This window comes from Solanum verrucosum, unplaced genomic scaffold (assembly GCF_900185275.1).
Source record: "Solanum verrucosum unplaced genomic scaffold, falcon-dt-bn FXZP01000147.1, whole genome shotgun sequence".
Taxonomy (NCBI): domain Eukaryota; kingdom Viridiplantae; phylum Streptophyta; class Magnoliopsida; order Solanales; family Solanaceae; genus Solanum; species Solanum verrucosum.
The window spans coordinates 1266595-1338683 of record NW_026020343.1 but is presented as its reverse complement, the minus strand read 5'-3'; the positions used below and the strand labels follow the sequence as shown (position 1 = coordinate 1338683).

General features: G+C 37.6%; 1 protein-coding gene, 1 non-coding gene and 1 pseudogene across 2 annotated transcripts; 1 reads left to right on the top strand and 2 right to left on the bottom strand.

The window, feature by feature from the left end:
* Positions 1 to 18280: 18280 nt before the first annotated feature.
* Positions 18281 to 25933, bottom strand: LOC125837443 (gibberellin 20 oxidase 1-D-like; annotated as a pseudogene).
* A 17657-nt stretch (positions 25934 to 43590) lies between these two features.
* On the bottom strand, positions 43591 to 43697 carry LOC125837459 (small nucleolar RNA R71). The gene has a single exon (XR_007443525.1). It is a non-coding gene; the product is annotated as a small nucleolar RNA R71 (small nucleolar RNA).
* A 1948-nt stretch (positions 43698 to 45645) lies between these two features.
* On the top strand, positions 45646 to 47920 carry LOC125837442 (uncharacterized). The gene is made up of 4 exons (XM_049516561.1): positions 45646 to 45846; positions 46443 to 46673; positions 47154 to 47516; positions 47672 to 47920. Exons 1-4 carry the CDS (start codon positions 45646 to 45648, stop codon positions 47918 to 47920), a joined length of 1044 nt encoding a protein of 347 aa, XP_049372518.1.
* Positions 47921 to 72089: the final 24169 nt, after the last annotated feature.

Here is a 72089-nt window from a genome sequence, read left to right as displayed (position 1 = left end):
TGGGGGGTGTATTCGAACTGAAGAGTTTTTATTAAAATGGGGGTCCGGGTCGGGTCGACAGAACCCTAACTTTGAACCCACAAAACCCTGTTTACGGACACCATTCACAGTCCATGGATGGAACCACGTACCGTCGATGGGGTCCGTAGAACCTTGCACTGCCCTTTTTTCTGGAGATTTTCCATTTCATCCGTGCATATGTAGCGACCGTTAGGCCTTTATTTTTACATTTTCTTGACACTTTTTAGACAGGGACCCTATGCTATATTTAGCCAACGCAAACACAAAAATAAAGCAGCTACCATAAGAATTACAGAAATTCAAATAAACAAAGAAAATTCCTAAATCGAAAAGAAAAACCTATAATTGGCTAGATTGTACATCTTGGGTTGCCTCCTAAGCAGTGCTTCATTTAACGTTGCAGCAGGATGTAGGCCCCTTGATTACTCAGACTTCATCAATATAGTAGGCCTCAACCACTTCTTTCACATTCTCTTTTTTTCCCAAGTAGACCTTGATCCTTTACCCATTCACCTTGAACCTTTTTCCCTCATTGTTCTTGACCTCGACCACCCTATATAGGAAACCTTGAGTGACTATGAATGGCCCGGTGCACTTGGAATTGAGCTTGCCAGGAAGTAAGCGCAACTTTGAGTTGAATAGAAGCACTAGTTCACCCATATCAAATTCACGCTTTTCAATCCTTTGATGATGATACTTCTTCATCATTTCCATGAACAAGGCTGAACTTTCATAATCTCTTAGGCAAAACTCATCAAGCTCATTCATGTCATTTACTCTTTGACTCGATGTTGTGCCCCAATCCAAATTCAACTTCTTTAGGGCTCACATAGCCTTATGCTCTAGCTCTACTGGTGAATGGAAAGACTTCCCATATACAAGTTTTTAGGGAGACATAACTATGGGAGCCTTGAATGCGGTGCGATTGGCCCATAGAACATCATCAAGTCTCCTTGACCAATCGGTTCTGTTTGCCTTCACAGTCTTAGCAAGGATTTGCTTTATTTCACTATTGGACAGTTCAACTTGTCCACTAGACTGCGGATGGTAAGGAGTGGATACATTATGGCAGACTCTATATTTCTGTAGCAATGCCTTGAACAACTTATTAGAGATGTGAGAACCTCCATCGCTGATAATAACCCTAGGTGTACCAAATCTGGAGAAAGATATTCTTTTTCAGGAATGCGGTGACACTTTTACCTTCGTTGTTTGAAAGTGCAATTGGTCCACCCATTTCGACACATAATCAACCGCAACAAGAATATACTTCATCCCATGTGAACTCACAAATGGACCCATAAAATCAATGCCCCATACATCAAACAACTCAATCACCAAAATCGAATTAATAGGTAGCTCTTGCCTCTGTGAAATTCCTCATTCTCTTTGGCAACGATCACAAGACTTGGCGAAATCATAAGCATCTTGGTGGATGGTAGGCCAGTAATACCCATATTGCAAAATTTTATGTGTAGTCCGAATACTACTATGATGCCCCCCAACAGGCGAAAAAAGACATGCCTCTAGTATACTCATCATCTCAACCTTGGGCACACATCAACGAATAATCCCATCAGCATAAATACGAAACAAATAAGGCTTATCCCAAAAGAACTTCTTCACATCATGCATAGAATTTTTCCTTTGGAACTTTGAAAGTCGCTAAGTCCTCTTCCAACGTCATCGAGTTTGCCCAATTCCGATCTCGGAGTATAAAGTTATGCCCAAAATAGTGAAGCGCTGTCAGGCTGGAAAAATGGGAAAGCCAAGAGACATTAGGTGAGTCTCCTAGTGCCCTTGGTGTGCCAAGGGATGCAAAGGGCGAGCTCAGATGGGTTTGGTGAAAATTTTTAAGTCTAAACTTTGTGGGTCATTGGTTAATTTCCACAGTTAAGTCCTTATTATTCTTTTCCTTTTCTAACAACTATAAGACCTTTTTATGACCTAAATACTTTCATTTAATTCACTCCAAATAGAATAAAAAAGAAACCCACCTCCTCTCGCATATTTCTCTCACTAGAAATCCTCTATTAGAGAAGAAGAAGAAGAAGAGAGCCATTGAAGCTAAGGTTTGGTGATTCCAAGGTGGTTCTTCTTCAAATTGCTTAGGGATTCTTAGTAAAGGTATGGTGGTGTTCATCCTTTTCTAACTTTCCATTCAATGAGCCAATTCAAAGGTGATTTCAAATCATGAAAAATCTAGGGTATTACTCAATCTCGTGGGTTCTTTCTTCAAACATTTTCAAATGGTTTCTAATGAAAAATTATGATTGTATTGATGTTTAATGGATGATTTATGATGAAAATACTCTATGAACCGATGATTTGTCTAAATTCCTAAATTGTGCCTTATGAAGTAGGTTGTTGATTATGAATGAATATTGATGGATTTATGCCTAGATTAATTTAGATTATTGATTTGTATCATCATCTATGTCTAACTATAATGAATTTTTCACGAATTGAGGATTGGTGATTATGGCCTTGAAAGGGTAAGTTTGACCTAATTACTCGTTGTAATAGAATGATGCTTAAATTGTTGATCCACTTGAAAGGTGGGGGTGTTTACTTACTTGAACGTTGTGATCATGGCCTTGAAGGAATATTGTGACGAATTGAAGTATTATCATAATATTGTAATGTGACTATATAATGTGAAGGATATACATGTGATTTTAATGATAAAATGATGATCTTGTATAGAACGCGAATGTGTTGTGTTTGGAAGCATATTCTAACTTAACACTCATGAATGATGATGATGGAATGTAAAGGGTTCTATAATGTAATATTGAATATCTTGAATTGCTAGTCTAAGGCATCCTTTTGTTATATTAATGAATGTGTGAATGTCTTAGATTGGTATACCTAATGTTGGTAGCCTTCTATAAATGATTAATGAGGTATTTTAGACTATGTCTTGAACCGGTAGACCTATTGTTGGTGGCCCTTCATGATGAGTCTAGAACCTAATGCAAATGTATAACCTTGAAGCGGTAGACCTAATGGTGGTGGCCTCCATCTTGTGTGAAATGATGAACTTAGAGATGGTAGACCTATTGGTGGTGGCCCTTTCTTGGGAAAGTACTTTGGGTTTGTAGGCCTAATGGTGGTGGCCATCTCAAGTACAACAATCTAATGAATAAAGTACTCTAGGGGAATGGAGGCTAAGCACCGAGTGGATATGGCTAAGATGGCGGCTCTCCCATGTTAGGCTAGTGTCCAATGAACATCTTCCATATCCCATAACTATGTGCCTACATAGGATGCTTAATAGTTCTACCCTTGTAAAGTAGAACAACCCTTACAATGTGGGATAGTACATCGGATTCCCTAATTTATCTCTCATGATGTATGTCGGTTAATGCCTATTCCCATCATGTGAGATGTGCATTATGGTTTCTTGAGGAGTCCTACAAAGTGTGGGTAGTAGTATGAGATGCTATCCATACATTGCACGAGTAGGCTTTGAGAGGGTCATAGTGAGTTCTCTAACTCTTAATCACTATTTTTTGAATGTCCTCCTAGGAAGAAGTTATAGAGAATGTTGATTTAATGTCTAATGAATGAAAGTCCTCTTAATACAAGAATGTGTTCTAAATGAAACTAATGAAGAATGTTGACTTTTATATGCTTAAATGTAAATGATACATGCTATACATGGATTGTATTATGAGTTACTTCCTTGGTATGTCTATTGTATATGAATGTGCCATGTCTAGGGTGACTTCAAAGGAGTACTTAGTGTGAGTAGTAGTATGGGATGCTACTTGCACATTGCACAAGTATGACTTAGAGTTGTCTTAGATGTTGGTCTCAATGTGATGATGTGACTCATGTATTGTTTATGTCTCTTAAATGTTTTGTTGTGTAAAGGTGGGAAATGATGAATGGTAAGTTCACTTTTGGTGACCTTAAGGTGGTGCCTTAGTGTGGGTGGTGGTATGGGAGGCTACCCATACATTGCACAAGGTATAGCTTGAGGGTTACTTGAGGTGGAGGCTCAATGAAAAGGTACAGGTTTATATGTGCTATTGTTCAAATGTAAATTATGTGACTTTGTATGTTGGTTGTGAGTTATATTATGCCTCTTGTATCAATGTTCATGAAGTTTTACAAAAATGGCATAAAGGCATGACTTTCAACTCAAATGTCCCCTTTGAAACATATTTTTGCATGGTCATCATACTTAGTACATCTAATGTGCTAACCCCATTGTTTTACCTTTTTACCAAAGTGTAGACTTTGGAGATGTTGGTATTATATGCATGAAGGATAGGTTTCGAAGGTGCTTAAAGATGAACACTAGGTGAGTCCTCATAGTTTCGAGGACAAAACCCATTGTATTTCCTTTTATGTCTTTAGTTTATGTTAAAGCTTTTGTATTGGCTAAGTCCCAATGTTGTATTCAATGTATTAGATGGTTTGAGACATTGTATATTAAGCCTATAATGTGTTGCGCTTGTTTTTAATGAAAATGTCTTCGATTGTAAAGAAAGTTTTTAATTCTTCTCTATTTTACTATGTTCTTATGTTCAAGGCTGCTATGAGGCTTGTATAAGACCCCTTCAGGGTCGAGTATGTTGTGTTACCACTAGGGGGTGCATTCGGGTCGTGACACTCATAGTAATATTCCTCCTCCAGTGGTGGTGTTGCCCTAGTCAAGTTATTCACTGCATTTACCTTTTCTGGACCTCCGCTTACATGTTTCAATACAAACCCAAGTTCTATCCTTATCTGCACCATCTCCTCATGAATGTCCTCGGTAGATTGACTAGATGTAGCTTGAAATGTAAATGTGCTTCTTCCAGTGTCAGACTTTCGAGTGCTCCATGCTTTATTGTTGCGGGAAATCTTCTCTAATTTCTAAGCAATCTCCTTAAAAGTGCATTCACCATATGTTCCTCTAGTGATAGTATCAAGCACAGCCTTACCATTATCATCTTAACCTCTGTAGAAATACTCCTTTAGTGACTCATCATCAATGCAGTGGTTCAGAACACTCCTAATGAATTTAGTGAACATGTCCCACGAACTACTCAAAGACTCTCCAGGTAGTGCCACAAAGTTGTTGAGTTTATCTTTGTGGTTCACCTTTTTTGACAACGGAGTGTACTTGGACATGAACACCTTGTGAAATTGATCCCATGTATGAATAGAGTTGTATGGAAGCTCAGAAAACCATACAGCAGCATCACCGATTAATGAAAGAGGGAAGACTCTCCACACTATGACATTCATATCCAACTCCGATTAACCCACAAAACTCTTACAAACGCTCCTCAACTTGTCCATATGCCCATGCAGATCTTCTGAAGCCATACCCGAAAATAAACCCCTCGCTATAAGCATCTGCATCAAACTGCTACTCACCACAAATGTTTGCCCGGAGGTAGTGGAGAGAGGACAATGGATCCTTCAGATTCAACAGTATTAAACTCGACCCTGTAGTTATCTTACAACTTGGTTTTGGTGGATTTTTCACCCTCAATGCATATCCTAGTAGATTATCACCATGAACGTGAGCATTCTCATTTACAACCTAGGAGGCTGCAACTCAACTCCATCATCTAGATTCCCACCTATTTGGGTTGACTTGGACCCCTTGATTATTCATCTTTCTCAAAGTTCTGCCTAACTCTGGAGCGTATGGGGTAAATGGTTCGCCTCGACTCCGTGTACTTGGGATAGACTAGAGTAGAAACCTATAGAGAACAAATACAAAAAATAAAAGTAAAATTTGGAAATAATGAACTAAAGTTCAATAATGTAGTTAAACTTAATCTAATAGCATTAGTCCCTGGCAGCGGCGCCAAAATTTGATACGCTCAAATTACACCTCCCAAAAGAAGTATAAGCGATCATTATCAAGTAAAGAATCTAACTTGTAGGTTGGGGTCGATCCCATAAGGAAAATGGTTTAGACTTAACTTTAACTTACGATTATATTTGTTTAGTCAATGTATTTCTGAGACAAGTAAGTAACGGAGGGGTTTTTGTGAAAGAATTAACTGATTGATTGTTAAGTAACAAGTGAGCAAAATTTGAACTTTTGTTGTTATCAATGAGAGAGAGAGAAACTATAGTGTATATGTTCCCCATAAGCTGTTAACTCGGTAATCCTAATAATAGTAATCATTTCCTAGTGTATCACTTGCAAAGTGGTAAGTTAGGTATCCCTAAGTGATTGGTCTGCCAAATTGGAAATTTCACCCCGCACCTTGGTTCGGCTATGGGTGTATAATTTACTAACCCTTACCTTTACCTCAGATTAGACATCACATCAATATATGACTTAGGTTTCACCTTCACACCAATTGACATTAGAATATTAGATAGTATCACACTAAATCTCTATTGATAATTTTTTTCTTATTAATTACCTCCATGGTACGACAAGTAGCAACAAGGCGAGTTCTAACACGTGCACTCATTAAAAAGTCTTCTAAATGAAACAATTATCAATGTATGCATTAACAATATTCTAGAATTACTTAGTTATAATTCATACATTATTTATTGCTCATGGTTCCCACAACCTTAGTTGTGGATTTAGTTACTCATGCTTGTAAGAACATAATTCATAATTGTAGAAGAAGAATTCATGAACTTACGTATTGAGTAGAAAAAACCTGTAAACTCCAATTGAAATTCAAAGAAAGAATCTTTCCAAACCAAAATTAGGAAATCAAATTTCTAAAGTTTGCAAGTTAATTCCCAAGAACTAGAATAATAATATGGTGTCTAACCCCCAAAAATGAGGCTTACATACCCTATTCATAGAAAAACCTATCCTAAACAAAGAGGAAACGAAATGAGAAAATAAACTGTTGGACACGGCATCAATCACCGAGACTGACCTACAAACAATGGATAGACCTATGGTTTGTAGGTCCCATCCGTAGCTCAAGACTTAGACTTTTTCTCAGAAGCTGGAACCTTCAACTTTCAGACACAAACGACAGATGTGTAGTACAAACCATAGGTTGGTCCCCTTCCATGGCTCCACAATTAGAACTTATAATCAGGGACTGGAACTCCAAATATCTTATAGAAATGATGGACATCGGGGACGGCCCGTGGTTCGACCTATGCTCCGCCAATGGCCTGCGTGGTTCCACCCTTAGTCAGGCTTCCCTGATGATTAATGCATGCCTACCCAGCATGGACAGTGACTGGACCTACGGTCCGCAGGTAACGTCTGTGGGTGGATCCTTCTGCAAAAATTCAGTTGTCATCTCTCTCGACCTCGTTCAAGCCTATTACCTGCAAATATGACACAATAAACATTAATTCCAATACAAAATGACCCTAGACACACACAACTCTTAAGTGAAATGTATTAAAAATACCGTAAACTCATGTATATCTGGTAGAAGCAAGAGGACCAAACAGGATGATAGTTACAGTAGGCCCCATTTTAGGCCAAGAGATTCACATGATAGGCCCCGCCAGAGGTTCTAGAAGATTCCATCCAGTCCCCCGTTCTAGGCATCCCTACATGCTATAGAGGGTGACCAGCTCTGTTAAGGTGGCTCTAGTGCAGGTCCGGGTCAGGGCCGAAGTGGTGTTTAGTCGGTTCTTCAGGTCGAGGTGGCCGACCTCCAGTTGGGAGAAGACTTCCACATGTTCAGTCCTTACTTTGATTCCTTCGTTGTAGTCTACATTGATTATTTATTCGTATACACGCACAACATGAGTGAGCATGAGCAGCATTTGAGGATAGTGCTCAAGAGTTTGAGAGATCAATGACTTTATGCCAAGTTATGAAAGTGCGAATTTTGTAGCATTCTAGGGCATGTGATGTCCAAAAGATAGCATTATGGTTAATCTAGGAAAGATTGAGACTATCCGTGATTGGGACAGGCCCACTTCTATTATTTAGGTTTGTAACTTTTTTTGGGCTAGCGAGTTACTATAGATGCATTTTTGATGGCTTCTACACTATTACAACACATTTGAACTTATTGACTTGCTAGGATGTCCCTTTAGTGTGGTCGAAGGAGTGTGAGTTGAGCTTTTAGAGTTGCTTACAATTACTGTTGATGGCTTCTACACTATTACAACACATTTGAACTGTTCAATTGCTACGATGTCCCTTTTGTGTGGTCGAAGGAGTGTGAGTTGAACTTTTACAGTTGCTTCCAATAACTCATATTTTGATTCTTCCAGTTGAGTGTGAGGTCTTAAGGTTATATTGTGACACATCCGGTATTGGCTTGGGTTGTGTATTAATGTCGGGTCATAGCTTATACGTTGAGGCATCTTAAGTTGCATGAGTGCAACTACCCCACTGATGGCTTGGTGTTGGCGGTGGTAGTTTTTGCGCATAAGATCTTGAGGCACTACCCTGTACAGTGTTCTTTGTGATATCAATGCTGATCACATGAGCTTTCAATACATAATTAGCTAGAGAGACCTTAATTCGAGGCAATATCATTGGATTGAGCTGTTGACATACTACGATCTCTCTATTCTCTACCATCCGGGAAAGGCGAATGTAGTAGCAGATGCCTTGAGCCGGAAGGCGGTGAGTATGTGTAGTTGGGCCTTTCTTTCTATTTCGAAGCGACCTTTGGCCTTGGACATCCAACACTTAGCCAACTGGATAATTCAACTTGATATTTCAGATTCCCAACAAGTATTAGCCTCTTTGTGAGTTCAGTCATCTTTGTTAGATCGAATCTGTGGTCATCAGTTCGAGGATAAGTCTTTGTAGCAATCAAAGATAGGGTTGTGGTAGTTGATGTTAGGAAGGCTACCTTAGATTCAGATGGGATTTTGAGGTTTTTTGGCTAGTTGTGTGTTCCGAGAGATGGGGGTTTGATTCACCTGATCCTTAGCGAGGCCCATGAGTGTAGATATTTCATCTATTCGGGCACAACTACAATGTATCGTGACTTGAGGAATCATTAGTGGTGGAGTGGTATGAAGAGAGACATCTCAGACTACGGGTATCGATGTTTGTGTTGTTAGCAGGTGAAGGCCGAGCACTTGAGGCATGGTGGTGAGTTTCATAGATTACCCATTCCGGAGTGGAAATGGGAGCGTATCATTATGGACTTCATTATGGGTTTGCCTCGTATTTGTAAAGGTGTTGGCACCATTTGGGTCATTTGGATCGATTAAACAAGTCAACACAATTCATTCCCATTCATACTTCCTTTAATACCAAGAGATTCACTCGTATCTCCATTCGAGAGGTTTTTCATCTTCAAGGTGCTTGTTTCTATAATTTCAGACCGGGGTTCATAGTTCACTTCCTATTTTTAGAGGGCTTTTCAGGAGGCATTGGGCACCCGTGTCGACCTTATCCTAACATTTCACCCGCAAACTGATGGTCACTCATAACACACTATTTAGGTTGTTGCGAATATGTTGCGGGCTTGTGTTATAGATTTTTGAGGTGTGTGGGGACAGTTCTTGCCTTTGGTGGACTTTGCGTGCAACATGAGCTACCACTTTAGTATTAAGATAGCCCTGTTCGAGGCCTTATATGGTAAGCGTTGTTGCTCTCCCGTTGGTTAGTTTGAGTCTATGAAGCTTAGACCGTATGGTAGAGACTTGCTTCAGGAGGCCTTAGATCATGTGAGGGTGATTTATAATAGGCTCAGGACAACTCATAGTAGACACCATAGTTATGCAGATCATAGGCGTTAGCCATTGAGATTTGTCATTGGTGACAGAGGGTTTCTCCGAGTATCGCCTGTGAGGGGCATAATGAGCTTTGGGAGGCGGCGCAAGCTTAGCCAAGATATATCGGGCGTTCTGACATTTTGAGAATAGTTGGTGATGTTGCCTATGAGATTGCCTTGCCTCTAGCATTCTCAGCTATTCATCCAGTTTTCTATGTTTTGATATTGCGCCGGTATGTCCCGGATGAGTCTCATGTGCTCCAGTATGATACAGTTGAGTTGGATGATCGTCTGACCAATATGGAGGAGCCAGTTGCCATCTTAGCCAGAGATGTGAGGCAGTTTCGATCCAGAGCCAGTCCTATTGATAGGGTCCGTTGGAGGCACCATATAGTCAAAAAGGCTACTTCGGAGACTGAGCAGGAGATGCGAGAATAGTTTCCCAGCTTATTTGAGCCTTCAGGTACTTCTTGACTCTTACTTTCGCGGATGAAAGTCCTTTTTAGTAGTGGATGTTGTAATGACCGTCTAGGTAGTTTTCTACTTAATGCCTTCTTTTCTTTTTTTAGAGCATTCTATTGTGACCCCAAGTCATTTATGACCTGTAGGCATAGACTTTTCGGTCGTCTGGTCGTTCGTTTGGCGTTTATGCCCGTTGCCCTGTTTTGGAGCTTCTGAAACTTGAATAGTTGACTTTGGTCAAAACATCAGGTAAACATTTTTAGAACGAAATTCTGACGGTTCCATCAGCTCCGAAATGGTCATTCTAGGCTCGAATCTTGAGTCTTTTATCGCGTGTTTTTTCCATCAGATTTTAAGTTTGACCTTCATCAATGTTCTTGTTAAACGTACTCTGAATAAAATTTCGTCAGCTTGGTTAGCTCTGGAACGTTGAGTTTTGTCTAGAAGAACATTTAGTTTGGGTCCTAAGACTTCTGACGTGAGTTTGAGCACTTAAACAAGATGTTGGAAATGTTACAGGTCTAGAGTTGACTTTAGTCAACATTCGAAGAATTAGTTGTCGTATGAGAATTTTGTCAGCGCTATTAGCATCGGATTGTTGAATTTGGTCTAGTAGGACCTTTCGTTTGGGTCTTGCGATCTTCTTTTTGATTATTGGGTGTTTAGGCAAAAAGTTGAGTTTTAGGCCTAATTGGTCCCGATGGGGTATTTTTGTCATAACAATATTTTTTGTGGAAATCTGACAATTCCATTGAGTCCGGAATGTTGAATTTAGTGGGGTAGCATAGCTGGTTTATTTTTATCGGGTCTCGAATGAAACTCGAGTGTCCGTTCGGAGACTTTGAAAAAAATGAAAAATACCTGATATCTAGTGTGACCAGAAAATGTCCTTTTGTAGCGACTAGAAGTCCTTTTAGCAACCACATCTACCTTTATTTAAAGTTGAAAATTAGCATTCATCCCTCATTTTCTAAAAACGATTTCTCTCCCATTTTAGCTCTATTTTGGGTGATTCAAAAGATGGGTTGCTCGAAATCGGCGTGGCAAAGCATTGGAGTGCTCGAGGACTGTCGGGGGACCTCTCTTTGAGGTAATATTTGTGTTTTAGTTGTTGTCCTCTCTCTTTATTTAGCTTTAATGGTGATTTGAATGCATGGGCAGATTTCGGGTTGTTCCAAGCCTCAAATTATGTTCCGTTTTGGGAACACAATTTTGGGGTGGTAAAATGAATTTTGGGATTTTTGCTGCGGGTCCCACAATCCTATTTCAGACTCAATTTTGGATCTATCCTCGAAAAATGTGATTTTTGTTTTAAAATGAACTTATTGACATTAATATTCTATTTTTGATAGTGTGACAGTGTTCCGAGGTTGTACGGAAGAGAAAAGCTCTGGCAATATGAGTTGGAGCGTCTGTGGTTGGCCTACAGGTAGGCTACAACTTCCCTCTCCTTAGACATAGCATGATTAAGTAATTTTCTGTTGATTTGTATGGATATGTGGTTAAATTGGTGGTTAATCATGTTAAATTCCTAGAATCCATGCCTTCGGCTACTTTCCGAGTATTTTGGTCTATTAAAGCATGTATATTATATTTATTGATCATCCTCACTTTGTGTTGTTCCGTATTTGTTATTTGTGAATATTGTTGGAGCAAGTTTGGCCTTACTTTAGACTTAGGCTAGTGATTTTGATAGACTTTCATCCTTTTGGAGCTGTTAGGCCTTGTAAACTCCCCGACGTCGCTTCGGACGGGTTAGCTCCATATAGACTGATATAGCAGACCTAAGTCTGATAGTTTGGGCCTTAGCTAGGCAGTAACACCGCACTTGGAAACATATATCCATAAATCCCCTATTTCTATCGGTTTTGGTGTCTCTGATTCGTAGTGTGGAAGCTACTTGTCGATTCTTGTTTGATATGGTTCGGGCTGGAGTGATAAATTAATGGCACTCGGATAGGGAGTACTCCCCATGATGCTCAATTCGCCACCGATCCTATTTCTAGCTGATTTGCCTCTATTCTTGGTTCAAGTGCCCCAATTCACTCCACCAGACCTGGTTCACGTCCACCACCATTTTCTGTTGTGGTTCATGTCCACCACCATTTGCAACCATGGTTTAAGTCCACCACTCCTTACAACATTGTTCAAGTACATAGCTACTCTCACCTCGGTTCAAGTCCTTGGTCATATGTATACCTGGTTCAAGTCCACGATTATCCTTAGCCTTGGTTCAAGTCCTCGGTTATTCCAAATATTGGTTCAAGTCCTTGATCCTCCATCTTCAATTTGGTTCTAGTTCATAACCCCTATCACTTTTGGATGAGCTTCAGGTATATGGATTGGTTCGGTTCGAGTCCGAGGAAAGTTGTGGAAATCGTGGAAACTTCGTGGGTTCTTTTATTCAATTTTAAACTCTTCCTTGTAATTGTCAGGCTTATGGGAGTCCACTTGGATTTCAACTTCAGCTTGCGCACGAATGTACTGGTAGGGTTTATGGGAGCCCGATCGAATTTAGTTAGTTATTCTTCTTTTGTTTTTGAATTAGTACACTCGTGTGCATACCTATTAGATTTCTCGTTCCTATTTCTGGTAGTCGTTTAGATTCTTACATTTCATAATACTTTTGCTTTTCTTGCTCAGTCAGTCGACGAGACTCACTAGGTACCTATTGTTTTGATACTCATACTACACTCTGCATCTGTTTTCGTGATGCAGGTCCGAGCACCAGTGTTGACATCGATCCTGCAATAGACTGATACAGAGACGGGGGTGAGCACTTGACATATTGTGCTATAGATGTCTCCATATATGTATATATATATTGACTTGTCTTTTGCTTTTTGAGAAAGTCTTGTTTCTGTGGTCCACTTTTGGGAGTTTTACTAAATTTGTTATTAGCTCTGTACAAGTGACTTTCAGGTTCTGGGACAGATCTCTTATTTGTATATATATTTTGGCATGCGTCCGCTTCTTCATCTATGATTCCTGTTATTTATGTTTTTGTTTTTGTGTGATTTTAGTTTTCTGCACTAATCCCATTACTTATAGTTCCGAGATACGAGTTGGCTTGCCTACTTGTAGGTCATAGTATGCATCATCATGACTGAAGGAATCGGGTCGTGACAATTTACCTAAAATTTAGAGGCATTTTTTGTAGTAGAATATTTACTTAATGAAATGTGAATTTTTTTTTTTTTTAAGTATTTTGGAACAAGAGAGATTTATACATTGTTTTCAGATACTACACCCTTATAGCAATGTACATGCACGTATTTACCTAAAATTATGTGGTTACAGACATAGATATGCATATTGGTGTATTTACATAACAGGCACGCAAGTCTGGAAATTAAGTTTATAAATTTTGAACTTATATCACATCATAAATGAAGCATTACCAACTTTTTTCATGTATACGCATGTTTTATGTTGTCAATACATACACAGTTATGGTTTATTAATAGTACAAGAATAGGCAAACAATCTAGTGCACATAGCATAGCAAACTGGACAATATAGATCAGTAATTATATCAAGAACTAAATAAAGCAGTCAATAAAAGAAAAGTATTCAAAATCTACATTAAATATTAATAAAAATCAAATATGTTGGATATCATGCATTCAAAACATGAAATGTGAGTACTTAGTTATGTTTAGCTTCGAAAAAGCAAGAAAATATATAACTTACTAACTAGAAACACTAAAAGGCCATTTTTCTAAGATTCAGAATGATTTCTAAGTTTGACATTTTGTAGAACTTTCTTATGCTTTAACAAAATAATGTGATGTAGAAATATCCAACCAAAATCAAGTCATTGGGCCCGTGATAAGTTTTCTAGTTGTAGTGAAGTTACAAAGGAATGCATGAATTCTCAGTGTAAAATGACAAATAACAACAACTTTCCTCTTGGAAATGGGGCAAGTGTTCTGGATCTTGTTCCACTCTTTGGGGAAATCAATATGGTTTATATGGCCACAATAGATTATTTCAAGGTCTTCCCTATCAAAATGATCCTCCTATGACACACAAAAAACATCAAGTTAGCTATGAATTTCATCGATAATCGTTGTTAACTTATTCATATATTAATATTTTTTATAATAATTTGTCACTAGCTTTGCTTATGTTGAAGTCTTTTCCCATAGACTTGGAGACCCTTGCTTTCTTTTCTTTCTTACAACCGTTATCACATGTCACTTCTATAATATCTAGGGAGGGTTGAGTCTCAATATTCTTGCAATAACTCATTCCTCTCATGGGAGTCTTAAATATCATATCCAAAGAATGGTTTTTTGGAATATTTACTAAAACCAATTTTTTCAATGAATCAACATCTGGCTTCTTGAATTTACATTGATGATCCACTATTCAATAAACCAATTCCCCAAATTGGATCGTCATCATAATGCACGTTATCTCTCCTAAAATTTTTATCTGTAGAATAATCCAAACCAGTCTCACTTACGTTCCTCATCTTGAAGAATCATTAGTATCGACATTATGCTGAGACACAATGCTATCTAAATCTTTTTTGACTCGCTCTCTCTTCTTACCTTTACATTTACTATCAGTCCCTTTACTAGCTCTGCTTCTGCTGAAGTCTTTTCTCGTGGACATTGAAGCTGTTGCTTTCTTTTCTTTGTTATAGACATTATAACATGTCTTTTCTATAATATCTGGGGGGTAGGTTGTTTCTTCGGATTATGGCATTCACACCATTTCTTATTATTTAAGGGAATCTTTAATATCATATCAAAAGAATGACTTTTTGGATTTTTTTCTTAAGTAAAATTATTTAATGAATCAACCTTTGGCTGCTTGTGTTTATATTTATCTCTTATCTTTTCCGATCTAGTGCCTAAAAATCTTATTTTATTAACATACCGAACAATCTATCCGAGCATTCTTTGATTTTCTCGGATTATTTCATTCTTTGCAACTTGAATCCACCACCTCCAACATAATCTTTCTTTAGATAATTCCAAGTTTTTTTGGTGATGGGAGAATTCTCTTTAAAATAGTTGTTGAGACGACAACGACAAACTGATTTGCTTTCATCGTGGACTTCATGATTTTTTTTCCTTGTGACTCTTGATTTGCGCTATAGTGGGACTATGTCACGACCCAGGGGCCCACCTTTAATGTAACATGGTGTACAAGACCCCGAGAGGCCTCATACAAGACACTTAGAATATCATAACATAGGACAAGAGAAAATGGTGCAGAAATTTAAAACATTTTCAATAATAACAAAGTCTTTATAAAATGAGCGGAAGTCTAATACCATTGTCTCAAACCATCTATAACATGAATATCTTTAGGACACATCCCATACAATAGTTCTAAACATAAAATGAAAGACATAAAGGAAAGGTGGTCAAATGCTCTAATGCTATGATGACTCACCAAATCTTCAATGCTTGCTCTACTATGAACCTAGCCATGGGGATGGAAGTCAATATTGCCGGACCCTACATTTGATAAGAATGTAGGCCAGAGTATGCGTTAGTACATACATGGACTTAATATGATGGCTAGCATAAATCATCAACATAAGCATAACATATGCATTAGTCAACATAAGACATATACCATAATCATAAGAGATAACAACATAAGTCATAAGCAGAATAAATGCAGCTAAATCATCATACTATCAGAGGAACACTTCACAAGTAACCTCAACTTGTTCTTACTCAATACATAGGTCATCCATCTCTAGTCATACATATCAAGGAAGGCAACTCAAGCAACAATCTAAGCTAATATAACATCATAACAAGTAATCTCATATCAAAACATACTTACAATACTTCCTTGAAGTAATCTTCTTTCATCATAACTATGCTACTTTGTTTAGAGGTTAGTCCCTCATTAGCTAGTCATACTATTCATGGAAGAGTACCTCTTTACTAGTCCAAGACAAATCATTACGCATGAATGGTTACGATTTACCAATTCAAGGCTACCCAGGGAAAGCACCTCATTATGCTAGACCAAGCTATCATTGAAAGCATCCTCTCATGCAAGTCCAAGCTACTCCAAGAAGGGTACTATTGCTCAATCCAAGCTACCAATGATATGGTGTGGCCTTACCAAGTCAAGCTACCATGCAAACCACCCTATTGTTCTTAGTTCAATATAAAAATTAGAAGGGTACTATTGCTCAATCCAAGGCTATCCATGAGATCAACTAACTCAAGCTACCATGCTTTGTCTTGCCTTACCAAGTCAATCTATTCATGAAGGGATTTCATATCACTACTTCAAGCTGTGATAATTCATACATGGTTTGATTAATTTTAGGTGAGCAAGCCTTTCAACCTAGAATCATTCTATGTGAGAAAACCTTTCACATTATTCATTCATACATATATAGAGTAGATCATGTGGGTAAATCCTTCCACAACAATTCTATCTACAAATCAACAATCATCATGTAGCTTTACGTACTCTCAAAGCCTTACTAGTCATAACTCAACATATTAGCTTTACTCTCAGGCCTTACTAAACATAATTCAACATATAAGTTTTATTCTCAAAGCCCTACTAAACATACTTCAACATATAAGCTTTATTCTAAAATCCCTACTAAACATACTTAAACATATAAGCTCTACTCTAAAAGCCCTAATCATCATAACTTGTCATACATGTATTGAGCTCAAGACAACTCTATCCTCAAAGCCTACAAGTCATAATTCATCATATATACAATGATTTTCGATCAAATAATGTCTAGATGATTCACTTTCAAGAAACCTATATCTATATACTTTAATCTCAAAAAATCTACAATGTATCTCATCAATGCTAGAAGATTACATCTAAATCCGCAATTTCCCCTTTCTTGTCATAAAATTTATCTATATCAAATTCATCTAAGAATCATAGTTTAGGCATTTATACATGTACAATCATATTAAAAGCTTGTAATTCTATCTATTCAGTCATGAAGAATCATAATCCACTCAATTGGATCATAACCCATAACATTAGAGGAAACCCTAATTAGAGTTGGGGAATTCTTCTTCTAAATTAGGGAAATCATGGGGGTTCCATGGATGAAAGGAATCCATGGATGATTAATACATCATACATTGATTACAAAACCTATAAAATCTTGAAGATTGGAGACTTGACTTGACCTAGCTTGAGCCCTCTTCTTCTTCTTCAACTTTCTAGAGAGAGAATATTTTAGAGAGGAGTTTTGGGATTTCTTTGGGCTTTTTAATTAATGACTTAGAATGAATGAATTTATCGGTCTAAAGTACTTATATAGGTGATCTAGGATAGGGTAAAATGACACCACTTTATTCTAATCAAAACCGGAAAGTCCCATTGTGCCCCTGAACTAAGCATCCAGGCCTGACCCATGAGGCCCCATTGACGGACCGTGGATGGACCTACGGTCTTTCATGGTCAAGCATGGTTAGAGTTCAGAGACTTTCTTGAGGACCTACGGTTCCCCTAGCCAGGAGTTATGGACCCATCGACGGGGCTTGGGTCCTAGCATGGTTACTACCTTAGGCTATTTTCTTGGTGCCCATCCATGGAGCAATCAATGGCACGTGAACCCACCCACGAGCCATTATTGGTCCTTGTGAGGTGGTACCCTAATATTCTAACATGCTCTGCCCTCTATCTCGAATTTGGGGTGTTACAGATTATTTTATAGCGGATTAATTTCATAATCTTCTCTCGTGGCTTCCTTCGTAAAGATCAAGGGCCTCCAAGTAAGTTTCCATTATTACAACTAATAATTGTTATTTTCATTATCAAAAAACAGAATGAATCATCATGAAAAACTATTTTTGAAATCTATCTCTTCACTCAAAATTCCCTTCGTAAAAATAGTTCTAGATCCCACCTTTATGTTTTTGAAAGAAAAGAATTGCGGGAAATTAACAATGAAAGAAAAGTTGAAGGATAAATTATTTATTGCACTACAAAACTTTATATTATTGACCAACTAAAGGACACATATTTACAGACTAAAAAAACCAAACTAAAATAGAAATCAATTCCTAAATAGTAGGTCTCTTACTTAATAAAATTATTGCAATAAGAATATTTGGAGTTCTAAATCAAAGATTCAACATATATACAAAATATTACAAGGCCTTCAATATTTAACTTCATCTGTATAGCTCTTACGCTTCTACATTATTGTTTTGAAGCCACATCGAGAAAGATTGAAGAGTGTTTGTATCAGCTCTGTGATGCTTTTGAATAAACTCAAGGAGAGTAGGCCATGTGAAGTCAAGATATAGTCTAGGGTTCTTGTAGTCCGCCAATTGAGTTGGTGGACTCACCACCTTATCTTTGTTTGTAGAAGGAAAGAAAGCAAGTGATTTTCTAGGAGTCTTGTACTTAAGCACTGCTCTATGCAAGCAAGTCGTGTATCTTCCATTCGATAGCGCCTCCAAATGACAAAACACCAAATATTTTATATTCATGTTTATGTCTAAGAATTAATTATGTATAATATTGCACATCATGTGGAAATATCTAATAATATTTTTCACCAAAAATGTATTACTTGTCTAATGTATTATGTTTATATTCTTATACATAAAAAAATAGCTTAGTATATAGTTCTTGTTTGTAAATTTTCTTGCCATAAATTTGTCGCATATGTTAAACAGAAAAGCATTGATATTTGGATGGATGGAGTACCATTCGTTGTCCATAAAAACCTGAATTCTGTTAACAGAATCTTGATGGAGAACGGTTAATGATTTTGGATCATAGTGAGGCCTTGTTCCTATGAGATCTGGTTTCTGGCATGGGGTATAGTAGTTGAGTCTCATTATGGAGTCATTATCTTTGAAAAAACTCTTTTACGTGTCTCTTTTGTACACCTGGGCTCATCCCTAAGAGCTCCATGATCCTAAGAAAAAGTGTGCTAATGGAATTGCAATAATCTTGATAAACATTCATGTGTAATTAAAGGGAAAAAAGGTTAATTCATTTACATATACAAACAATAGAAAAATAGATACTCCTTTTGTTTCAATTTGTTCCTTTGATTTTGATTTGTCATGAAGTTTAAGAAAGTAAAGAAAGACTTTTGAATTAGAAGTCTTAGACCAAAGTTACAGAAATGTACAAGAATATCATTTAATTTAGTGGTTTCAAACATGCCATGCCAAAAAAGGAAAAAAAAACATGTTTTTGAAACATACCAAAAAGAAAAGTAGGACAAAATATTGCAATAGAGGAATACTAAGATAGTCAATTATCCTTACCCGAGATTATTAAAACTTTCACCCAATGTCCTTTGGAAATACTCCTCAACTGTGTGAGGTGAGTCTTTTTTAGTAGAGTATCGTAAAGAGAGTGTCTATTTCAAAAGAAGCTTCGAAGAAAATCTTCCAGTAAAGTTGCTGGCATAGCCACAATGCTCACGAATTTTCCTTTGAGTTTTTTTTCTTTTCACAGAGAGTCATGTAAAAGAACATGTCCATGAAATGATGGGAATTGGAGATGAGATTAGCATTAACTCCGTGGATCACTACCAGAAAGAAACCATGGCTCCTGCATGCTTCACCAACAATCCTAGATGCTTGTTGGGCCACGACAGGGTCACTAGAATAGAAACCTGAAACCCCTTAAGTCAATAAGGGGAACATGAAGTTCTTGTGCTACATCACAAGGCTTCTCGTCATCTAGCCATATATATCGTGTAGGAATGTTGGACTCATTTTTCATATGGGATGCATAAAAAATCTATTGTTTTCCCCCACATAGCATAAATGATTTTCCATTTGTGATTATACTATTAGTGGTCATTGTAAGCAAGGGTTTGAGTTTTTCTTTCTTGTACAGTATGTCACAATGGGGAAAACGAAGTAGAAGTAGTTCATTGTGAGGAGTAGAAACGAAGGATTATATAGGGCTTCAAGATGCTTAAAATTTTGATAGAAGTTCATATGTTGTTTGAATCAAAATTTAATAAATGAAATACTTTCAAAGATATGTTTGACCATAGATTTAGAAAAAATTTCCTTAAAAAATTATCAATTATCAATAACGGGTCCGAACAATTTTCTTAGAATGGCTTAATAATGCTTAAATTTGTGGCAAGAGAGTTTTCATATATTTTGAATCAAATTTTAAAAAAGGAAATATTTTAAAGATTTGTTTGACCATAGATTTCAAATCAGAGTTTGGAAATTTTTCCTTTTAAAGCTTTGCAACATCAAAAATGGGTCCAAACAGTTTGGTAAGAATGACTTAATAATGCTTTAAACTGGGGTATAGTTTCATTACAGAATGTACATATACATATCTACACAAAATAAAACATAATCATAGGTAGAGATATTTAAAGAATTTTTGCCGATTGATTTTCCTTAGATAGATTTCCTTATACACCTACAAATTACTTTTATTTTAAAAATAATACTACGGTAAAACCTCACTAAATTAATAAAGTTGAGACTACAAAATATTATTAATTTGCAGTTGTATTATTTAATAGATAAATTAATATATTTATTAATTTAAAGAGTCTTTTGAGATACAATAAAAGTTAATTTTGATTACATCAAAATTATCGCATCTTAATGATTTATGTATCATATTTATTGAATTTACATAAAAATAATACTTTATATACATAAAGTACAATGAATACATAAAAACATTGTATCTTATTAAATTATGTGTCCTATTTGTAGAAATCATATGAAGAAAAACACATTCATTATACACAAAATACAATGTATGTATGTGATTCATTGTAAAAAAAAAAGTTGTTATATGGTTCATTGTAAAATAAATTCAAGAACTCAATGATTTATTATAAAAAAAAATTCATTATACATAATGATCATTATTTCTAATAATCAAATAATATTTACTATATATTTACTAAAAACGTTCAATGTATGAAACTGAGAGAATAAACTATATAAGCAACACATGAAATTTCTTGAAATCATATCCAAAAATGACTTCTTATTTAAAAATTGTCACAAAATCAACAGTGATAGATCAAATATACAAAATATTATTTGAAAACAAAATAAATCATTTCATATGCACTCAATTTTTTTTGCAGTCCTGAAAACACCGAAACTTTTGGATGCAATAAGAAAAGTTAGGGATGAACATTAACTAGTTTTAACGTTTAACAAAAACATAAAACACAATAAAATTATATTTCACTAAATTATCTTTTAAATATATTTGTAATCTTAAAGAACTATTAATTTATAATATTAATTGGACCATATATTTATATAGAGATCTTTAGAACGTATATTATCTTATTATCTTGTCGAAATAAGTAATTTTTTCCATTGGTCCAAGTTAGGTGCAGAGAAATAATTATCTTAGAGAGATGATTACTTTACTAAGTATCAAATCTAGGTCCATCCCTATTTGGGCTCCCAATCCACACTCTAGTCGGGCTTGAACATAAAGGGGGTGTTAGAGTGGGTTAAATACTAGATTGGTTGGAAATTAGTTGATGGTTTGTTTATATGGTCTTGGGCAATCTTACCCTCATTAGCTAGCTCTTGGAATTACGTTAGATCCATGTGTCATACCTTTAAACTCGTATTTTTCGGCAAGGATCAGTTTTATATTAGAAATTGTTGAACCTCGGATGTTTATTGTTGTCTTTTTTTCTTGTCAAGGACTTATTAGCCTATATTTGTGAATCTTATATTAATAATGTTTGCGTTTGGGAACATCGATTTTAAATAAAAATTTGATAAGAATATATTTTTTATTCTCGTTTAGAAATGTCTTATATATTTATGAAAATAATTCTTTAATTACGATATATGTGTTTATATTACTTTATTAGGATTTATTGTTTGTTTATATTTTGATGTAGATAGTGAGACTAGTAATATTGAAGAATTATTAATAGATGAAGTAGGCATTATTCGAAATAAGTTTCTACTAATTGTGGTTTATTCAAAAAGTTATTCATATTTTACCACAAATCTACTCAAGTAAGGGATGTAAAGCATGAAAGAAATCAAGAACTTCCTTTTTTTATTTTATAGTGAACAGCCACATGTATTTCGTGTACTGGTCAACAAATAAGGCATAGTATCTCTTGTTATCAATTGACAAAATAAGAGATGGCCCCCATAAATTAGTATAAATTATTTGCAATGGTCATTGACTTTGAAATGAATTTTCTGAAAAAGGTAACCTGTGCATTTTATTAGAATAACACGATTTACAAATGGAAGCTGTTCTAGAATGTGAAATTGGAAGAGAAAACTGATGTAAAATCATCTTTATAGTACGATGATTAAGATGGCCGAAACGCCGATGCTACATCTGTAGTGGAACTACAACATTGCATTGAGGGGTATGATGTGCACTGCCCGATGGCCATTCATATAGCCTATCTCGATTCTGCTTGCGAAACAGAGGCGCCCCCGTACTCAGATCCTTCACACAATAAGAAAAAGGAAAAAATTCAATGGATGTATGGTTATCGCGGCAAAATTTGGAAACAGAAAGAAGATTATTTTTATAGAATGGGAACATTAAGTATTGAGAAGCTTAAATTGCTGATTCGATGCACTTAAGTTATTGTTACCGGTATCGATTTGCTTATTTTCGTAGGTATTTTTCACGTCATGTTTTCATTATATTCTTCTATATGTTTACGTGAAATCATGGATGGCTAAATACCACAACTGAGATTGTGGAACTATGACGTAAATCTAAGTTTAATTCCATAAAATGAGTGAAAGGCGATTTATATTTGCAAAATATAATTTAGCTATCGTTATTCATATATTCTAATTAGTGCACGCATTAGGGCGAGCCTCTGTCTTTAATTTGTTCGAGATAAAATTGATGGTTAGGAAAAAGCTTAATTAACCTAAAGAAATGGAGTCAAAGTTCGAGTTCGAGAGAAAAGAACTTTAATAATATTGTAAGCGAGGGTTAAACGTGTAACACTCTGGGACCGAGAGGAATTGAGTGAAAATTATCTAATTAGACTTAGAAGTTTCAAATATATTTAGCTAGCCTATATTTTGTACAGACAAATTGCCTGAAACTCAAATACGGAAGAACATTAGATACAACGTTATTACGAACACAATCCTAGTTTCATATAATTATCGAAACAACTTTAGAACTGATATTCTGTTAATTGCTGCATTAGATCTTAGTTACCAATCTTGGTTACTTGAGCTTTATAGCTAAACCCAATTTTTACATTCCGTAATTGTTTCTTTAGGAAATAATAACGACATTAGAGTAAAATGCGAAAGTGGAATCATTTCTGTCAAGAAATTCTCTGTGGGATTGACCTTAACTCATATTGAGTTCTATAAATAGACTTCGATCGTTTAGATCTCTTAATTGAGGTGTATGTTTGGACATATCAAATTTCGGCACCGCTGCCAGGGAATTTCAATTTAGAAGTGTTTTACTAGCTTTTATTTAAAGAGTAATTATTTTTTCTAATTTTACGTCTTGTTCTTTGTCTGTGTGTCTTATAGGTGAGTTCAACTATGTATGCCAAATACTAGAAGTAAGGGAGCTCCATTGATTCATTACGATTCAGAGCTTTGAAAGACTATTCGCAAAATGGTAATCGCACAGGAACTTGAGGTACAACTGCAACAATTTGGACTTGAAGCTGAGACAGGTACAAGAGATGCTCAGCCAAAAGTTGTGAATAACCCGCATAGTGTAGTGATGAACAACCAGGAGTGGAAGAAATAATTCCTCCCGACCACCAACTACTAGCTCCAAGGGGTTGAGAACAATAACAAACTTACATGATGTACGAAGAAGATGATTTAGACTTGGATGGAACGGGAGCAACAAGAGCAATGGTGTTACCTCCACTACCTCCACATGTGAAATTTACAATCACCAGTACTATGATTCAATTGTTGAATTTGAAGGGTATGTTCAGAGGTGTAGCTGGTGATGATGCGAATCGTATTTGATGTACTTTGTGGCGATATGCAAATCACAAAAAATGCCTGGAGTTAGTTAGACATCGATGAGATTATGGTCGTTCCCATTGTCTCTCACTGGGGAGACAACCATTTGGCTGAATGAGATGCTAGATGATTCAGTCAGGACTTGGACTGAGTTGAAGGAAGCTTTCTTGGAACGATTCTTTTCGAAATAAAAAGAGTTGCAGATGAAGGATGAAATAAGTGCCCACAAGCAGTTACCAGGAGAAGTGATGCATGACACCTGTTGCAGATTTAGCCAAAAGCTGAAGAAGTGTCCAAACCACAGTCTTACTAAGAGACATCTAAAACAAGCTTTCCATAAATATTAAAATTATGTTACTAAACCTGTTGTTGATACAGTGTGTGGAGGATCATTCATGAGGAAGCCATTCTCAGAGATCATGTAGGTGATGGAGGAGGTTTCCAAGAATAATAGGGCATGGTACACCAGGGATGCAGAAGTAGGAGATCTTTGGTTCTCTATTGAACTTTTAGCTGAACAAAGTAAAAGAGAAGAAGAAAGAGATCAGGACATGGCACACATGAGGACCTACATAGATTTGCTCACGAAGCATATTGTCGCGAGTTCTGAAAAGGTAAATGTTGTAGGAATTCCAAACATGTATGAAGATTAAGACATTGATCTAGATGAGGAGGCTAAATACTTAGGAACCCAAGGAGGTTTCCGGAATTATAACTCGGGAAACCAAGGTTACTATTCTAGAAATGCAGGTTGGAACCACTCAAGGGAAGGACAGTATGACCGGATGACAACTAGAGAGCAGGGAAACTGGCATAATAGAGATTGGTATAGAATTGATCACGGTGGTGTGTATGTACCCCCAGGTAATAGAGACGGGCAAGTGGTAGTTCCAGCGGATCTAAGCTATAAGACATGATGGCTAAGGTGCTCCAAAAAGTTGAGTCAACTGATGCAGGCGTGAATTTGATGCGAGGTGACTTCTCTAGTGTAGGTCAATTGGTAGATTCTCACACTACCTCCATAAAGTAAATAGAGCAGTAGTTGGGGCAACTTTCATCATCACTTAACCAGAGGAAGAATGGGTCACTACCTAGTGATACTATTCAAAATCCTAAGAAGGACGGGCATTGCATGGATATTGCCACCAAGAGTGGTAAGATTCTTAATAACCCAATTTCTGCAGGTACTAAGTATGAACAGGTGGTGGATCAAACTGAAAAAGATGAGGTTTAAGCTGAACATCTAAATGACTTAGAGGATGCTCAACCAATAGCACAACCCGCAAAAGGAAAAGAGAAAGAGGTTGAGGGAAATATGCCTTTACAGCAGATCCCAAGACCACCTCCTCCTTTCCCCTAACGGCTTAAAAGGAAAGTTGAAGATGGGAAATATGTGAAGTTCATCACCATGCTGTGACAGGTGTCAGTAAACATACCATTGGTGAAAGCCCGTAAGTAGATGCCAGGATATGCAAAGTTCATGAAAGACTTTATTACAAAGAAAAGAGTTGTAAATATTGATTTGACTAACAATGTTCATTATTGCAGAGCTATCACTGCCATATCTTTGGTACAAAACAAGGAGGATCTGGGTGTATTCACCGTACCGTGCACCATCAGATCCATCAAATTTGCAAAGGCATTTTGTGACTTAGGGACTACTATAAACTTAATGCCGCTGGCCATATGCAAGCAACTGGGGTTAGGAGTTCCAAAACCCACAACAATGAGGTTGATAATGGTAGATATGTCAGTGAAGTGACCTGTGGGCATCCTATGCGATGTGCTCGTAAATGTGGACAAGTTCATCTTTCTGGCAGACTTCGTGATCTTTGATTGCGAAGTGGATTTTGAGGTTCCCATTATTTTGGGAAGACCATTTCTTTCCACAAGACGAGCATTGGTAGATGTAGAGAGACGAGAACTGAAATTTAGACTCAACAAAGAAGAGGTAAATTTTAATATTTATAGGTCAATGAAACAGCCATATGACATGAATGTGATGTCTACAATAGAGGTATTTAATGAAGAAGAAATGGGAGCAGCCATTGAGGAGAGGCTAGCTGTTGAAACCTTAGGTGTCGTGCTGATGTATTTTGAAGATAATTTCTGGCCTGACTATGTAGAGACTGTGAATGCTTTGCACGAAATGAGATCACACTCTTATGCTCTAAATAAACTTGACCTAGATTTGAAAAACAGTCCAAGTCCTCTAGCAAAACCATCCATCGAGGAGCCACCTATGTTGGAATTGAAACAGTTACCCAATTACTTGAGGTATGTATTTTTGGGCACAAACAACACTTTACCTGTGATTTTGGCTACATATTTGAATGATGAATAGGTCCAAGATGTGATTAAAGTGTTGATAAGCTACAAAAGAGCTATCGGGTTGACCATTATTGACATCATCGGGATACCTCTAGGTATATGCACCTATAAGATCCAATTTGAGGAGGACTGCAGCCCAATAATTGAACACCAGTAGAGGTTAAACCCACCTATGCATGAGGCGGTGAAAAGGGAGATCATCAAGGGGTTAGATGCTACGGTGGTGTACCCCATTTCTGACAGTCACTAGGTCAGCCCAATGCAATGTGTACCCAAAAAAGGTGGTACGATTGTGATTGCAAACACAAAGAATGAGTTGGTCCCAAAAAGACCTGTTATTGGATGGCGAGTGTGCATGACTTACATGAAGTTTAACAAGTGGATCGTGAAGGATCACTTCCCGATGCCATTCATGGATTAGATGCTTGAAAGGTTAGCTGGAAAATGGTGGTATTATTTCTTAGATGGATACTCTGGCTACAACAAGATATCAATTGTGCTGAAGATTAGGAAAAGACCACAATTACATATTCTTATGGCCCTTTTTCATTTAAAAGCTTGCGATATGGAATATTTAATGCACCAACAACTTTGTAGAGGTGTATGATGTCTATCTTCTCGGACATGGTGGAGGACAATTTGGAGGTCTTCATGGATGATTTTTCAGTTATAGGTGATACCTTTGATGACTATTTGCTTAATTTTAGCAGGGCCCTACAGAGATGCGTGGAGGCTAATCTAGTGTTGAATTGGGAGAAGTGTCATTTCATGGTCAAGGAAGGCATAGTCCTTGGGCACAAGGTGTCACAGAGGGGTTAGAGGTCGACAAGGCCAAATTTGAGGAGATTATAAAGGTTCCTCCACCTATCTCTGTGAAAGGTGTTCAAAGTTTCTTAGGACATGCTAGATTCTCTAGGCGGTTCATTATGGACATCTTGAAAATTGCACACCCTATGTTCAAGCTTTTGGAGGACGAGGTGAAATTCGTTTTTGATGAGGCATGTCTCAGAGCCTTTGAATGCCTGCAGGAGAAGTTGATTTTTGCCCCAGTGATCATTGACCCAAATTGGGCTGAGCCATTTAAAGTAATGTGCGATGCTAGTTGTACTACTTTAGGAGTTGTGTTGTGGCCGAAGTGCAAGAAGATGTTCCATTCGATTTCCTATGATAGTAAGTTACTAAATAGAGCTCAACAAAAGTACATAGTTACTAAACAGGAACTACTAACTGTGGTGTATGCTTTTGTGAAATTTAGAGCTTACTTGTTGGTACTAGAGTGATAGTCCACACAAATCTTGTAACTTTGAGATATCTCATGGAAAAGAAATGTACCAATCCAAGGTCGATTAGATTGGTGTTGCTACTTCAGGGGTTTGATATTCAGGTTAAGGATATGAGAGGTTGTGAACACCAAGTGGCTGATCACTTGTCTACATTGAAGTCTTAAAAGAAAAAAGAACTAGAGATTCAAATAAATGATTCGTTTCCATATGAGTAGGTATTAACCGTTACTATTGATCTTATTCCTTGGTTTGCTGATTTTGCTTTCTTGTTAGTGATTTGATGCTTGAGGGACTGACATTTCAGCTAAAGAAGAGGTTCATGCAGACGTGGGTAAGTATTTCTTGGATGAACCTTACTTGTACAGGGTATGTGCTGATAATATCATTAGGTGATGCATCCCAGAAGTTGAGATGTTGCACATTCTAGAGGCATGTCACAACTTCTCCAGTAGGTGGCCATCATGGAGGCGCTCATATAGCCCACAAGGTACTTCAGTGTGGGTACTAATGGTCTACAATTCATCAGGATATAATGGACATAGTAAGGAGTTGTGATGTGTTCCAACGAAAATGAGCCATCTATCGGCGCCACGAGTTACCCATGACACCTATTTTGGAGGTCGAGTTGTTTGATGTGTGGGGAGTTGATTTCATGGGCCCATTTGTGAGCTCCTATGGGCAAAAGTATATATTGGTGGTAGTGGACTATGTGTCTAAATGGGTTGAGGCAATTGCTTTGCCTGAGAATGATGGCGACAGTGTTGCTGTTTTTCTGAAGAAGAATATCTTCTCAAGGTTTGGCACACCGTGAGCCATTATCAGTGATGGCTGTTACCATTTTTGCAACAAGGTATTCAGCGCGCTTCTGGCTAAATATGGGGTTAAACAACAAAAGGTGGCAACACCCTATCACCCGTAGACCAGTGGCCAAGTGGAGGTGTCCAATAAAGAAATAAAGGTGATTCTTCATAAAACAGTGAATCTTAACATGACAGATTGGGCATGAAAGCTAGATGATTCTCTATGGGTATATCAGACATCTTTCAAGACGCCTATTGGTATGTCTCCATATCAACTGATGTTTTGAAAGGCACGTCATTTGCCGGTTGAGCTTTAGCATAAGGCACTTTGGGCTTTGAAGAAACTGAATCTTAGTTGGGGTGATACAGTAAACCAAAGACTGGATTAGAATAATGAGATGGATGAGTTCTGTTTGAGAGCGTATTAGAGGTCTGGAATGTATAAGGAGAGGATGTAGCTGTATCATGATAAGCATATTGAGAAGAAAACCTTCACTCCTGGTGGCTTCGTGTTACTTTCTAATTTTAAACTTCGTTTGTTTCCGGGGAAGGTTAGATTTAAATGGTCTGGACCTTTTAAGGTAACTCAGTTGTTTCAGTCGGGTGATATTGAGCGTGCAAATGACAAGGGTGAGAGTTTCAAGGAAAATGGTCAACAAATTAAGGCATATTTGGGTATTCCAGAAGAAGTGAAGATAGTTGATGAATGTAAACTCTATGCAATCTAAGTAATCAAGTAATCTGCGTTGCGCTACGACGTTAAATTGTGCGCTGCTTGGGAGGCAACTTAAGATTGTATTTATAATCGTTAGTTCACTTTTTCACATTTTTTTTGTTTATATAGAGTCATTGTGTGTTGATGTGTGCAGGAAAGATTGGGACTAAGAATTGCAGGATTTGGATGAAGATAGCTCTTCACGAGCAGTCTCACGGGTTGTGGTGTCCTTTACGGGCAACCTCACCCCTCGTCAATCTCAGCACCAACTTAAGGAAGCTATTTGAATTTGCCATCATATGGTTCACGGAAGGGTTGACAGTCCGTCAAACGTTGCACAGATAGTCTAGCCTTTTATGAACCTTAGGTAAGAACTTTAGTCTTAAGTCATGTTAACGAACATTTCCACGGACCGTGATGTCATTCACGGACAACTTCACGGTCCGTTATCTTCTACCCAACACTATCAGTACCCGACCCAACCCGCGCTGAAACCAAAATTGAACTAAACATATAATTAATTCCTCAAGCGCCAAAGGTCGGCTTTTCTCCCCATTCTTCATCCTATAACGATTACTAAAGGGTTAAAAAACGATTCCCATCATCTATCAGTTTTTAGTTCAGCAAAGAATCGAAGCCCTAATCCTAAGTTGTCAAAGAGTTCAAGTCGATTTCACTGTCTTCTTTTTAAGGGAAATTTTCTTCTAATTCCAAGTAAGTTCTTATATCACTTGTTTTAAGTTTGATATTGTCTAAAAATAAGTCATAGTTGCTTCGATTTAGTCAAAATTAGCATGATCATGTGATGAACGATTTGGTTAATATTGAATTATTGTGGGTTAGTTTGAATTGTGTAAAATTAATGATTTTTTTGTGGGTATGATTATGGTATATGTGTATTGGATGCATATTGTTCTTGTTGACCTTGTGCTTGATGAAATTCGGTGGTGTTAGTAATCACGTTGTGATCCTGTATTAAAAATAGGGATAACATATCCTGTAGTGAAGTTGGGGGATACAATGACTGATTGATTGCCTAAGTGTAAGACCACGATAAGCTTCACAGATCGTGGAAGCTACTACGAGCCGTGAAACAACTCGTGGACCACTCTTGGGCATTTCATACCATCACTAGTTATGTTCATGGGAATTATTACGGACCGTGCAATCATCCGTGAGTAATACTTTGTTAAACCACAATTGCACATTGATTCTGTGATAAATCCATGAGATGTTTTACACACCATGGTACCTACCACAGCCCGTGTGAGCTCCCGTATAGTTTGTTGATTTTGTATAGTTTAGTTTTTGTACTTTTATTCCTATTTCATCTTTTGATTTTGTGGCCTTCCCAATGATAGTTTGGGTGACGACATTCTTAAGGCAAGGCGTCACGTTGTAAATACACAGGGGAAGTCTGAGTACCCGATAGTGTGTAATTTTACTAAATTTCTTATTAATAGGTGTTTGCATTGTTCGAGTACTATGGCTCCTCGAAGAAAGAACGCAGCTCCACATTTCTCACCTACTGGTTCGCAATACGAAGGTGATCATACTAAGGAATCTAGTAGTTCGGAAGTACAGATTAATGTTACACCTGAAGATCACCCATCTCGACCTACTAGATCTGATACAGCGAGGGCCATCCTCCAGAACACTCCTTCCCATTCTAAAAATGAAGGTAGCAGTTCCACAAGTGGTGAGGAAGAAGGTAACCAGTCTGATAATGGTTCAGAAGGAAGTTCAGGGTTTGTGAGTGGCTTGCATGAAGATGCCACCATACCTCCACCTGCAGTAAACATAAAAGCTGAAACTGGGGTGCAGGAAGAAGCATGTACATTGGGAGGAGATGAAGAGATCCACACTGATGACACCATGGTGCAATATGTGAACATCCTCGAAGTTGACCCCGCAGCGAGACAACAACTGATTGAGTGTTTCCGCTCTATGTGGATTGTGGACAGGTGCGAGGACTTCATTAATCATGTAATTGTGACTAAGTCTTACAGTGTCAAGAAGAGATCAATCATTTCTGAGACCAGAGTGGTAGTGGCTAATATCAAAGCATTTCCCGACAATTATCGGATCTTCCAATTTAATCGGTTTGACTGGATGAACAATGCACCTGGAGAATATTCGAACCACCTTGCCAAAGAGTTTTATGCGTCTTATGCAGCCACATTGATTAATTTTGCACCAGAAACTGAGACAACTAAACGGGGACAAAAGGACACTGCCATTACCTGGGGTCCACTCAACTCAATTATGGTTCTGGGTAAATTGATAGATATCTCTGAGGCTACTATCAACATGACGTTGCATGGCCATAAAATACACTCCACCAACTTTAGTTGGCCTTTTAGGTTAAAAATCATGAGGTCACCAGTGGTGCTGCGATGGAGATTCAGAGTTCTCGAGAGAGGGTCTTGTGTTGGATTGCGAGGCAAATTACTGTAGATGGCAATAGTGAAGTTTGGGTCACAACAACGCCAACACTCATTACTAAAGCTTCACTATCTTTTTCGGACAAGGTTTGGTGGGCTGTTGTCCATACACAATTGAGACCTACAACTAATCATAATACCTTGTCTCCTTCACAGGGCTCTTGGGTAGCGTGTCGTATGGTTGGCTACCCTGTAAATATGGGACATGTTATAACAATCGAGATGAGAGACAGGGAACTGAATGAGATGGCCAACCTTCAATTTCCCTGTCTGATAGAAAATCTATGTTGACAAGCGAACACTCCCCCAAACAGGCTAGTTGATAGATAGGACGAAGCATTCAGACTCACCTAAGCTTCTAAAATAAAAGATGTTGCGAACCATCTCTTGGGTGCGAAATCTGGAGATGTGGGTTCTTTGGTTGTTGTTCCTCATGTCCCAATTGACCTTTCACATGCAGATTGAGGGCCAGAGCAGGGAGAGTCATCACAACCATGTATAGAGGCACCACCACCACCAGCTTTAGCCTTATAGGCTTCAGGTACCTTTGTCACTATTCCTATGCTATTTCTTGAGTAATTGGTTGCAGATCAGTGATGTGTCTGAGGTTTGAATCATTTAGGGGTTTATTTACAATAATTTAGTATCCTCGGATGCTTATTTTATGCAAATAACTGATTCAAAACCCTTGATTTCTAGGTACATGAATTGAGGAACAAAGCTACGATAGAAATGGGAAAATACAGACAACAGAAGCGAAAAAAGGGAAGGGAAAAACAGGCTTGATGATCGTCGATGTCACTCGATGACTAGCCAAGTTTCCATTCTACCGCCTAAAGTTACAGAATGCTGAGGCTAAATTAGGGGTAACTTCGGCGAGCAGTGGTTCCATTCGGCGTGTCACCGATCGCTTCGTCGTTGGTTTACCAGGTCGCCAAAAGTGCTGATAGGTGAGTTGAAAGGAAAAAGGTGACTCGTGGAACCACTCGGCGATCTTGATCTTGACCACCTAAAAATATTGTGGTTGGACTAAGAAGAAGCGAAAAATGAAGGCGAGAGGAAGGAAAATCGGTGAGTCGTGAAGTTGTCGGTGAAGCTCGACTTACCTCCCCGATTGGTCCTAAATAGTCATACATCAGACTTGCATAAATTGATTTTTGCTAGAGACAGAGGACATTCAGAAACGTGAGGAACAAAAGATAGAGAGAAAGACCACTACTAGGGGCAATTTCCTAGTTATTTTAGGAGAGACTTTCTTTGAGGTTTTGTAATAGATGAGATTTTCAGTTAACTTTAACTTTCAATTTTCGTTGTTACCCAGCTATGGAAAACATGGAAGATATTGATTTTTGTCTTTTTGTTATGATTGGGTAAAACCCTCTCCTTGGGGTTTTGACTATGTGACCAATTATTGAGTTTTACTAAATGGGTGTCATTGATTTGCGAATAATGGTGCTAATTTGTAGTGGGTGTGAATTGTTGTTGCGTTTTGAGGTTGTCTTGCATGATTACTGTAACTAGTTTAGTGTTTTGTGCTTGCTCGACATAGAAGTGCAGAGACAAAGTAGCAAATTTAGCATCCTTAGTAGTGGTTCACCATTATTTCAGCTTGAGAAAGTGAAACATGGAATCTATCCTTTGTATCTTGCTTGAGAGAATGGATTTGATGAGGACGAGGGTGTCACGACACAAGGGTATACCCTAGATGTGACACAGTGTATAAGACTCCGAAAATTCTCATACAAGCCTCATAGCATGCCCTTTCAATAGATAATAGAAATAGTACGGAATTAAAACTCATTTAAGTCCACACAATTAAACTACCCATTTAAAACGCTTCAAACACAGCGGAAGTCTATTGTCTCACTTGGCGATCTAAAAACAATATCCAAAACAAAAGTAGGGTCACGACCCTTTACAATCGAAAAGCCTAACAATAGTCTTTTAAATGAAATAAAATGAAACTTCAAGTACTTTTCCTCGATCTATGAGGACATACCAGTTAGTCTTAGAGAATCTAAAATCCAAGCTTTAATTAGAGAGGAAGCAACTCACTTGCCGAAACATACACTTGTATTAAAACATAAAGAAATATGGGTTAGCACAATTAAATACTTTGTATGATAGCCATGCAAAAACCATGCTTAAAACAAACATTTGGTTTGAAAGTCATGCTTTTATGCAATTTTGATAAAACTTCATGAACATAAGTATAAGAGGCATAATATTCAATCATAACCAACATGCAAGTCATTTCTTAACAATAGAAAATAATCAACATATAAGCCTTTTAATCACATTAAGATTTCACCTCAAGTAACCCCAATCCATACCTTGTGCAATGTATGAATAGCGTCTGATACCACAATCCACACTAGATACCACATTAAGGCTACCAAAAGTGAACTTATCAATAATCCTTTCCATCTTTACACAATACTTATACATAAGAGATATAAACATTTCATAAGACATGACAAGGAAGTAACTCATAATACAATCCAAGTATAACATGCATCATTACATTTAGCATATAAGAGTCATCATTTTTCATTAACGTCATTTAGAGCACTTCATACATTAGTCATTAAGACCTTAGAGAACTCACCATGACCATCTCAAAGCCTACTCATACAATGCATAGATGGCATCCCATACAACCAACCACACTTCATAGAACTCCTCAAGAAACCATAATGCACATCTCACATGAATGGAATAGGCATTAATCGACATAGACCATGAGAACAAACCTTGGAATCCGGTGTCATATAGCCCCACACCGTATATATGTGGTCTACTTACCTAAGTTAGGACATGTAATATTTTAGCTTGGATGGAATCCACTAGATAATATCCTATGTGGGCACATAGTTATGGGATAGGAAGATGTTCATTGAAAACCTAGCCTAACATTGGGAGAGTTTCCATCTTACCATATCCACTCGCCGCTTAGCCTTCATTCCCATAGAGTATTTCATTGTCATTAACATTATTGTACTCAAGAGGAATACCATTAACCTATATTCCCAAGACACATCATTATACATCAAAGGAACGTCATAAGACTATCGATTCATGGTATATTACATGGATAGCTCATTGAATCCTCAAGAAGGGCCACCAACATTGGGTCTACCGATACAAGGTTCATCATTTCACACATGAAAGGGCTACCAACACTAGGTCTACTGATTCAAGGTTTATCATCACATTAGTTTCTATACTCATCATGATGGGCTACCAACACTAGGTCTACCGGTTCAAGATATAGCCTAGAATACTTCATCATTCATTCATGAAAGGAATGACATTGGCCTATCGATTCATATTCATCAAGTCAAGACACATTCATAAGTCTTTTATGAAAGGAATGCCATAAGCCTATCGATTCATATTCATTAAGTCAAGACACATTCATTATACAGGAAGAGGATGTCTTAGCCTACCAATTCAAGATGCTTCATTCAAGATCACATTCATTAATACAAGAAAAGGATGCCTTAGCCCACCAATTCAAGATACAATAATCACATTACTTTGACTTATACAAGAATGGGATGCATAAGCCTACCAATTCAAGGTATACATTACATAGGAAAAAACCCTACACATTCTCTCATCATCATTCATAAGTGTTAATTGAGAATATGCTTTCAATCATAGCTCTATTACATTCTAAACATAATCATAACATTTTCATTAAGATCACTCATATATACTTCACATCATATTCATACATAGATCCTTTATGAACTTGCCTTTCAAGTCTATGAACCAACATCAACCCAAAAATTTAAGATACTACAATAGATAAGGAAATTAAAACGATTCAATAATTAATTCAATATAAACATAAACAATTCAACATCCATTCATGATCAATCAACCCAATTCACATACTTCTAATTTAGGGTTTTGGAGGTAAACATGGGTTCATAGGAGAAATCATCTTAATTCAAAAATTCCATCTTAAATCATCATATGAAACCTTTTGAAAATGATTTGGAATTGAACCCTTGCAAAGATTGAAAACTAGGGTTTTTGGAAGAATTTAAAATCACTTTTGAAATTAGCTCCTTGAAAGAAACTAAGTCAAAGATGAAGACCACCATACCTTATATGGAAGAACTCCACGAAAATCCCTTGAAAAAGATGAAGACTTGACCTTTAGAGCTTGAATCCTTCACCCCCAATGGAGGTTTCCATAGAAAGAACTTTTGAGAGGAGAGGGGAAGTTTGTATTTTGGGTTTTTAAATAATGAGTTGTAAATGTGTTTTAATACTTTAAAAATGTAACACCCCTAAATATTAACCAAGAGTCGCATGTAGATTTACAGTTGCTTAATTACTAAAATATGTTTTATTCTCATTTTGGGAACTTGAAGTTTTGTAATAATTGAAAACTTGCTTAACATAAATTGTTATTGTAAATTAAGGTATTGTATGGGGGTATTTGCATAATTATCTAATTATAGTTACTTATACATTGGAAGTGTGGGTATAAAGTACATAAATATAGTTATATATGTATGTTTTTTTGGCAGCCATCTATTTGTTTGGGCAGCCCCTTTTAGTGACATCTGCCCATGTGACAAGGATAACTTTTGTAGCTATATATCTTTACAGCTCCTTTGATTGAATTCATTTTTCATCAAGTCTAAGAACATTATAACATTAGCTAAACAGTTGTTCTTCAAAATAAAGAGAAAAACTATGTCCTTTTGGCTGAAATCCAAACACACAGTTCCTTTTGGTAAGTGACGAAATCTGCTTCTGAGCTGGGTAGTGTTTGGTATTTTATGCATATCTCATTCCAAAGAACTTAGTTTACAGTGAACACATATGCTTTGGAAAGATAATTCATACACCAACAACTCTTATGTTAATGTAAAATTCTAATTTAGCTATTATGGATACGAAATAAGGGACGCAACATATGACAAGTTCTGTCCAGATTCTGGAATTAGAAATCTTGTACGTTCAACTGTTAGTGTTTAGAATATATCTTTTTGTACAAAGCGTATTTTGCGGTGATTCTTGATTATTTACAAGCTTAAGAGATGTACCTACAACTTTTATGAAGGATATAAATTCCATTTTGGCCGTTTTCTATATCAAATTTAAGGTACGACATGAAGTAATAGGCTGGCCAGAATTACTGTTTTGGGAGCATATTGGTATTTGTACAGGGTAAGCTTACTTGTGATGATAATCCTGTTTTACAGAAACATTATTGAGCTGATAGGAGTTAAAGAAGTTATTTAATTGTATTTTTAAGGTTGTATATACTCGTGAACAAGTTCAGGACTACTAGTATGTTTCTTATTACTTTGTCACTATTGGCATGCCTCTTGATTCGGATCATTTACCATCTTGACTATGGATTTTTAGTCTGTCTTAAGAATTGAAGTTCTCCATTTTACGTACGACTAGAAAGCCATTTTTAATATGGTTCTTGGTTCTCTTGATTATTGAGTTTTGACCCTTCTTGATACCTGCTTGTGCTTGGTGTGACGACATGATGTATATATTGGACGAGCCTTGTTTTTTGAATCTCTTCGAAATTGGTGCTATGAGCATTCTTGATATTTGGATCTTTAAATATTGAACTTGATACTCTTTATATATTGTTTACTTGATTTATTTAGTATGTTCGAGTATATTGCCCATGACGTGAGAAAGTTAACTTGGTGAATTTGATGGCTCTGAACCTAGAGTTTTTACACCACTAAGCTATATGCTTAGCAATAGTTGTTTCTATCGTAGGGAATGATCGAGTGGATGCATGAAGCTGGCCATTGGTGATGGAAATTTTGAGAACCTTCAGGAAGATCACATTTGCATATAGGCATCTATATTTTGTATAAACCTTGGGACATGTACATGATCTATGTGTTGTATATTTACATGAAATTTTGAGGACTAATTTGGTCATGTGACCATGGGTTGTAATATAAGTATGGCTCTATGTTTAGTTCTTTTGGGGTATGTAAGCCCAAGTCTTGTAGTATATTAAATTTACCACTAATTGTGAATGACTGTGTGAAACATGAACCACCTAGTTTGGGTACTCAGAAGTTGGTAATATTCTTTTTATATAATTTTTACTAGTGTGAGGACAATATATGTGCATAAAAATCTCGTGAGTTGTTGAATGGAGACCTCCCAAAAGTCCAACCGAGGTAAGAAGTTTCTTAGGCTTAGCAGGATACTACAGAAGATTTGTGAAAGGCTTTTCCATCCGAAATAATATAAGCCAACAACTCACGAGATTTTTATGCATATATATAGTCCTCACACTAGTAAAAATGATATAAAAAGAATATTATCAACTTCCGAGTACCCAAACTAGGTGGTTCATGCTTCACACAATCATTCAAAATTAGTACTAAATTTAATATACTACAAGACTTAGGCTTACACACCCCAAAAGAACAAAACATAGAGCCATACTTAGATTATAACCCATGGTGACATGATCAAATTAGTCCATAAAATTTCATGTAAATATACAAAACATAGATCATGTACAAGTCCCAAGCTTTATACAAAATATAGATGCCTATATGCAAATGCGATCTTCCTTAAGACTCTCAAAATTTCCATCACCAATGGCCAGCTTCATGCATCCACTCGTTCATTCCCAACGATAGAAACAACTATCGCTAAGCATATAACTTAGTGGTGTAAAAACTATAGGTTCAGAGCCATCAGATTCACCAAGTTAACTTTGTCAAGTCATGGGCAGCATACTCGAACATACTAAATAAATCAAGTAAACAATATATAAAGAGTATCAAGTTCGATATTTAAAGATCCAAATGTCAAGAACGCTCATAGCACCAACTTCAAAGAGATTCAACAACAAGGCTCGCCCAATATATACATCATGTCGTCACACCAAGCACAAGAAGGTATCAAGATGGATCAAAACCCAATTATCAAGAGAAGTAAGAACCATATTAAAAATGGTTTTTTAATTCGTACGTAAAATTGACAACTTTCATTCTTAAGACGGACTAAAAATCCATAGTCAAGATGGTAAATGATCCGAATCAAGAGGCATGCCAATAGTGGCAAAGTCACAGCCACAAGAAGGACAAGTTCCCAACAAGAGTGCCAAGTGATCAAACAATCCTTACAAGTGGCCCAGTTACACAAGCGTCTTTAATGTCTTAAAGGATACCAACATGAGAATGCAAAGTGGCAAGAGGTAACCAAGGTACCAAGATAAACTTTCAGATATACCAGCAGTGAAAAAGAGTAGAAGTTTATACACAAACCTCAGTGCTTTAGCAAAGAAACAGTCCAACACAACTTCGCGAGTTCAGACCGTAGACCAACCAATGTTTCAAGGTCCTCAACTTGTTCACGAGTAAATACAACCTTAAAAATACAATTAAACAACTTCTTTAATTCCTATCAGTTCAATAATGTTGATGTAAAACAAAATTATCATCACAAGTAAGCTTACCCTGTACAAATACCACTATGCTCCCAAAACAGTAATTCTGGACAGCCTAGTCCCTCATGTTGTAACTTAGATTTGAAACAGAAAACGGCCAAAATGGAATTTATATCCTTCATAAAAGATGTAGGTACATCTCTTAAGCTTGTAAAAAATCAAGAATCACCGCAAAATACGCTTTGTATAAAAAGATATATTCTAAACACTAACAGTTGAACGTACAAGATTTCTAATTCTAGAATCTGGACAGAACTTGTCATATGTTGCGTCCCTTATTTCGTATCCATAACAGCTAAATTAGAATTTTACATAAACATTACATCTGTAGGTCTACGAATTATCTTTCCAAAACATATCTATTCACTGTAAGCTAAGTTTATTTGAATGAGATATGACTAATATACCAAACACAACCCAGCTCAAAGTAGATTTCGTCACTTACCAAAAGGAAGTGTGTGTGTCCGATTCCAGCCAAAAGCACTTAGTTTCTCTTGATTTTGAAGAACAACTTTTTAAATAATGTTATAATGTTCTTAGACTTGAGGGAAAATGAATTCAATCAAAGAAGGTGTAAAGATATATAGCTACAAAAGTTATCCTAGTCACGTGGGCAGATGTCACCAAAAGGGGCTGCCCAAACAAATAGATGGCTGCCCAAAAAGCATACATATATAACTATATTTAGGTACTTTATACCCACACTTCCAATGTATAAGTAAGTATAATTAGATAAATACGCAAATACCCCCATAAAATACCTTGATTTACAATAACAATTTATGTTAAGCAAGTTTTCAATTATCACAAAATTTCAAGTTCCCAAAATGAGAATAAAACATATTGTAGTAATTAAGCAACGGTAAATCGACATGCGACTCTTGGTTAATATTTAGGGGTGTTAGAACTCTCTCGCCCTTAAATAAATTTCGTCTCGAAATTTACCAGACACTAGTCCCAGAACAAGTGCGGATACTGGGTCCTCATGTCTTCTTCTCTTTCCCACGTAGCTTTTTTTCCAAAATGGTTCCTCCAAAGTACCTTTACTAAGGGGATTCTCTTGTTTCTAAGTTGCTTTACTTCTCGAGATTCAATTCGGATAGGTTCTTCATTAAACGTCAAGTCAGAATTAACCTCAATAGATTAAACTGGAAGAACATGTGATGGATTAGAACGATATCTTTTAACCATAGAAACATGAAAGACATTATGGATCCTCTCTAACTCCAGTGGCAAAGCTCATTTATATGCAATTGGTCCAACTCTTTCAAGTATCCCATAAGATCCAATAAATCGGGGACTAAGCTTTCCTTTTTTGCCAAATCTCATAATCTTTTTCGTCTTTAATAATACCACCAGCATAGCGAGAGAGCCTTAGAAACTTTTGTTCGTATTCAGTAATAGACATGCCGCGTTGCCTTAGATTCAAAAACTCAATTTTCTTTGCATCACAATAAGCAGGTGGGACATACTTCATACGAAATTCCTTAAGAAAATCATCTCAAGTAAGAACAGGAGGTTTTACCATGTCATTTAGAACACTTACCCACCAATCGTAAGCATCATTTTGTAATAGTGAAATAGCATACTTAAATTTTGCAACAACTGAACACTCTAACTGCTCAAATACCCTCTCCATGCGCTCCAGCCATTGTTCAACATCAGTGGGATCAACGGTGCCTTCAAACTCCGTTCCACCCATTTTCCTCATTTTCTCAAAGTTAATCACGTTGGGATCATGCATTGATTCAGCCATGTGGTGGAAGAATTCAGCCATTTGTTGAAAAGGAGGATTCATGGCTTGAGTACCATGGCTCATGCGAGGATTTGAACCAGCTCTTACACCCTAATGGTTTCCCACCTCAGATCAACTAGTGTGGGGAACATATTGATTCGAGAAAGGTTCTCCAACCTCTTCTAATGCATGAGGTTGGGGAACAGAGGTACCCGAACCTTCACGATCAGGTTCCATAGGTCGGTGAGAAGAAGAGGACACAACTTAATTCCTTCAAAAGTGAAGATCACATTCCATTAGGGATGTGTACATGATGCATGTGCACTCTACATACGATAAAAAAATATTTTAAACCATGTAGGTGAACAAATAATCCAAATAAAACCTTTTTCAAAGGCGAACAAGTATACAAGTAATTCACAGCAAAAGTCCTACCACCACAAACCTAGACTGTGATACCAACACTTATAGCGACCTTTCCGAAATAATATAAGCCAAAAACTCATGAGGATTTTATGCATATATATTGTCCTCACAGTAGTAAAAATGATATAAAAAGAATATTACCAACTTCCGAGTACCCAAACTAGGTGGTTCATGCTTCACACAATCATTCAAAATTAGTGGTAAATTTAATATACTACAAGACTGGGGCTTAACAAGCGCGGATATTAGGTCCTCATGTCTTCTTCTCTTTCCCAGGTAGCTTTTTTTCCAGAATGGTTACTTCAAAGTACCTTTACTAAGGGGATTCTCTTGTTTCTAAGTTGCTTTACTTCTCGAGATTCAATTCGGATAGGTTCTTCATTATACGTCATGTCAAGATTAACCTCAATAGATTCAACTGGAAGAACATGCGATGGATCAATACAATATCTTCTGATCATAGAAACATGAAAGACATTGTGGATCTTCTCTAACTCCGGTGGAAAAGCTAATTTATATGAAATTTGTCCAACCATTTCAAGTATCTCATAAGGTCCAATAAATCGGGGACTAAGCTTTCCTTTTTGGCCAAATCTCATAATCTTTTTCCTCTATAATAATACCACCACCATAGCGAGAGAGCCTTAGAAACTTTTGTTCGTATTCAACAATAGACATGAGTCGCATGTCGATTTACCGTTGCCTTATTAATTTTTGGAGGTCATTATGAATCTAATCCCTCTACTAGATTATAATCAGTATGCCCTCGTTAATTGCTTTTGAATGTCGCAAGTAAAAGTTAGGTCTCCTTAAAAAGGGTCGCTACAAAAAATCCTCAAAATACTTTAAATAACCAATTATAACTGTCCACTAACTATACTCAACTTAAAATGAATTTACCAAAAGACCCTCACCTTGGTTGATTCCTTGACAACATTGCAGTCTTGACCAATGAAACCCTACCCACAAACCATGGGTGGGTCCACCGGCCATGTTGGCACTTCATGGTTCATGGCTGCTACTTGGTTTTGGGGGCCTTGACCCACGGAGGTCATCCACGGGGTATGGATGAACCTATGGGGTGTAGGTCCCCAACCATAGGTCATCCCAAATTTCTAGCTTTTTGGTTTTCTTGGGGTCTTAGTGTTTAGGCTTAGGGTCCTCCTCAAGGACCCCTAGGGTGGTCCTTGGGGAGTCGTACCTTGAGGTTTAACCCCTAAACTACTCAACCGTTGCTCGGGTCAACAATCTACAACATCAAACCCCATAAAAAATTCACAACCAAACTCGTTAGGCTCTAGTTACGCCTATTCATTTTATGAGTCATTACAGAGGGATGGGCATCTTCCGTTAAGTGTTGAAGTTTGAGATAATTCGACAAAGATAAGGTAATTGTTCGAGAGAAAATTACTTTACATATAGTCCAACCTACCCACAACAATTTATTTCAATGTGAGCATCAATGTTCATCCACTAAATTGAATTCAATAATTGGTTGGTCAATTCCCCAAGTGTTACCTCAATATTTGATCATTTCGTGTTAAGTGTTGAATTGGATTGATAATTATAACTTGAAATTTGAAGCTTAAACCAAAAAGGTATAGTAAGTGTTCAGTTGAAGAGATTGTTGTCATACTTTTATAATTGAATTAGAAGGAAAAGTTACTCTTAGTGAGATCAACCCCAACTCACTTAATTTGGTTATATACTCACTAGGGATCGTTGACACATAGAAATGGATGAATTTTATTTGAAACTTTAATCAAAATGGCGCTACTGCCGGAGAGTAGCATTATTTAGAATTCTTTGATCGAAGATTTGATTTGTGAATTGGTTGGCTATAGTTGAATTGGCTTAGGCTGCATTGTTTAGTGTTGGTTGGACTACATAGAAGTAAAAATAAGTGAGGAAGAGGTGAATTGTAGTCAAGCAGGTCATCAGGACGGTATCGATGATATCAATAGTGTTTACAGACCATCTCATTCAGATGAAATGGGTGCAATTTACATACAACAAGCTAATGGGAATGCAAGATTTGAGGTCACTAGCAAAACTCTTCATCTCCTCCAAATGCGAGGACTCTATAGAGGGCTAGCACATGAAGACCCACATGAGCATGTAAGAAGTTTTACTAAGGTGTGCATCCAATTGTCATTCAAAAATGTGTCACAAGAGTCAATCCGACTTCGGTTATTTCCACTATATTTGATGGGGTAGGCTAGCAAGTGGTTGGCCGAGTTACCAAACAATTCCATCACGTCATGGAAGGAGTTGATTATAGCATTCAATACAGGATTCTTTCCCCATCAAGGATGATGAATCTTAGAGACGACATTAAAGGTTTCAAGCGATGGGATGGTGAACCTATCCATGAAACATGGGTGAGGTTTAAGAATCTCTTACTTCAATTCCCAACTCGTGGGCTACCAAACGATTTAGTACTCTAATATTTTTACCGGAGTCTTTATTAGGTTAACAAAGGGGTGGCTGATCGATTGGTGTGAGGGGGTATAATGTTGCAATCATTTGAGGTGGCTTCATTTCTTCTTGATGATATGACAAAAATAAATCAAGCGTGGTACATGCAAGAGGATCAAGTCTCCCCTTTTTGTTTTAGAAGGAAACAAGAATAACTTGATAAGGAAAGAGAGAGGGATGAAAAAATCAAGAAGATCTTGACCAAAATGGAGCTATTACAAGAGCATATGATGGAGAATGTGGAAAATCCCAAGGGAACAAGTGGAGTGTTTAGAGTTGAGGAGGGTTCTTCCTCCGGTTATTAAAGGCCGGGGGAGAATCAAGGTTGGAACTCCAAAACATACGAGGAGAGCTTCCACCCACGCTATTTACAGCGGGGCGGGAATCAAGGTTGGAACTATCATAGGGGGGGAAGAACAAGGAAGATACTATCAAGATTGGGCCAAACAAAGTGACTATTGGAAAAGGGAGGACCATGAAGAGTACCACACTCACAGAGGTGAGAGCCCAAAATCGAGAATGAGTGCAAGTAGTCCACAGGTGAACGATTTGCTATCACGCATCCTTGATAAAGTCAAAGGTTCAGATGACTTGTTAAAAGGGATTAAATCCAACTTTTCATCATTGAACAATAAAGTGAACTCTCACAGAGATGTAATGAAGATACTTGAAGGTCAGTTGAGTTCACTTTCAGCACAATGGACACCAAAAATAATAATAAAAACTGATAATGGAGAGCTGGTTGTGGTTACTCGAAGTGGAAAGGTAGCAATAGGCTATGTGACGGGAAATGAAGAAGCTCAAATGCATGAAGAAGAGAAAGGGATGGAGGAAGAAGAGGCACCTATCCATCAAACCATTGCCAATGGACCACAAAAGGATATGAAGAAACACAATCAAAGCCCAAAAGTTATGCAATCTTTACCCAAAATACTCCTCTATTTTGTCAACGTCTAAAGAACAAGAATAAGTATGAGAAGTTTAAGAAGTTTTTATTGGTGTTCAAGACATTATCAATTAATCTGCTTCTAATGGAATCATTGTTGGAAATGCCGAAGTATGCCAAGTTACTGAAGGAGTTAGTCACAAAGAAAGGAGCTTGGATTTTGAGACAATCAAAGTCTCCAATAGTTGTAGTGTAATTATGTCTAAGGAGTTGATCAAAAAGAGAGAAGATCCCGGAGCATTCACCATCCCTTACACCATCTGCATGCTCCAATTTGCTAAAGCCCTATGCAATTAGGGAGCAAGCATCAACCTAATGCCATATGCGATATATAGACATCTTGGGTTGGGGGAATCGAAAACCATAACAATGAGACTCTTGATGGTGGATCAATCAATTAAACATCCTGTGGGGATACTATATGACATCTTGGTAAAGGTTGACCGATTTATTTTCCCGGCTGATTTTGTCATTGTCGATTGTGAAATAGACGCTAAAATTCCCATCATTGTGGGAAGACCGTTCTTGGAAAACAGAAGAGTGTAGATGGATGTTGAGAGTGGAGAATTGATGTTTCTGGTGAATGAAGATGAAGTAACCTTTAATGTATGTAAGTCAATGAAACACCTAAGTGATATTCATGTGGTCTCCACTGTTGATGTTATTGATGAGGCGGTGTCTAGTGTGATCCATTTAATGTGTATGAGTGAGCTACTTGAAGCTGTGCTTGCTAACTATGATGAGTTTGAAATTCAAGTCTATGAAAAGGTAGTAGCAGCTCTATCAAGTGTAGGGGTATTGAAAGACTCTGTTGAAGTAGGACATTGATATAATAAATCGAGAAAGTCCTCCCTTAAACCCATTAACATAAGAATCACAAAATCTAGTGTTGAAAGTACTTCCCTCCTATCTCCGATATGCTTTATTGGGGAAAAATAACACCTTACCGATGATCATTGTAGCTGATTTGCTTGATTGGCAAATAAAATTACTCCTTGAGGTGTTGAGAAGGCATATCAAAGCTATAGGGTGGACTATAGCTGACATAGTGCGCATATCTCCCGGTATTTGCACTCACAAAATTCAACTTGATAGTGATTGTAAGCCAAGTGTTGAACATCAGCGGAGATTGAACCCACTGATGCAAGAGGTAGTTAAAAAGGAGATAATAAAGTAGTTGGACGAAGGTGTGATCTACCCTATTGTGGATAGTAAATGGGTAAGTTCGGTACAATGTGTACCAAAAAAAGGAGGCATCACGGTAGTCCCAGATGAAAAAAAGGAGCTTGTATCTATGAGATCGTTGACCGGGTAAAGAGTATGCATGGATTAGGGGAAGTTAAATTCCTGGGTTGAAAAGGATCACTTTCCCATGCCCTTTATAGATCAAATGTTTGATCGACTCTCCGAGAGAGGTTGGTATTGCTTTTTGGATGGGTATTTCAGTTATAACCAGATTTCATTTCTCCCGAAGACCAAGAGAAAACAACATTTACGAGCCCATATGGTACTTTTGCCTTAAAATAGATGTTGTTTGGATTATGTAATGCTCTGGCTACATTTCAACGTTGCATGTCATGTATTTTTACTGACAAGGTGGAGGATTCAATGGAAGTATTTATGGATAACTTCTCGGTTGTGGGTGACACTTTTTAAGCATGTTTAGAGCACTGAGCACAAGTTCTCCAAAGATGTGTGGACACAAATTTAGTCCTAAATTGTGAAAAATGTCATTTCATGGTTAAGAAAGGTATAGTTCTTGGTCACAAAGTGTCACAAAAGGGGCTGGAGGTTGACAAAGCAAAGATTGAAGTGATTGAGAAGTTTCCACCACCAATTTCAGTGAAGTGTGTTTGTTGTTTCTTGGGACATGCCGGTTTTTACCGGAGGTTCATCAAAGACTTCTCAAAGATTGCAAGTCCTCTATGCAAAATCTTGGAAAAGAAGGTGAAATTCCACTTTGATGATGCTTGCATGGTAGCTTTCAAGTGCTTGAAAGAAAAAATAGTTTCCACACCGATCATCATTAGTCCTGATTTTGAAGTAATGTGCTCTGCAAGCAGCATAACATTAGGTGTTGTATTGGGTCAAAAATGCAACAAACTTTTTCACCCCTTTTACTACGCAAGCAAAACTCTAAACACTGCTCAACGTAACTATATAGTTAAATAACAAGAGTTACTTGCGGTAGTTTATTCGTTTGAGAAGTTCCAAGAATACTTGCTAGGTATTAAAGTGATTTTTCACACTGATCATGTTGCATTGTGTTAACTGATGGCAAAGAAGGATGCCAAGCCAAGATTGATAAGGTAGGTACTTTCGTTGCAAGAATTCGACTTTGAGGTCAAAGATAGAAGAGGTTGTGAAAATTAGGTGGCATACCACTTATCAAGATTGGAAGGCAAGGTGAATGATGAGCTAGAGATCGACATAAATGATGTTTTTCCCGATGAGCAGGTATTCACGGTAACTCTCAACCAACCTCTTTGGTATGCTGATTGTGCCAATTATGTAGTGTATGGATTAATGCCGGATGAACTGAACTTCTACCAACAAAAGAGGTTATTGTTTGATGTTAAGAAGTACTTTTGGGATGAACCATACTTATTCAGAGAGTATACTGACCATATCATTAGAAGATGTGTTCCAAAAAAAGAAGCTATTGAAATTCTCCATGCTTGTCATGCTTCACCGGTTGGAAGTCATCATGGTGGTGTGTACGTACAACTTCTAAAGTTCTACGAAGTGTGTACTACTGTCCGTCTCTCTACAAAGATTCTCATGAGTTTGTTAAGAAGTGCAGTCAATGTCAGAAACAAGGTGGAGTGTCCAAAAGACATGAGTTACCTCTTACACCCATTTTAGAAGTTGAGCTATTTGATGTTTGAGGAATAGATTTCATAGGCCCATTTGTGAGTTTGTTTGGTAATAAGTATATATTGGTGGCTGTAAATTATGTTTCCAAATCGGTGAAGGTTGTTGCACATCCAAAGAATGAAGGAAAAACCGTTGTTCATTACTTGAAATGCTACATCTTTGCGAGATTAGTTACTTCTCAGGCTATTATTAGCGATGGGGGATCCCACTTTTACAACCAGTGTTTTTCAGCTGCATTGAGCATGTATGGAGTGAAACACAAAGTAGCAACTCCGTATCATCCCCAAACGAGTGGCCAGGTTGAAGTGTCAATCGGGAAATCAAAAGCATCTTGGCCAAGACAGTGAATGCTAATAGAACTGATTGGTCTCGAAAGCTTGATGACGCACTATAGGCATATCGTACCGCCTATAAAACACCAATCGGTATGTCTCCGTATCAACTAGTTTTTGGTATATCTTGCCATCTACAAATGAATTGGAACATAAAACATTCTGGGCATTGAAAGCTTTAAATCTGGACTGGACAAAGACCTCAAAAGAAAGAGTAGAGCAGTTAAATGAAGTGGATGAATTCAGGTTCAAATCTCATGAAAGTTCAGCCATATGCAACGAAAAGTTGAAGAAATGACATGATGCCTAACTCCTGAATTGGGAGTTTAGAGTGGGAGACTGGTGTTACAATAGAACTCAGGACTTAGACTCTTTCCAGGAAAGCTCAAATCTAAATTGTCAGGACTGTTTAGAGTGACAAGAATGTTCACAAATGGTGCCATAGTAGTTGAAGGTCAAGAAGGACCTGCATTTAAGGTGAATGGGCAACGCTTGAATATTTAGTGAAAGTGGAAGTTAAGACCACGGACGACCTTACGGGCAGTGGTCTTCACTACTGAACGTGGAGATGATCATGGAGTTAAACCATTGTTGAGGGTTGGAAGAACTGAACGAGAATTAAACCAAGTGACGACCATGAACAACCTCACGGGCTGTGATCCTTACAACGGTCCGTGGCCCGAGTCGTGAAGATGAGCCAGTGAATGGGCAATGAAAAGTTGAAAGAGGAATTGACCAAGTTAAGAACACGGACAACTACACAGACCATGTTCATTGTCACAGGTCGTGGTGGTGTCTGTGGTAATGATACAGTGAACGGGCATTGGAAAGTTCAAGAGGGAATTATCAAGTGAAGACCACGGACAACTACACAAATCGTCGTCATTGTCACAAGGCGTGGTGGTGTCCGTGGTGAGGATACATTGTACAAGTCTTGAAAAATATGTTTTGGGTGAGTCCAAGTGAAGACCACGAAGGGCTTCACATACCGTGAAGCCATTGATGGGTCGTGGAAGCAGTCGTGAAGGGTCCGACAGTTCAGTCCTACTTCGAGTATGACTCTTTTTAAAACACTTTATTTGATTTAATTAGGTCTTTTTTATGTTGTATCTCATCACATCTGGAACAAAGAACATGTTTTCAAATATTCTTAGCTTTTGGAGTTGAAGATTAAACATCGAATTAAGTTAGGAAGTTGAATTTCCGGTTCTTGAATTATCAAAGTGCGTAACAATTTGCTTATTTTTGTAAGTATTTTTATCGTCATGTTTTCATTATATTCTAATGATATGGTTAGTATACTCTCTGAATAAGTATTGTGGCTAAATACCACAATTGGTATTGTGGGATCTATGACATAAATTTAAGTGTATTTTCGTAAAATGAGTGGAAGGCGATTTACATTTGCAAAATATAATTTAGCTTTCGTTATTCATATATTCTTATGAGTGCACGCATTATGGTGAGCCTGTATCTATAATTTGTTCGAGAGAAAAATGATAGTTAGGAAAAAGCTAAATTAACCTAAGAAATAGAGTCAAAGTTCAAGTTCGAGAGAAAAGAACTTTAACACTATTGTAAGCGAGGGTTAAACGTTTAACACTTTGGGACCGACAGGACTTGAGTGCAAATTATCTGAATAGACTAAGAAGTATGAAATATATTTAGCTCGCTTGTATTTTCTAGAGACAAATTGCGTGAAACTCAAATACGGAAGAACATTAGATGCAACGTTATGGGGAAAACAATCCTAGTTTCATTTAATTATCAAAAGAACTTTAGAACTGATATTCTTTTAATTGATGCATTATATTTTAGTTAACAATCTTGGTTACTAGAGCTTTATAGCTAAACCCAATTTTACTTTCCGTAATTGTTTCTTTAAGAAATAATAACGACATTTGAGTAAAATGCGATAGTGAAATCATTTCTATAATGAAATTCTCTGTGGGATCTACCTTAACCACATTGACTTCTACAATTTATATATGTTAATTGAGGTGTAAGTTTGGAAGTATCAATGCTCCTGAGAGTGGACTCTCTCACTGGGCGTCCTGGATTAATAGTCACTCTTGCGACCTGGGCTGGGAGTTCACTGGTTCTTGAATACGTGGTTATTTAGACATTTAGCCTGACTAATGTTTTTTTATCCAGATTTGGTTTACTTTTCATTCTTGTAGTCTTAGCTATTATGTGTACCTGTCAGGCTTATGGGGTCTGTTCGGATTTTATTTAAACCTGCGTAAAAGTATAACTTTCAGGATTATGGGAGTCTAGTTTGGTTTTGTTTAGCTATACTTAGATTTACTTTAGTTATGCTTGTGTGCTTCTTTTCATATCTGTTTTGACTTCTATTTGTCAGCTGTGAGGCTTATGGGGTCTGTTCGGATTTTATTTAAACCTGCGTAAAAGTGTAACTTTTAGGATTATGGGAGTCTAGTTTGGTTTTGTTTAGCTATACTTAGATTTACTTTAGGTATGCTCATGTGCTTCTTTTCATATCTGTTTTGATCTCTGTTTGTCTAAATTCTCTCTTTTCAGATTGTTTTATCTGTTCCTTCTCAGTCGGCCTTTGATGCATACTGAGTCCCTTTGTTTTGGTACTTATGATAAACTATGCATATTTTCGAGATGCAGGTCATAGTACCAGCTACCACCGGCCGTGATCGATCGTGCCATGTTTTGCAACTTTTGGATATCGGAGACGGGGTGAGCTTTGGGCGTCCTGGACCAGCCTTTCTCCTACTCTATATATGTTTGCTAGTCTTTAGCCTTTGAGATGGCTTGTTGTATTCCATTTATAGGACTTGCATTTGTTAACATTAGACAACTTTGGTTGCATTGTATATAGTTTTAATTAGCAACGAACTTCATCATTAACCTTTTTTATATTTTTTGTAGGTAATAGAATTTTATAATAATTTGTTACTAAATAAGATTAGAATTTTTTTTTTGTCTAGCTATAAAATTTATCAATCGTAAAATGTCACTTTTTAGTCGGTTCTTATGTGAAGAAGACACTTTAGAAGAGCTTGAAGTGGCTGTAGCAGTGTAATCTAGATTTTGTCTAACTCGCTGTCCATTTTCTATCAGTCCCTTCACTGGCTCTACTTCAACTAATATTTTTACCCACGAACTTGGAGACCTTGCTTTCTTTTATTTCTTACAGTGTTATCACATATTTAATATATAATATGTGGGGGGAGGTTGTGTCTTAAGATTCTAGCATTCACTCTATTTCCTCTTAAGGGATTCTTTAATGTCACATCCAAGAATGGCTTTCTGAATTTTTAGCTAAGCCAAATCTTTTAAAGAATCAATCTTTAGCTGCTTCTATTTATATTTATCACTAACCTTTTCTTATCCCAAAGTTTGATTAACCGGTTCTTCAATGATATCGTCATCATAATTTACATAATCTCTTCTACACTTTTTAACTGTAGAACTATCCAAATCTGTCTCACTTAAGTTCTTGATCTTCCGATTTTTTATACTAACAAAACATGTCAGATATAGTTAAGAGAAATTCAAGGATTTTATCAAGTTCAAAATATGATAGCTTTAGATATACCCCCATTAGGATGATTTTCAAGCGACCTTCTATTCTTATTTTGTTTACGTCTCTACTTCTCTTCATTTGAGCCACTTGGAAGGCCCGCCAATTGATGGCCATTTTTATCAGTGGGAGAATTGGTAGTAACGTTCGAGCTTCTACTAATTGGGTTCCCTGATTGTTTGTTTTGACATTGTGTGATGAGACTAGCTACACCTTCCTATTTGGTTACAGTTTAAGATAAATAATTTTAATGACATGTTATTATAGTCTGTATATTCTATAGGTGTAACACCTCAGATTTGAGAATGGCCAAATTGCAGATTTTCAAAAGTTACAGATGCCACCGATGGAGGCCACCTACGAATTGTAGGTTGAACCACGAATTGTAGGTGGTGTCCATTGTTGGTCACCTCAACTCCACCCAAAAAATTGAATAAAGGCACGACCCACGGGCCGACCTATGTACCGTAGGTCAGACCATGATCTGTGGTCCAGTGTCCGTGGATCGTGGCCCTCAATCTAGCCTCAAATGTTGTAACAACCCGGATTTTAGTTGGATGTCATTAGGCAAATTGCATAACTGCAGGGAGCTATCCAAGAAGGCCAACCATGGCCAATGGGTCGAACCACATATCGTAGGACGGTTGTGGGTTGGCCTCCCCAAAATAGTACCAAAAGTCCAGGACCACATTCTGGCCAATGGACCGTCGGTCAGACCACTGTCCGTGGTCGAAGGCCCATAGGTCAAATCCTCAGAAAACCAATCTTTGATCATCAAACCATGACTGACCAGGGCAAACCGTAGGTTAGTCGATGGTCCATCAGTCAGGGATCTGTGGATCGAGAGCTGGTAGTTATTTTAGCGGTATATGGGTCTTTTTCTATTTTAATTAAATCAATTTGGTTCATTTTTCCTATAACGAGACCACCTATATAAGTATTTATAACCCCAAAAATCCCTAATTCAAGTCATTCTCTCAAATCCAAAAAGAAAACCCAAATTCTCTGTCAAATATTCTCTCTCTAGAAGGTGGAAGAAGAAGAAGGGAAATTGAAGCTAGGTCAAGATCAAGTCTCTCAATATTCAAGATTTTTTCGGTTTTGTGACTACCGTATGATGAATGTTGACAATTTGAAGAAGAATTCCCCAATTCTAGTTAGGGTTTCTTCCATTGTTGTGGGTTTTGATGAATGTTGATCCAATTGAGTGGATTATGATTATTTATGATTTAATTGATAGAGTTGCATGTATTTAGCATTAAATTACATGTACCCATGCCTATCCTATGATTTTAGGGTTGGATTGATATGTGGGTTTGATGCCATGTTAGGGAAACTCTATGGGCTAGATATCTCCTTTTAGGATTGATGATTTATGACTATAATTGCCTATGATTGAAGCATATATAAAGAATATGAAGTTAATTGTTTGATTGTGCAGCCTATATGATGATCCTGAGATGTATTGTTTTGAAAGTAAAGCTTAGGCTATGAATTATTGATTGATTGATGTTATGATGTGGAAGGGATACTTCCTATGATGAATTGATAAGAATGAATGTTTGAATGTGAAAGGTCTACTCACATAAATAATTGTAGGTTGAAAGGATTGCTCACCTAAAATTAATCTAGACTAAAATGCTTAATATATGATAAGGCTAGAAGTGATTACCCTTGACCTCCATATGTAAGGATATGAGGTGAATTCCCAAACTCCCTAGACTTGAACAAGAGGCGATTCCCCACGTTCTTACTATGATGAATGGACATGGAGGCGAGTGATACACTGAAATTACACCTCTATTAAAGAAGTGTAATCGATTGTTGTCAAATAAACAACCCAACTTGTAGGTTGAGGTCGATCCCACGAGAAATATGGTTTAGACTTAAACTTAACTCACTATTATATCCCGTTTAGTCTACCTATTTCCGAGAAAAGTAAACATAGTTTTTTTTTGTAAGCAAGAAACAAATTGTTGATTAAGTAACAAGTAGATAAGAAGAATTCATGAACTTACAAGTCGAATTGACAAAACACGAAATCTACAATTGAAATTCAAAGTGAAATTTGTATTAAAAGAATTTCAGAAATCAAATTGCTAAAGTTTGCAGGTGAATTCCCAAAACACCAAAAACTAAGAGTTTACTATAATGTCTAACCACCAAAAACGAGGATTATAACTCCTATTTATAGAAAACAACTCCTAAATAAAATAGGAAACAAAATAAGGAAATAAACTGCTTGAACACGGCTTCTGTTGAGCGCACAACCTACGGACCGTGGGTCGACCTACGGTCCGTATGTCACCCTCCGTGGTTCAACACTTAAAACCTTTCATCAGGTACTGGAACCTTAAACTCTTAGATCATTAATGATGTACGTCCAGAACGGACCATGGGTCCACCTACGGTCTGTTGTCTGCTCCGTGGTTCCACACTTGGTCAGACTTACTTGATGTTCCACCTTTGATGCATCACCTACGGTCTGTGGACTGGACTACTGTCCGTCTTGACATTCCGGGACTAAGTAGTGAAACTTCAACAACAAGACCAGGACCTATGAATGCCCATCCACGGATCATCGTTGGACCTACGGTCCGTAGGTCACTCTGTTTGTGGCTACTTTTGCACTTTTTCATCTCTCATATCCATCTACCGCATCCAAGCGTATTTCCTTCCAAAATTACACATACAGCATTGTTCCTAATAACAAAATAGCTCAAAATGCACACAAATTCAAACTGAAACGAATAAAAAATACCGTAAACCCATGGTATATTAATACCGTCAACTTAGATTTGTTGCTTGTCCTAAAGCGACACACTAACACTCTAAACGACTCTTATGTAGAAGTAGACATACAAACTCAAGCAATCACGTGGCTTTCTCATTCAATTTCATCACATTAGTGCAAATCTTTTCATCTAGACTCAACACTCTAAGTTATGTGGATCAAACATGACATAGATCGACCAATAGACACCACAACATACACATTTTACAATAACCAAGGTACCAACTCTCTAACAATGTAACTAGTGCCCTCACTTCAAAAGAAATACTTTCACACAAAAGAGATATGAATTTCAAGTTTAAGGATTCATTCAACACTTACGCTCAAAAGTGACTTCAACTACAGTTAGTTCTCAATACCATAGGCTTGCCCTTATTTTCACTGCTTAAACTCTCGAAAGTAGTCGCTAGGATCACTATAGGACTTTTTGAGCTTGTAATATAGGCCCAGAGTTAGGTAGGGTACATTTGGGTACTTTTTAGTGACTCTCTGCCCTCCTTGATATTACGATAGCTTTTTACCACTTTTCTCAACCAATTCTTGGCATCTTTTTATTTTCTGCTCTTTCCCTTAACTAATTTCAATACAAATGTGACTTTTGACTTTAAGGCTCATATTCTTCACTTTTCTTTGGTTTCTTTTACTCCATTTCTCTTTGTTTCTTTCAGCACTCTAGTCATTCATCTTTTTTCTTCTTTTAGACAAAGTCACATCTTTTTCTATATTTTTCATTTTTTCTTTCTTCCACACAAAACTCTTTTCATACCCCTTTCCAATCATTTTCCTTTTTCATAGACACCCTCAACCTATATATTTTGCATGAGTTTAGGTGCACAATCTCCGATGTCGGACCGGGGCCAAGATCAAGGTAAAATTTTGAATTATCCACTCTAAACTTAGGCTTTTGGCCTAAGTCAAGGTGCACATGTCCCAGGAGGGACCAACGCCAAAACAATTATTTTAGGGAAGGCGAATTAGGTGTATTGAAAGAAGTGGTCTACGATAGGCTCAAACATTTGGATCAGATCGACAATTTATTTCATTTGGTTGGATAATTTTAGGTCTAAGTGGACTTATTAGAACAAGGGCCTATGATCATTTTCGAGCTTCTAGCCTAGATTATCTTAGTAAGACCAGCGTGGAAAGTTCTAGATTGTCACATACTTTATGAACATTCAAACTTTTCACACACACACTTGGCACATTGTTTCATTATTATATTATTAGATTACCCAACTCAAGTTTTATCTTAAGTCATGAGGTCAAACCTATAGATCTAGCACATTTCAAAACTTTTGGACAGGTATCAATCTCATGCTCTTTATGCCATCATGCATTCATTTTTCTACTTACCCCTACACATAGATTCCTAAACATGCCGGTTCAACATAAAAGTAAACAAACATTTGGGGGGGGGGAGAACACAAGCAAGAAAACCTCAAAAGAGGATTATGAGTTGGGTTAGTTAGACTTCATCCTATCACACCCAATACATTTACCCCACCACCTATAAAGTAAGGTACAATTGTCGTTAATGAACAAATCAAATGTAAGGCATAGGGTGAATCAAACCTATGGCGCAAATGCGCTGAAGACCTCTCAAGAAGCGAGTGGGTCTGATTTCCTGAAGGCCGCTGGATCAACACAGGTGACGCCATCACTAGCAGCATCACCAACTATAGGAGCACCATTAGGAGTGCTCTTAATGCTAGATGGGCAAACATCCACCTCACGGGCCCGATGTTGTCTCATCTCCTCATTAGGTATAGACACGCTCTGGGCCACCGCAAACTACTGGCGCTCCTTCTTCTTCAATCTGCAATCTTCATCAGCATAAGAAGTAGGGTCTAAGCGGTGGCACTTCACACCAGCACGGGAAGAATCTGGTGGTTGCATAGAATAGCAAAATAGGGCAATCATCATCATAGTATAATCCACCACTATAGGGGTAGCCTCTGGTGCAGTCTCAGTAGGGGCTAGAAAGGCATCAACCTTAGCACGGAGGGTAGCCAACTCCGTCTGGAAGGTAGTCACATCAATAGCAGGGGCAGGCCTACCAAAAACCCCCAAATCAAAAGCATCTAGGCGCTCTTGGACCACCTGAATCTTTCTCTCCATTCTCGCCTTATACTCTTCAATCAAACACAGCATCCATGGCCTCATGTGCTGCAGCAAAGTGGCCATCTGTGTCTCCAGTTTCTCGGCTCCGGCTAGAGGAACAGTAGTGGACCCTGATGAAGGGGTGTCTCGGGATGAGCTTGGGGACTGGCTAGTGGCAGTAGAAGGTGGAGCTTGTGCATCAGTATAGGCTGGAATAGTAAGTCATCAGCCTGGACCTACTCTACATCAACAACAAGATCAAAACTCATTGGCGGGACATCAACCTAGGGTTGTCTGCGTGGTGCATCAAGGTTTGCATCATCCTGAATGAGGCCAATGTCCAATGTCTTGGTCGTCTCAAGAAACCTTTCAAAATTACCAATAGACACTGAAGACTCCCTAGAGAGATGAAAAATCAGACACGAGAAAGGCAGAGTAGTGGTGGTCCAAAAGGCCCTCTTATGGATCTCCATGATCAGGATTCTGGCAAAATTAATCTCTATCCTAGCTATACTGACTGCTACATTACGACCCGGTCCCATCTAACAACATTATTCGCCTGAGTAGGGGACTGTCGATTCCGAAACAATTACCAGAAAAACTTCACAGCGAAGCTTAAATTCTCCTTCCTAATACCCAGAGTAGAAGTCCATACCCGCTCACTGCACTCCCCATCCCCAGCAATATGACGTGTCATCAAATGAAGCAATGTCTCTCTCTGATCAACATCACTCTAAAAAGCCCCGCTCTGGACAATGCCCATAATGTAGTCATACTCTGCTATATTAATAGGCAGAGTGTGGTTTGCTCATATATGAACCGGCGAATGGTGGCCTCTGAGATGTCGACCGAGAAACCCTACACCAATGTTGACAAAATTGGAGGCTGAGCTATGGGCTTGGCCTATTTAGAGATGGAATTCCAGATAGTGGTAGAATATAAGGCATAAAGCTCTATAGTAATATCATCCTTGTAGTTCCTAGGGATCCGTGCAATCCACTAGCATATGTGCCTCCTGAACAGCTCCTGAATAACTAGTGCAGTGTTGAGGCTGCCTTTAAGCACCATGTATTTTTCTATAACGGTCCTAGTCATCCTCTGGTGTTCGTTCAATATAGTTCCTTTCTCATACAATTATTACTGGCCTGGAACGTACCATATGTTCAGCTCATCGACCTTAGACATGGGCTCAGTAGGTACCGGGATGTCGTATGAGATATTGGACTTGGATAAAGAAGTGCGGCTTCCACTAGAACTAGAGTTTGACTACGACTCTGAATTAGACTGTGTCTCTCTAACCTATATGGCCCCCTCCTTAGACTAGGGGGTAGTGGCCTCGTCACTAGTAAACACCACCAGCCGAGACTGTCTCCTAGTAGTCCGTGGTACAATTGGGGAACCTCTGGTGGTGGGTGGAACATACTCCTGATCAGTGTCCTCATCCAACATTCATCGGGAATGGGAGACTGATTTGGACTTTCCTTTTCGTGTGTAAGTTGGGGCTTGTTTTGGAGCGATGGTACCTATTGAAGCTTAGTTAGTACCCAAAGAACACAAAAGGACCCATGAAATAATTTTAGAACAAGATTCGGACTCAGAATAAACTAAAAAATTTCTTAGGCAGTAGTTGAACTGGTGACACAGGGTGGGTACATATGGTCTGTCGATCGAACGATGGTCCGTGGGTCCCCTCCGTTGGTCGGGTGGGTGAAAATTAGGTCCCAGATGCGAAACCACGCTTGTGTAGAACGGTCCATCGATTGAAGGACGGACCTTAGTCCACACCGTGGTTCTACACTTAAGAAATTCTTTGTGTGCCACTGGTCCATAGACCTCGATCTACGGTCTGTGGGTTGAAGTTGTTTGTCAGTTCTGTGCCATGTTATCCTTAACTTTTAGTCCATTCATAATTTCATCATGTAATGACTCAATTTAAGTCTAAGCATTCATTTCAACACATTATTAGGTAGTTCATCATCCTTAGGCGTTCTGATTTACACAGTTTAACTTTTAACATAACCAAAATAATGAAACCCTAAGTTAAAACTTTCGATTGGACCTAACAACCTATATTATTCATTGAATTTCCCTACACATTCACACATCATAATTCCAAGAGTGTTTCTAGACTATATTTTAACATTCAAATAGGAGATTAACAACCCAAGGTCAAGTTCAACTTCGTGATTTCATAATTTAAACAATGAACAATGAATTCAACCTTAAGGTGAAATCATTTACCTTACAAGTAATCCAAGTTTGTGATTGTGGTAGTGCAATGAAGATCCTTGAACCTTTGCTAGCCTTCGACACCGAACCTTAGAATCGTTGGGGAAGAAAATGGAAGTGATCAGAGAGAGAAGATGGGAGATACGGGATTTGGAATTTGATTGAAGATCAGTGAGAGATGATTTGGTGGGTTATTAAAGTATGAAAAATGGGTATATGTAAGGTTAAAAATGGTTGGGATAGATTTATGGAGTTGTGGGTTAATTTAAAAATGAAAGGTTTTATAAAAGAGGGGTCTGAGTGGGGTAAGGCAGAACCCTAAATTTGAACCACAAGACCTCATCGACGGTCTGTGAGTCCACCTACGAACCATAGGTTTGGTCCGTAGGTCACTCTTACACTTAGAAAAATTATAAAACTTACTTGGGATCTACGGACGCCATCCACGGTCCGTGATTTGACTAATGGGTCGTCGATGGGGCTCGTAGACCATTTCCCAACAATATTCTACAAATTTTTGCCTCTTCGTCCCTGCACACGAGCAAGCATTATGACTTTATTTTTACATTTTCTGGACACTTTGTAGACATGGACCGTATTCTATATCTAGCCAACACTAAATAGAAAAATAAACACCTATCTAAAGAGCTACAAAAATCAACAATAACGAAGAAAACTCTTATATCAAAAAGAAACTCATATAGTTGGCTAGATTGAACAACTTGGGTCGCCTCCCAAGCAACACTTGATTTAATGTCACGGCACGATACAGACACCTTGATTACTTAGACTTCATTAAGGTAATATGCCTCTATCACTTCTTCCACACTCTCAGAGTTCCCCAAGCAGACTTTTATCCTCTTTACATTCACCTTGAACCTTGTCCTTTCCTTGTGCTCAAGCTCAACCGCTCTCTGTTGAAATACTTGAGTCACTTTGAATGGTGTGATCCACTTGGAGTTGAGCTTTAGACGAAATAATCTCAATCTTGAGTTGAAGAAGAGCACCACATCACCAATAAAAAATTCACCCTTTTGAATCTTTTGATCATGGTATTTTTTCATCTTCTCTTTATACCAGGCTGAACTTTCATATGCTTTTAGGTGAAACTCATCAAGCTCATTCATATACATTATCCTTTTACTCAATGCGGCACCCCAATCTAAATTCTACTTTCCCACATTGCTTTATGCTCTAGCTGTACAGGCTAATGGCATGACTTCCCATATACAAGTTTGTAAGGGGATATACCTACGAGAGTCTTAGTGCACTAAGCCTATAGAGTATCATCAAGCATTCTTGATGAATCAGTTATGTTGGCATTCACAGTCCTGTCAACGATTTGTTTTATCTCTCTGTTTGACACCTCAACTTGCCCACTAGACTGTGGATGGTAAGGAGTGGCTACAATGTGACGAACTCCATATTTCTCTAGCAACGCCTTGAACAACTTATTACAAAAGCGAGAATCTGTATTGCTAATAATCGCATATGGTGAACAAATCTGGAGAAGATATTCTTTTTAGGAATGTGGTGACACTTTTTCCCTCATTTTTTGAAAGTGCAATATCCTCCACTCATTTTTATACCTAGTCAACCGCAACAAGAACATACTTCATCCCATGTGAACTCACAAACACACCCATGAATTTAAGATCCCGATCATCAAATACCTCAATAACCAATAATGGGTTCATAGGTAGTTCTTGCTTTTTTAAATTTCTCCTTCTCTTTGGCAACGATCACAAGACCTGACAAAATCATGAGCATCTTGGTGGATGGTAGGCTAGTAATACCCACACTACAGGATTTTATGAGCAGTCCGAATACCACTATGGTGCCCACCAACAGGAGATGTATGACACGCCTCTAGTATACTCATCATCTCAACATTGGGCACACAACAACCAATAATCCCATCAGCACAAATATGAAACAAGTAAGTGTCATCCCAAAAGAACTTCTTCACAATAAACATAAACGTTTTTCTTTGGGTGAAATGAAAAATCCGATGGAACCAAGTTGCTTGCCAAGTAGTTAGTAAAATCTGAAAAACAAGGGATAAGATCATAAGAACCAACCAATACATGTTCATCTGGGAATGCATCAGTAATTTCAGCCTCATCTCCCAATTTAAGCATACCTTCCTCCTCCAATCTGTACAAATGGTCGGTAACTTGATTTTATGTTCCCTTTCTATACTCCACCTCAAAATCAAAATCTTACAACAACAATACCTATCTAATTAGCCTCAGTTTTACATCTTTTTTATCCTTTAAATACCTCAATGCAGGATGGTCAGTATGCACTATGACCTTAGTACCAAGCTAGTAGGATTTAAATTTCTTGAATGTGAAAATCATAGTAAGGAGTTCCTGTTCAGTCACAATATAATTCTTTTGAGCCACATTCAGAGATTTGTTGACATAGTAAATCAGATGAAGAATCTTTTATTGCCTCTGTCCAAATACCAAATCAAGCACCACCCCACTCGTATTACACATTACCTCAAGGTATAACCCCCCAAGGACCAACCAAGGGTCCTTGAGGAGGACCCTAATGTCTAACCCCCAATGCTGCTCAAAGTCCAAAACTGCCAAAAATCTAAGGGCCTACGGATAGGGACCTACTACCCGTAGGTCCATCCAAACCCATGGGGAAGGCTCCATAGGTCAATCCCCAATTTTTTGAGTTCCAGCCACCATCCACGGACCTGCAGGACGGGGTGTGACCCCACTCATAGCTTGTGAGTCCTAGGTTGTGGATGGCACATGTGTTGCTGCCTCATTCACGGCCAAGGCTTGGCCAATTTAGGTAATTCAAAATAAATTAGTTTTAAGTAGGGGTCATTTAATATAGTCTTTATACTTGTCTATAAACTATTTTAAGTCATTAAACACCCTATTAACTCATAATATCTCAAAATCCCAAATCAATTCCCAAAAAACACTCTCCTCTGAAATGATTCTCTCTCTAGAAAACCTCCATTGAAGAACAAGATCAAGGTCAAGTCTAGGGGTCAAGGAGCAACCTTTATACTTCAATTTCATCTGGAAATCTTCAGAAGGTATGGTAGTTTTCATCCTTGTGTAGCTATCACCCAGGAGTCTTTTCAAAAGCTTTTATCTCAAATCTACAAATCCCCAAGAACTAGGGTTTCAACTCAATCGCATGTATTCCTTTCAAAGTTTCTTTTAAAGGTTGAATTATGTTTTTTTATAGATGGTTTATTTATTTGATATGATTTTAAGTTGAATTCCTCAAGAATCCAATAGTTCATCAATCCTAGCTATGGTCCATCTTTACATTTAGAATGTTGTTGCAAATTGGTCCAATTGATTGGATGTTAGTAGATTATGATGTGATTGCATGATTTTAGTATGATTCTACATGTATGCTTGATTAACCTAAGATTCTAGGGTGAAATTGATGTGGCCCAGGGCTATTGCATGAAAGAGCCAAATTGAGGGTTTAGATGTGACCTACTAAGATTGATGACCTTCTTGATGAATTACCTTAGATTAGATCACCTAGACTTTAATTGCTTATAAGTAAAGCTTGTAGATATGAACTAACATGATTAGGGATTACACGATGAATCATGATTGAAGTAGTATTATGATTTAGTTTACTCGATGCTATGTGACTATAATTGAGTAAAAATGAAGCATGTGATTAGTTTACCTTGAGAATTAGGTTTACATGAGGACCATGTGAAGTATTTCTTGAGAGTAAGGCTTGCAATATGAAGATGAATCCTATGGCTTTAAGGGTAAAAGCTAACATGAATAAGCTATGGGTGTTAAGGCTTTAAGAAGGAAGCTATTATATATGTTGAATTGTATATGGTATTATTGTGAAAGGAATTCATCCACATGGCCTAAAATATGAGTATATAAGTGTATACATAGAATGAATGTTGTAATTGTATTGTGACTATGTCTATGTCTCATGTGGTGAATGTTAGGTGTGTTGACATAATATGATCCTTAAAAGCAAGATATGAGGGGTATGCATGATTATGATGTTATTTGCATGTTTTTATGAACACTTAGAGAGTGAAGTTTCTAGGATGATAATATTGTTGTTGTGTCATTAAAAGGACAATAACACATACACACACCCCATGCATGAATATGACTATGATGTGAGTAAGTTATTGTTGAAAGGCTAATTCTCATATGCACCGTTACACATGTGACATTACTATGCATGAACTATGTATGTTTATGAAAATGTTATTGTGTTGATTGAAAGGCTATTCTGATGAACACGCTATGACTATGATGGGAAAGGTTTACTTACATATTCATGATGCTAAGGTTGAAAGGACATTCTCACCGAATGAATCAATGAGCTATTACGATGCTATGTTGGTTTGAGTTCCTAGTGCATTCTTCCATTAACATGAGCTTAAGTAATGACTTAATATGAGTTAAAGAGAATTGTGTTGAACACCTAGTGGATATGAGTATCAGATGGGTTCCTTCACACTAGTAGTCTAGGTTCCCACTATGGTTATCTCATTAGATGGAAACCTCCACGTTAGTTGTCCGGGTTTTTAGTTGCAATCTCCTTTTCCCATAACTATGTGCCCACATAGGTCTTTAGCTAGTGGATCGACCTAAAAGCTAAATATGTCAATTCTACCTTAGGCAAGTAAGACATCTCTTTTTGGTACAGGGGTAAAATATCGGATTCATGTGGAAGGAAGCACTATGGTAGGTGTTTATCCGGTACGGAAGGTTCTTATGGTTGTGGGGGAAGTGACAATAAAGTGAGATATTGTCGATACTTACCGCTAGGGGAAGAGAGAGAAAGAAAATTAATTATAATGCTCTTCAAGCTAGAGGTGAACAAGTGTGTCCTCCTAATGTTGCTTCCGGTATGTGTTTCATGCTTATTTCTATTCTGGTAGTGCTTGTCTTTTGTAACTTGATAAATTGGACATGATGAGCTTTTATGTTGTTCTTAGTATACTTGGGTTTAGTTCTAGCTATGTGTGTTTGTTGGTGGAACCCAACTTAGTGATAATGAGTCTTAGGATGTGATGGAGGATTTGATGAATAATGGTGTTTAAGTGATGCGTAGAGAATGTTGAGATTGGTATTTTTGTAAGGGTTTTAGTTGAAGGTGCTACTTGGGATGCCAAGGGCCAATGATGTCCCAATATCCTTATGTTCCCTTCTATTTCTCCTCTAGCTTAAGATGATAAGTTCTCCTTGACTCATTTCATGATTGTAGAGTATTGGGTGTTATATGTGTCCCATGATTCATTTGTCCCATAGAGTTAATCTTGTTAACCTTGGAATGGTTTGGATGCATGCTCATTATACCTATTTTGGTTTTAGAACATAGTAAGGTTATAATGAGTCTTCGTGATGCTTTGGGTTTGTTTGAAAAGAGTAGTATTTGAGGTCTTAGTAAGGGGCTTACTCCCAAGGAGGAGATGATGGGCTTAGATAGCAAAAAAATATATTTGATTGAGAGTCCCGATATCCTCATCCATTTCTTCTATTCCTATTTTAGCTTGAGACCAAGAGTTCCTTTTTGCACTTTTTTTATGTTTTGGAATCACGAGTGTTTTAGAAATTTCCATGATCTCCTTATATTATGCATGTTCTTGAGAGATTTCATGTTTTGTATAAAATGAGTTTTCATGATTTATATGTTCGTCATGTTGTTGTGCATTTTAGTATGATGATTACATATTTGACTTCATGAGATGATTTGATGAACATGCTTTGTTATGTTTTTGATCAAATGGCATATTGGCTCCATAATGTTGTGTTGAGCATTCTTTTAGTTGGAAAAGATAGTTCCTCCTATGATTATGTGATTGATGATGTGTAGAAGTGTTTGTATAGTCTCATTCTAAAGGGGGGAGATGGTTTGTCCTAGCTAACATGGTTGTTATGTGCTTATGTTTTGCTATGACTTCTTTATATAATGCATATTCATGAAAACTTGTGTTTTGAAATAAAATGAGTTTATGTGAATTGTTTTTCTCGTGTTGTAGTGCTTTGAGTAAGAGGTGCCTATTGTACTTTATGAGAAGAATATATGAGCATGCTTTAGTTTGGAGTTGAGAAATTCCTCCTTGAATGAAGTTCTTTTTTAGGGTAAATTGCATATGAGCTCCATGAGAGTATGTCGAGCATATTATGACTAGGAGATTGTAATCCCTACTTGAACATGACTAGTTATGAGAATATCATGCTTAAATGGGTTGTTACATGTAGTTCATACTTCCTTATGTTGCATTGTGTACTTTAAGATGTACTGATGTTTCCTCCTTTTATATGTGCATTTAGATGTTTCACGCATGATGGGCTGCTATTCTTGAGTATCAAATTCTGTAAAGTGTTAAAAGTATCATTCGAGGACAAATGCTCCTAAGAGGGAGATAATGTAACAACCCAGAAAACTAGTAGGTTGACTAGATCCTTATGAGTGTGTTGTTGAGTTTGATGTGGGGTTTAGAAGTGTAAAATGATTTCCCAAGCTTAGGTTGAGGGGTTTAGGAGTTAAACGTCAAGGTACGATCCCTCAAGGACCAACCAAGGGTCCTTGAGGAGGACCCTAAAGTCTAACCCGCAATGCTGCCCAAAAGTCCAAACCTGCAAAAAATCGAAGAACATACGGATGGGGGCCTACACCTCGTAGGTCCATCTAAGCCCATGGAGGAGGCTCCGTAGGTCAAGGCCCAATTGATAGAGTTGCAAACACCATCCACGGACCTACAGGACGGGGCGTGAGCCCACTCACAATTCGTGAGTCCTGGGTCGTGGATGGTACATGTGTTGCTGCCTCATTCATAGCCAAGGCTTGGCCAAATTAGGTAATTCCAAATTAATTAATTTTAAGTAGGAGTCATTTAATAGAGTCTTTATACATATATATAAACTAGTTTAAGTCATTAAACACCCTATTAGCTCATTATACATCAATACCCCAAATCAATTCCCAAAAACAATCTCCTCTCAAATGATTCTCTCTCTAGAAAACCTCTATTGAAGAACAAGATCAAGGTCAAGTCTAGGAGTCAAGGAGCAGACTTTGTTTTTCAATTTCGTGTGGAAATATTCATAAGGTATGGTAGTTTTCATTACTTTTAAACGTCGAATTATGTTTTTTTATGGATGTATTACTGATTTTAAATGATTTTCACTTGAATTCCTCAAGAATCCATGAGTTCCCCAATCCCAGCTATGGTCCTTCTTTACATTAAAAATTGGAACACCCCGACTTTTCAAAACGTCTAAATTAACTCGTATCTTCATGGAAAGACAAGGAGGGTGAGTAATAAATTAAGAATGACGTGTTATGTCCTATTTTAAGTGTTCAAGCATTGCATCTCCAGTTTTGAAGTTAGGTAAGTGGCAAAATAAAAGTTGGCGGAAGTTATTGTAAGTTCCTTCTTAAAGATTTCTCTGAAATTTGGACCAAATATCTCGGAGGTTTTCTCCCAATCTATAGAAAGTTATGGGGCCCACAAACTATCGAATCGAAGGTCTACGAGTCTAGCTTCCAACGCATCAAACCGTTCATTCATACCACTTCAGAATAGAGAGATGTTCGCATTTTCGTGGGACTGCGCAAGCAGGCATGTCAGGTGGGGCCCTAGGTCGGTGGAAAGTTGTATATATCTTCTTCTTCGAGTTTTTTCTTCATTTTAAGCTAAATATACAGAGAAAACATAGAAACCCATTTTTAGGATCAAGTTAAATATAGATTTTCTCGACGTAAGTCCTTGACGAAAGTTGTTCTATGCGTTGGCCTCAACATCGTGGTATAATTTTTTTTCTCGATTGTGTAGCATATCACATTTTAGAGTTGTGACAGCAGGGGTTTGAATATATTTGAAGGTTTTGAGGTGAATTACGAACCTAAGATCGAGGTAAGAACCTTCTTTCATTGACTCTAGCTTTTATAAGCAGCAAATAGCAATTTACGACGAAAATACATATCTTTTATTGTATTGTCATGGTATCTTTTATTTTGTGTGTTGATTATGGTCCTACCTTGTTGTAGTATTGAGGGAGTTATGAGTTAAAGTCTTTATGCACGTGAATTTAGCGAGAAAGGTATGTTAAGGCTATTCTCTTCATATGGCATGTTTCCTTAAAGATTAGGAGCAATGTAATTGAGTTGTTATCGTTGTTATACTTATAGCTATTATTGTTGATTGCTGGCTGCTCGAGTGCGTATAATCCTCTCTTATCGAGATTCTTATTCAGTAGTAACATTCGTATGTTGGACATGATTTAGAGGCTATTTGTATAGGTTGCCTATAAATAAATTGCTCACTTTTAGTTGTTGGATTGTTATTGTTGCCTTTGGGCTATTATTGTTAGCTGCAGGAATGTGATCTATGCCTAGCAGGGTTATGTTCTGCCTACAGGGCTATATGGATGCATAAAAGGGCTATGAGTTGCCTACGGGGCTATATTGATGCCTAGAAGGGCTATGAGCTTCCTACAGGGATATATATTGACGCCTAAGAGGGTTATGTGCTTCCTACAGGGCCATGTTGTTGCCTAAGAGGGCTATGAGTTGTCTATAAGATATGTTGATGCCTAAGAGGGCTATGTGACTTCCTGTGGGGCTAGGGGACTACCGATAGGGGTATACAGGGTGATTGGCACCTTTCGGGCTTATGGGGGCCTGAGTAGGTGGTCTTGTGTGTTGTTTGTACCTACCGAGCTTATGGGGGCTTGGTTAGGTTGTTGTTTTATTATTTTTGATAAATTTAGATTTAGAAGCAGGTCAGTACAATTATCTTATCCTTAATTTATTTATTAGATTATTCGAGTATATCAGGATACCTCATCATAATCTATTGCCTTTCATACTCTGTACATTATTTTGTACTGACGCCCCATTGCCTTGGGGGCGCTGCATTCATGCATGCAGGTCCTGACAGATGACCGAGTAGACCTCCATATCAGCAGGATTGACTTTTATCCGATTGGTCAGCCCCTTTCCTCCGGAGCTGCCAGAGTTGGGAGGTTTGTTACCTTTTATTGTATATATTCTCATGGGTAGGCTGGGGCCCTGTCCCACCAATCTTTACTACTCTTAGAGGCTTGCAAACTAGTGTGTGGGGTATATAGCTACGTTATGGCCATGCTGACCTACGTTGTTGGTTTGCTGAAACTTGTGAGTTGTTTGATGTATTGTACTGATATTTACCTGTTTTTAGTTTTGGTATAGATATCATGGTGGCCTCGACGGCCCAATCAGGACTTCTGTGCTAGTTGGATATTTCTTTATATGAACATTTGCGAGTAGCTGGTTCTTTTGTAGATCTGTTGACAGGGGCCTTGCCGGCCGAGGGCTTAGTTTTAAGCCAAGATATACTTGTTTGTTTTCTTAATTGCCTGTGATTTCCATGCGCTAGTAGCAAATGGTTAAGCAGGGTCGACTCAGGCCTGAGTTTTGGCTTTAGGAGTCAGTTGAGCCCCTTGAATTTGGGGTGCGACAAAAATGTTGTTGCATGTTTGTCCAATTGATTGGATGTGACTAGATTATAAAGTGATTGTATGATTTTAGTATGATTCTACATGTATACTTGATTAACCTAAGATTCTAGGGTGAGATTGATGTGGCCTAGGTCTATGTCATGGAAGAGGCAAATTGAGGATTTAGATGTGACCTTCTAAGATTGATGAACTTCTTGATGAATAGCCTTTGATTAGATCACCTAGACATGAATTTCTTATAAGTAAAGCTTGTACATATGAACTAACTTTATTAGGGCTTACATGATGAATCATGTTTGGAGTAGTATTGAGATTGAGTTACTTGATTCTATATGACTATAATTGAGTAAGAATGAAGCATCTGTTTATTTCACCTTGAGAATTAGGTTGACATGATGACCATGTGAAGTATTTCTTGAGAGTAAGTCTTGCGATATGAAGATGACTCCTAGGGCTTTAAGTGTAAAATCTAACATGAATAAGCTATGGGTATTAAGGCTTTCAGAAGGAAACTATTATATATCTTGAATTGTATTTGGCAGTATTGTGAAAGGACTTCATTCACATGGCCTGTAATATGAGTATATGAGTGTATACATGGATTGAATGTGGTAATTGAGTTATGACTATGTTTATGTCTCATGTGGTAAATGATAGATGTGTTGACTTAACATGATCCTTAAATGCAAGATATGAGGGGTATGCAAGATTATAATGTTATGTGCATGTTTTATGAACACTTAGACAGTGAAGTTCCTATGATGATAATGTTGTTGTTGTGTCATTGAAAGTACGATCACACACACCCCCTATGCATGAACATGACTATGATTTGACTAAGGTGTTGTTGAAAGGCTAATTCTAATATGCACCTTACACATAACTATGCATGAAGTATGTATGTTTATGAAAATGTTGTTGCATTGATTGAAATGTTATTCTCGTGAACACACTATGAATATGATATGAAAGGTTTACTCACATAATGAATCTATGACCTATTATGATGTTATGGTGGTTTCAGTGCCTAGTGCATTCTTCCATAAGCATAAACTTAATGAAATACTTCATATGAGTTAAAGGGAATTATGCTTAGCATCGAGTGGATATGAGTATGCAATAGGTTCCTTTACTCTAGTAGTCCGGGTTCCCAATATGGTTAAATCATGAGATGGAAACCTCCACGTTAGTAGTCCGGGTTTCTAGTAGCAATCTCCTTATCCAATAACTATGTGTCCACATAGGTCTTTAGCTAGTGGATCCACTTAAAAGATAAATATGTTAGTTCTACCTTAGGAAAGTAGGACACCTCTTTTTGCTGTGGGGTTAAGAAACCGGATTCCATGTAGCTCACATGATCTATGTCGGTTAAGGCTATTTTTCCCCATATGATAAGAATATGAATTATGAAAAGAACATGAGTTATGTACTATGGTTCCTCAAGGGGGTCTACTTTGTATGAATGGGAGTATGGGACTTCACTCATGCATTGCACAAGTAGGTTTTGGGAGTGGCCATGATATGTTTCTCTTATGACATGATGATTATGAGTTAATGCATGCTTTATATGAATTATGAACATGAACTATACTTATGACTTCTTAATCAGCTATACTTAGTGTAAGTGGAGGTATGGGACTTCAGTTATACATTGCATAAATAGACTTATGAAAGGGTGGGTTCCTTCGGATATGAAAATAAATGAATTTATGTATGCATGATGTAGAATATTGCTATCAGTTACTTTACTAATTAAATGTTATGTACCTGAATGTCTCCTTGTCTATGAGTGTTGGCTATGGATAAGGTCAAGGTATGTTATGCATGATTATCTGTATGCATTATGTTTATGTTGGAGACTACGCTTGTGATTATGATGATATCCTTTATGCAATGATAAAGTGTACATGATTTGTCTAATGAGCTACATTCTCCAACTATTTTCAAAGATGATGTTTAAAAGTGGTATATAGCATGGTTTCAACAAAAATGTCCCTTTTGCCTGCTTTTAGGGTTTTTGTGCATGGCTTCCATACTTAGTACATTTTTGTGCTAACTCACATTTCTACACTTTCTATAAGTGTAGGGTTTGGTGATATCAAATCCTACTCTCGTGGCTAGGACCATAGTTGATCAAGAAGAAGAAGATTTGTGAGTCCTCATAGTGCTCTAGGGCTTGACCATATGTCATTTATGTCTCTCTTTTATATTTTAGACTTATGTAAGGGCCATCTCCCTAAGATGGTATTAAAGAGTTTTAATCCAAGTATTATAGATGGTTTGAGACATGGTGTTACAGATTCTCTCATTTTATAAAAGACGTTGATTGTAAAGATTTTTTTTTAATTTTCTGCATTTTCCCTATGTTCTTATGTTATGATATGCTATAAGACTTTGTAGAGTGTTGTACGCCGTGTTATATCTATGGGGTAGCCTTGGGTCGTGACAACCTTGAACATATATAGGTGGTGGAAGCTTTTCTATTACCTCAACATTGGGTTTATCAACCTCAATGCCTTTCTTAGAAATCTGATTACCCAAAACTATGCTCTATTTCACCATGAAGTGGACCTTTTGCCAATTGAGCACAAGATTGCACTCTTCAAACCGTTTTAGTACGTCAACCAAATGCATCAAATATCCATCAAACAAGTCACCTACAATAGAGAAATAATCCATAAATACCTCAATTGTGTCCTCCACCATATCTGAAAATATCGACATCATACACCTCTAGAAAGTCGCTAGAGCATTACACAACCCAAATGGCATCCTTTTGAAGGCGAAAGTCGCATAAGGAAAAGTGAAGGTGGTTTTCTCTTGATTTTCAGGAGCTATGGAGATTTTTATTGTACCCCGAATATCCATCTAGAAATTAATACCAACCCTTACTAGCGAGATGATCTAGCATCTGATCCATGAACGACATTTGGAAGTGGTCTTTTTCTATCTATGCATTAGGCTTGCAGTAGTCCATACACACTCTCTAACCAGTCACCGGCCTCATCGGAACAATCTCATTTTTCGCATTAGGAACCACAGTGATCGCAACTTTCTTAGGTACACACTGTACAAGACAAACCCAACTACTATCTCTAATGGGGTATAAGACTCCAACATGCATCCATTTGATAATTTCCTTTTTGACTACCTCTTGAATAGGTGGATTTAGTATCCTTTAGTACTCAGTACTTGGCTTGCTATCCAACGTAATTTGGATTTTGTGAGAACAAATGCCAGGAGGAATCCCAATAATGTCCGCAATAGTCCATCCAATAGCCCGCTTGAACCTCTTCAACATAGTAACCAATGCCTATACTTGTACCTCACTCAAATCAGCCGCAATTATTACCGGTAAAGTACCACCTTTCCCAAAGAATACATAACTCAAATGAGATGGTAGAGACTTGAGCTCAAATTTTGGAGTTTCTTCCACAAATGGTTTTGCGGGTGGAGCGTCGCGATTCTTCATATCTTACTCCAATCTTTTTGGTTTGGAACAAAATTCAACCTATCAAGTGCGGAAACTAATTAATCATAGTTTTGAATACCATCACAGTCAAAATTCATCATTATCGACACCAGTGCATCAACACCCAACCTCTCTTCAATAGACAGTTCAGAATCTCGCTCCAAAATATGATTCACCACTAATAGTTACTTAAGATCGCTTTCCTACTTCATTGACCTATAGATATTAAAAGTTACCTCCTCATTATTCAGTCGGAACTTCATCTGCCCTGTTTCCATATCGACTACCGCACTCCAAGTAAGAAGGAATAGTCTCCCTAACAAGATGGGAACCTCAAAATCAACCTCACAATCAAGTATCACAAATCCGCTGAAAAGATTAACGACTCCACCTTCACAAGAACATCATGGAGAACACCAATTGACTTTTTCACATTTCTATCAGCCATGAGTAGACGCATCACATTCCTTTTTGGAGCCCCTAAACCTAACTTCTTGTAGATCGACAATGGCATCAAATTAGTACTAGCACCCTAAAAGCACAAAGCC

What these genes read in the sequence shown, in the direction of transcription:
- LOC125837442 (XM_049516561.1), top strand. Translation starts at nt 45,646, where the DNA reads ATGATCATTGTAGCTGATTTGCTTGATTGGCAAATAAAATTACTCCTT. An exon ending in ACTTTGATGATGCTTGCATG is followed by an intron (nt 46,674 to 47,153) that starts GTAGCTTTCAAG and finishes CCCGATGAGCAG; the next exon opens with GTATTCACGGTAACTCTCAA. An exon ending in CAGTCAATGTCAGAAACAAG is followed by an intron (nt 47,517 to 47,671) that starts GTGGAGTGTCCA and finishes AAATCGGTGAAG; the next exon opens with GTTGTTGCACATCCAAAGAA.